At 32.7% G+C, this 65,928-nt stretch overlaps 3 protein-coding genes across 9 annotated transcripts in view; 1 reads left to right on the forward strand and 2 right to left on the reverse strand.

Moving 5' to 3' along the window:
* LOC127729156 (uncharacterized) overlaps positions 1-5,290 on the reverse strand; it is a 14,074-nt gene extending 8,784 nt beyond the window's left edge. The window contains exons 1-2 of one of the 2 annotated variants that reach the window (XM_052236829.1): positions 4,961-5,277; positions 4,270-4,464 (exon numbers count right to left, since the gene is read on the reverse strand). In XM_052236829.1, the coding sequence (XP_052092789.1) occupies positions 4,270-4,464; positions 4,961-5,246 (481 nt within the window). In that variant the 5' untranslated portion in view covers positions 5,247-5,277. Of the gene's footprint in view, positions 1-4,269; positions 4,465-4,960 lie in introns of both variants that reach the window. The other variant, XM_052236830.1, reaches the window with a different exon arrangement.
* A 10,471-nt stretch (positions 5,291-15,761) lies between these two features.
* LOC127729152 (ankyrin-1-like) lies at positions 15,762-59,323 on the forward strand. 6 transcript variants are annotated; one of them, XM_052236822.1, is made up of 6 exons: positions 15,762-15,912; positions 37,566-37,801; positions 40,548-40,771; positions 49,606-49,635; positions 52,617-52,710; positions 55,402-59,323. In XM_052236822.1, exon 6 carries the CDS (start codon positions 55,509-55,511, stop codon positions 59,106-59,108), a length of 3,600 nt encoding a protein of 1,199 aa, XP_052092782.1. In that variant the 5' UTR covers positions 15,762-15,912; positions 37,566-37,801; positions 40,548-40,771; positions 49,606-49,635; positions 52,617-52,710; positions 55,402-55,508; the 3' UTR covers positions 59,109-59,323. The 6 variants fall into 6 exon arrangements, with proteins under 6 accessions (XP_052092782.1, XP_052092777.1, XP_052092783.1 ...); XM_052236817.1 differs by lacking the exon at positions 49,606-49,635; XM_052236820.1 differs by lacking the exons at positions 15,762-15,912; positions 49,606-49,635 and adding an exon at positions 15,920-15,982.
* LOC127728859 (uncharacterized) lies at positions 26,564-28,643 on the reverse strand (the record flags this gene model as incomplete). Its single annotated transcript, XM_052236451.1, has 2 exons — positions 26,564-26,855; positions 28,320-28,643. Coding segments are annotated over 2 exons (591 nt in total), but the record flags the coding sequence as incomplete, so codon positions are not given.
* Positions 59,324-65,928: the final 6,605 nt, after the last annotated feature.

Consider the following 65,928-nt stretch of genomic DNA (forward strand, 5'->3'; position numbering starts at 1 on the left):
TTAAGGAAATTTTGCAGTTTTTGGTTATTATCTTGAATATTATTATAGAAAAAGATAAACTGTAAACAGCAATAATGTTCAGCAAAGTAAGATCTACAAATAAGTCGTCTAACCAAAATCGGCAGTCGACCCCTTTAGGAGTTATTGCCCTTTAAAGTCAATTTTTAACAATTTTTCGTAAATTTTTGTAATCTTTTACAAACATCTTCTTCTCTGAAACTACTGAGACAAATTTAACCATACTTGGCCATAATCATTTTTATGGTATCTAGTATCTATGAAATGTGTCCGATGACCCCGCCTTCCAACCATCATGGCCGACATGGTTAAAAATAGAACATAGAGGTAAAATGCAGTTTTTGGTTTATATCTCTGAAACTAAAGCTTTTAGAGCAAATCAGACAGGTGGCAAAAATGTTCATCAGATTTAGATTTATCTGCCCTGAAATTTTCAGACGAATCCGACAACCCGTTGTTGGGTTGCTGCCCCTGAGTTATTAATTTTACAGAAATTTTGCAGTTATCTTAGATATCATTATAATATCTAATATCTAATACTATTAATTATGATTTTAACCTTATTTTACATGATTTCCAAAGTATCAGTAAATACAGGTGAGCGACATAGGCTTTTGAGAGCCTCTAGTTTTTTGTAATCTTCATCATAAACGTAATTGATTTCGCCGCCCAAATGCATGGATTCGAGTGCCAAGTGGCGTAGATTGATCCTTATTTCTATTGGAAGACAAAGCCTTGGTGCGGTTCAAAGACTGCAATATGGATAAGCCGCAAACTAGTTTTCAGCAGATACAAAAAGACGAAATTTATACAGGTTTAATTGATTGATTGATTGTTGTTTGCTTAACATTAAGTGACAAAAATGTCGTGGATATTCAGCAAGTTCAGGAGAAAAAAATATTAACAATAATCCAAATCATACAGCTTCTCCAGAGTGTTTTGTCTAGGATAAGAGCACTAATTACGGCTACAACTGTAAAAGGAGGGCGTGTTAGACAGGGGCTGGCATTTTGTCTGGCTGCAGTCACTATGGCCATCTGACAGAATAGATTAAGATAGGTTTATTTTGTCAGTTCATAAAACAAGATGTTTATATCTACCATGCCAATTATCATAGAGCACAGTTGGACTAATTATTTTTAATTAATGATGAAGTATGCGTGTGTAAAGGTTAGAGAGGTTTAATATTTGGACCATCTGTACTCTACACTTTATACAATGGCATAAACGTTATATATTTTATCTTTTCTTTTTTATTATTGGTCAAAAATTTGCTTGATTGCCTCGATGGAAGCTACACTGATGAGTTTTGTGTAGACGAAACGCGCCTGACGTAATTAGTTATACGAGTAATGACTCATTACAAAAATGCATTTATCAATTGCTTAACATACACCTAAAATGTCTCAATGGGTCTTTATTTTGAAATTATGTTAATCATAAGATCTTATACTATTTTGTGAACAGGATAAGTCTAATCTCGTTCATACACTCATGATTATATTAAAAAAACACATTACTTCTTTTTAGCGGCTGCTTCTTATAAAGTATTTTGGCTTTAGCCTATACAAGTCTCGCATTTTTACTTCTATTAAAATATTTTGGCTTCAGCCTATACAAGTGACGCATTGTTACTTTTTATAAAGTATGTCTGCTTCAGCCTATTACAGTCACATATTATTACAACTTATTTAGTATTTAGGCTTCAACGTTTATAGGAATGATTGCTTCTCATAAAGTATTTTGGCTTCAGCCTATATTGGAATGATTGCTTCTCATAAAGAATTTAGGCTTCAACCTATAAAGGAATGATTGCTTCTCATAAAGTATTCAGGCTTCAGCCTAAATAGGAATGATTTCTTCTCATAAAGTATTTTGGCTTAAGCCTTTACAATTCACGCATTGTTACTTCTAATAAAGTACTTTGGCTTCAGTCTATTTGGGAAAACTTGTTTCTTATAAAGTATCGTGGCTTCAGCCTATACAAGTCACGCATTGTTACTTCTTATAAACTATTAAGGCTTCATCATATACAAATCTCGCACTGTTACTTCTTATAAAGTATTTAGGCTTAAACCTATATATGAATGGTTGCTTCTTTTAAAGCATTTTGGTTTCAGCCTATTCAAGTCACGCATTGTTACTTCTAATATAGTATCCAGGCTTCAGCCTATATAGGAATGGTTGCTCCTTATAAAGTATTTTTGCTTCAACCTATATAGGAATGGTTGCTTCTTATAAAGTATTTTGGCTTCAACCTATAAAGGAATGGTTGCTTTTTATAAAGTATTTTGGCTTCAGTCTATTTAGGAAAACTTGCTTCTTATAAAAAATCTTGGCTTCAGTCTATACAAGTCACGCATTGTTACTTCTTATAAAATATTATGGCTTCAGCCTATACAAATCGCGCACTGTTACTTCTTATAAAGTATTTAGGCTTCAACCTATATATGAATTGTTGCTTCTTTTAAAGTATTTTGGTTTCAGCCTATTCAAGTCACGCATTGTTACTTCTAATATAGAATTCAATCTTCAGCATATATAGGAATGGTTGCTCCTTATAAAGTATTTTGGCTTCAACTTATATAGGAATGGTTGCTTCTTATAAAGTATTTTGGCTTCAACCTATAAAGGAATGGTTGCTTCTTATAAAGTATTTTGGCTTTAACCTATATAGGAATGGTTGCTCCTTATAAAGTTTTTTGAATTCAACCTTTATAGGAATGGTTGCTTCTTATAAAGTATTGAGACTTCAGCCTATACAAATCACGCACTGTTACTTCTTATAAAGTATGTATGATTCAGCCTTTAGTAGTCACACATTATTACAGCTTATTAAGTATTTAGTCTTCAACCTATATAGGAATGGTTGCTTCTAATGAAGTGTTTTGGTTTCAGCCTATTCAAGTCACTCATTGTTACTTCTAATAAAGTATTTAAGAGGTCACGCAGTGTTGCTTCTTATAAAGTATAAGGACTTTAACCTATAAAGTATTGATACGTCAGCCTTTACATGTATTTTTACTTCTTGTAGGGTATATAGGCTTCAACATATTCAAAACACGCATTGTTTCTTCTTATAGGGTATATAGGCTTATGTGCATACATGTATTGTTATTTGTTATAAGACATGTATAGGCTTCAACCTTTACATGTAGTGTTCAGCCTATGCTATTTGATACTCTTGCAATATATTGATAAAATATATATTTGTTTGAATAACCCATGTATGCAAAATTTGAAGGTTGTAACAATAAACACACGCTTACAAGTAATTGTTTTAGGTGGAGAGGGGAGGGGAGGGGTATAATTGCTTCCTTTCTTATCTTAAAGTTATAACATGTTGTGATATTCCCTAATTTAGTAGTTAAATGACATTTGTCAACGTATATTTGTTCCGCCTAACAGAAGTTACACTGGAAACTTTGTTATAAACTATGCCATAATATCTGTTTCTGTTGGAACAAATATTCTATAACATTTATTCCGTAAGGAACAAATACTGTAATATTTGTTCCAGTGGAAATAGTATTAACGATTTTTTCCGCTTGGAACTTATATTATGATGGAACTTCTATTTCGTGACAAATGAAAGTGGTGGTTTTGTGTTAGAGTCAATAGACCATATTATTTCTTTCCTATTAATAATGATTGATGTTTTGGCATTTGATGCCTTAAATTGATTCTTTAAAGGATATGGACTATTAGGTATTTCCTACCTAAATAATGTATCGATAATTATGTTAGAAACTAGTATAATACAAAGATGGTATTGTCATGGATACAATGTAATTGAAGTGAAATCATATAAAAGATAAAGAAGAGAGAGTAAAGTTTAAACATACTTAGAGAAAGAATTAAACGAAAGAACAGTAAAAGAAAATATGGTTGAGCTTAAACATACCTATATACTGGTTTTCGTTGGTTTATGATTGTCCTATTTTTGTTCGTAAATTGTCTTGTTATAAATTAGGCCGTTAGTTTTCTCAATTGTATTGTTCCGTGTTTTCCATGTTTGGCCCTTTAATTGTAGCCGACTATACGGTATGGGTTTTTCTCATTGTTGAAGGCCGTACGGTTGCCTATAATTACTTACATCCACTTCACTTGAACTTTGGTGGATAGTTGTCTCAGTGGCAATCATACCACATTCTCCTTATTTTCATATTACAGCACGTTTGACAAAGCATTTGAAATAAAATCGTAACAAAAAATAAAATGGTGTAAAGTTTTAAAGTGAGTTATACTTACAGTAAGATTTAAACTCTATCCTGGATCCACACTTGACATTCTTGAAGTCTTGGCATGTGTTCGTATTTGTTGAGAATAATTTAGGATACTGACAAATCTTCGTTTTAGCAGGATCAGAACAATCGTAATACAGATGACAAAATTTAGAATCCGGAAGTAAACCCGAATTTCTCCTAGAACATGTTTGTTGTCTCTCTGGAAGGTGAAAAATACTATAGTTTAAAAACAAGGACCAAATTATATTTCATATATGACGTATTGTATTCCGGTATCATAAGTGTAATTATTTCAATATAAGGGTATTCAATAGCTGCATGCAGATATTCTCGGACTGGAGCTCTTATTCATCAAACATTGAATCTCCGTTAATGAACAAACAAAAAAATCATGCATACTAATAACTTTACACGGTATTATATCCTTTATTATCAGAGAGGTTTGATTGATGCCAGAAACTCGTTCACTGCAAGACACTAATTTACGCTCAAAATATCATGTACATGTATATGCATTACTTTTAAAAGGTAGGCCTCAAACTATTATATCCCGGCTGAGGACCACATTGATAACAATGATGCATCTTTCCTCACATCTATAGTGTGATTATCTATCACATATACAAGATCTCTTCCTATACTAAATTTTCCTTTTCAAAAATCAATTTAATCATTCATGTTTTTTTTAAACTTACCTTGTAATTTTCTTGAACATTCTTCAGAGCTGGCGGTTTCTGAACACGCCGAACCATTCAGTTTTGAACCACTGTTACTTTGTAGACAAGACACAAAGCGTGCAGTCCCTCTACAATCAATTGAGGCTCCACAATCATCGCTGGTAACTACGCTGTTAGCAATATTTTGACAATATGAAATATTCAATTTGGTTGTCCTTGGATAATTATAGAAGCTAGGCATACGATTACCCCATATAAATGACAATGTTTGCAGGAACAGTACGATGCAAAAGAACTTCATCATTTAACGATCGAACCTTCTGAAATGTACATTCACCAAAAATGATACAATTACAATGTATATTACACAACAGCTTGTTTATATAGAACTGAAATCGTCACGTCATCCAATGATTATACAATGGCAAACTTTCAAATAATTTGACAGCAGAAAAATCCAGTTAAAAATATTATGTAAAAAGGGTCGTGTTTGGTTTCCGGTTTGTGTTATGTAAAACCAACTTGACGTTAGGGTGTTAGTATCTATATCCTTTTATTTATATATGTACAGTAACAAGGGGTGATGATTTACATACTCAGAGCCCCCCGACGGAAAACTGTTTTCAGCATTTTTAGTTGCAAAATTTTGTGTACAAAAAAAAATAAATTTTACTGGTCATTTTATCATGATAATATACATGAAGAAAAAATCGAAGAATTATAGATAATTAATAATTTTACAAAAACATCTGACTGATGAATTTACGCAGTACAATCGGAAATCTGAAAAAAAAAATATTTACAATATGCATTGACCAGCGCAGATTCTGATATCCTGTACTGTAAAACTCCTACCTGCTAAGGAATTTGAATAATCATAGTCATTACACGTAGATCTGAGAGTACTTGAAGTTACTGAAAACGTGTTGATTGATTGATTGCTAAACATCCAGCAGATTTCAGCAGACCACCTACGGACCAATCAAAGAGTTGTTGCAAGTGTTCTTAACGTGCAGAGCGTGGCATTCTCTCTACACTAGGCATCGGATTTAACGTCCCCATTCTGACTAGACGTAACTGTATATTTATATATCCGGCACAGTCAAACGGAGGCCCCTTTTTGGCAAGGGTTTTATTGTAGGTAGGATGAAGAGCAAGTGAAAGCTAGTTGAAAGCCAACAACAACTAATAAAAAAAATTCATGTATCTAATAATAAAATGTCAGGGTTTTGAACATGTTGAGGTTCTTTCAAGCATTTATTGATAGAAGTGAAATGATCTGAACCAAAGTTCGAGTTCTTAGTTTCTATATAAGGTGGAATATAATGTACATACATGATACAATTCTATCCAATAATCCATTCACTAAGGATGATAGAATTGTGTACAAATGACATTTGATAATTAAAGAGTTTTGACGACTTCACGTGCATCTACAGATAACGTTATTATTATTTTTTTTTTTTTTTTAATGAAAAAAAATATTTGTGAAAAAATTATGTGTAGGCACGTGCCTAAAGTGCCCTTGTCAGACGGCGATATGTTTGTTGCACGATTTGAGGTTACTATTCGCGAAAATAAATCATGTATTTCGACTATACTTCAAACTGGTTTACAGACAATTTTGAACTTGTGCTTGGCTGACCTAGCTTTGAAATGAAGTACGTATCAATAATTACATTACATGCATGTTTCATTTAAATCCGTTATTTTGATTGGCTAACAACAATTGCGAGGCATTCCAATATCATATTTTATTTCCGTATTATTACATTACATGGATGTTTTATTGGAATCCGTAATTTTAATTGGCTAACCACAATTGCGAGGCACTCCAATATCATATTTTATTTCCGTATTATTACATTACATGGATGTTTCATTTGAATCCGTAATTTTGATTGGGTGACCACGTTAGCCAGGCACTCCAATATCATATTTTATTTCCGTAAAATACAACAGCTATGACTGCACGTGCTATCCTGAAACTGTGAAAACAATGCATAGAAAAACAATAACAAAATGCTTGATATAACTCTGAATTTCATGGTTGTGGGATAAAAATGTAATTATAAGAATTAAATGCTTCTTTTTATAATTTTATAAGGCTGTAAAAGCGTTGATCGTGATAACTTTTTTTGTGGAAGCGCTTCATACAAAATATGCTTCGGTCAACGCTTTTACACTCCAAATTATAAAAAGAAGCATTCAATTCTTAAATGTGTCAGTCCTTCAGTTTGTTAAGTGAGTTCATTTTCAAAAGGGCGACTACGTACTGTCTGTCATAGATTTGTTAGACATTTGTCTTATTTTGAGGAGGGGGGGACTTGTCTTCTGATAATCAATAATATAAACGGTACCAATTTTTCTGCACCAGATGCGCATTTCGACAATCAATGTCTCTTCGGTGATGCTCGAGGCCAAAATATTTGAAAATTAAAAGCTTATTAAAAAGATGAAGAGCTATAAACAAAAAAGGACAAAAAGGTATAGCCGGGCAAGGAATCAGAGCTTTGCATGAGGGAGATATATTCCTTAATTTGAAATAATTTCCAAAATTTTATAACAGCAAATTTTAATAACATAAAATCCGTATTAAATATAGAATAAAAGTATTTCGCCATTTTGGAGTGCAAAGTAACACCAAATGATCGGTCTTTGTTTTTATTAAAGTAAGAAATTGGTGCAAAAATTAATGCTATTAATTTCAGCGACTTTTCATTTACATGAGAAATCTTATGTGCTTGTTTATATCTTATGGTAACGACTGAATTGTTCAAAATTTAAAAACAAACTTTTATGTGCTTTATAAGGGGACAATTGATATAATTTGATTTTTTAAAGGAATGTATAGTTTTTTTTTGTTTTTTTTTTGTTATATTATAGTGAAACTAAATCTGAAATTCCCATTTCTTCTTTTTATTTTCTGTAAGAATTTCAAAAGAGCTATCTTCTTTTTTTACATGATATGCTTAATAACTTGATGCGAGTTTTCCTCTGTGATAATCAAATCAAAGTGTGTCAACTTTTCACAACATTATAGGTTAAAAACAATATATGATAAGGCTCTTTGGTATGATTGCCAAGGTGACAACTATCTAAATGTTGTGGGTTAAAGCAACTATAATAGTTCACCGTAAGAGAATAATGGCCCCAAAAAATAATGAATAGAGAAAAATAAGCCAAAACATAAAGAATAATGGGATGCAAATGTATGAAGAATAAATTTGGAAAATAAAAGAATTAGCTAGAATACTGATTACAAAAATGAATGATGTACAGAAAAAAAATCATATAGTGGGTGGCTCATATTCGTCGTGGCATATTTTCGCCGTTTTCCGATTTTTTTTTGTGAAAGGACAGCTGCCGCCAAATTACGCATTGAAAGTGAACAAAATATTTAGTTTCGTTCTTCAACGTATGATACGGTGCTTTCGGTCCGGGATTTGCTTTTTGTTCGCTTTTGCTTTTTGTCCGATAATTTTGCTTTTTGTCCGAAACTTTTGCTTTTTGTCCGTTGCTTTCGGTCCGTTTTGCTTTTTGTCCGATTATTTTGCTTTTAGTCCGACACTTTTGCTTTTTGTCCGGTGTTTTCGGTCCGTTTTGCTTTTTTTCCAAAATGTTTGCTTTTTGTCCGTTGCTTTTTGTCCGACACTTTTGCTTTTTGTCCCATGGTTGCTTTTTGTCCGATTTGCTGTTTGTCCGATGATTCTGTTTTTTGTCCATTTTAAAATGTGCATATTTTTGTAGGTTCCATCTGAACTTCGAAACTCAATGACATATTTGAAATAAATACAATTCCTCTCTATAAATGAGTGGTACATGGAGTATCTGGTTTTTTACTAGTTTGATCAATATGTTCTGAATTTACCGCTGGTAAAGCCAAGCATACTTTAATCAACCATACGCTTCGGTCAAAAATAAGTATTCGTAAATATTTAGACGATCATTATGATGAGCATTATCAATATATCTTCCTATTTGAAAAAAAAATCGCCTGAGAAGAATCCACAGAATGCGAAACATGGGGATGCAAATACGGCGTCACTATCTTTCGATATGATTTTTGTCTCGCCGGCGAAGAAAGTAGCTGAAAGTTAGACTTAGGGATTGCTTTTCCGGCGACGACAATTGTTAAGTTTTCTGATTAAATTAGTTTGATATGATCTACTTGTGATAGATCATTGTTATTTAATATAAAGTTGCATTACTTTCTGTACATATCAGATTGACGACTATTTTGAAGCCTTGCCTCCTGGGTCATAGTCTAGCCACTTTTAATTGATAAGCAATTTTTAATGTTAAGTTTCGGGATTTTCTATAAAGTTACATTACTATCAGTACATATCAGTTTGACGATTATTTTGTGGCCCTGCCCCTAGGTCGGCATAAAACGGTGACTTTGAATTAATTCGCAATTTTCGATGTTAAGTTTTCTGCATAAGTGAGATTGATAGGAACTACTTACAATAAACAAGGATATTTTGTATAATGTTACTTCGTCGACCATTTTCAGGCCTTGCCCACTAGATCATGTTCCAGCAAATGAATTAATACGCAATGTTGTTGTTCATCAGCTTCTTTTTCTGAATTTTATACCAGTACGTCAGTAAACAGTTTATTTTTAAATCATATTGAGGGAAGATCTGAATGATTCAAATTTTGTATATACTAATGCCTTATGTTTGAATGACATAATTTTCCATTGTGCTTGATTTCATTTTCGTGGTTTCGTTCGTGTATAGAGTGATTGTAGGGCGTACATGTCCAACCGGTAGAATTCAACGGCCCGTGGTTCATTAGTCAATGTTATGTTTTCATGGTTCGTTTTTTTGTCGGATACTTTTTCAGCAATGGGTGCCATACAATTAGCGTATGCAATGCTTGTTATTTCTACTCGAATATTGAACGGGGTTCATCTAACCTTGACCTCATTTTCATGTTTCATTAGTCAATGCTTATTTTTTAATGTGAAATGGTTGTATGGCGTACATGCTAGTCGCGAATGGTTCGTCTGAAATTTACTTCATTTTTTATGGTTTTTTTTTTTTTCTTAAAAAGTTTGGAGGTTCGTATCGGATACGTAATACAATAGGTGGACAATGTTGGTTGTATTGGATGACTGTAATATGCAGATGTCGGATTTCATTAAGGTTGGTTTCTCAGAAGCTATAAGACATATATATAGGATAGATTTAATTGACATTTTCGACAAAAAGTGTCAATTCGACCTTGAGCTCCGTTTCATAGTCTCATTGCTCAATTTTAAGATTCGATGTTAAGTGTGTTTCCCAGACAATAAAAACATTTTATAAAAGATACCATACAACCTTTATAACTGTATTCTCCAAACTCGCGTTTTCCCTACAAAAGACTCATCAGTGACGCTCGTTTCAATTGATATAGTTAAAATGTAAGACTAAGAATAATTGTTAAGAATACCAATGAGACAACTCTCTACAAGAGTCCAAATGTCGATTTTGCTAGCAACTACATGACACCATACGGCCTTCAACGCGGAGCAAATGTCTACACCTCATAGACTATTCAAAACGAGAAAATCAACGGTATGATTTATGCATAAAAAACGAAAAGATTCCAAGTGGTACAAATGTCTGACCTGTAGTGTTTATTTTACCTTGACCTAATGTTTATATTGTTTAGTTTTAGAGGTATGATCTTTTTCAGATATTATTATTCATCGGTCAAGTTTTTGAATTGACTATTTTGCCGAAAAGGACGCCAATTTGAAAATTTCTGCTTATAACCTTAGTTTTCTCATTTGTCCTTGTTTATCTATTAGCTTGATATGGTTTTATCATTAGAAGATGAAAGCATCGTTGAATTTGGTTCAGATTAAGCGTTTTTTTTGCCAAAGTTAAAGGACTCAAAATAAAGAATTGTTTTGAAATATAATTTTTCCATCTTTTTTATCAAGACCTGAATTAATTGATTGAGTTGTTTAAGTTACTTATGGTATTTGAAATTCGTTTCAGTTAAGGGATTTTTGACGTAGTAGTGGCATTTCAAAAAAGGAACTTTGAAAATATGAATATCCAATTATTGTAATTGAAGATTTGCATGCACAAACTAACGATATCATTGTTGCAAATTTAGAAAATGTCATTATCATTTAATATTTGTCATTCCAGGGCTGAAACTAACTTTTTATGCGCTACGGGGTTTACTCACTGCTAAAAGCCGAGCGATAACCGGTTTGTAATGATTACAATTTTTATCATTTGCCTTTATATACTGGATAGTCATCTCATACGCAAATATACCACATCCTTAAATTCAATCCATTTGCTTTGCGGAACAGTTGTGATGTCTTCTGATTTTTTTTAATGAATCAATAAGTAAAACTCTCCGCTATACGGTATTTGCATGTATACATTGAAATACGAAACATAATAAGAAATTGAAAATTCTGAAAAAGTTAAAAGAAAAAATACATCTTCCTGATGTGTAAAAACACAGTAAATACATTTAGAAAAGTGTCTCGTGTACCACTTTCATAAATTTATTACATTAAAAGTCAAAACGTATATTCAAATTGGTAAGAAAAGAAAAGTGAAAATTATATGACATTAATATGTGTACTTGACAAACAAGTCCCGCTAATTGTTTTAAATGTTATAAAATTTTGAATAAATTGTACAATTAATCAGTACTTTCGCGACTACCCTCGTTAACAAGGAGAACCAATTTGATCTTATTTCAATGACCAGATTAATGTTTTAGTTACAAATTTATGCACTGAAACCTAACGGTATTATCCTTCGCGTAAACCTGCATTCAGACAAAAAACATTAATTTGGTGAGCTTACATGTTTTACCTTGCACAAGATTCTAAGTTTTTACAAGTATTAGATTCGTTTCTTTTTTTTGCATTCCGGTAGGTGTCATCTACAAGTTAGTAAAATTTTGAGTTTCCCTCTAGATCTCTTATCTTCTTATAAGGGGTTTTAAAAATCTGATAACCTCTACAAAAATCTCTATGAAATAAATTTATTATTTTTATACATCATATTAAACACTTTCAATAGCAACTTAAAACTTTTTGAAGTAAAACATGTTAAAATTCATAAAAAAAACAACCCTGGCAAAAGGGAAAAACTACTAGGCCGAACAACTGGTTTGCTGCCTCAACTTAAGGACAGTAACTTATGAATGGCATTGTTCAATGCATTTTTGGATATTAATTAAACGAAAATAACGATTTCAAACTCTATTTGCAAAACATACGTACAGATGTAAGATAATTGCCTCAAAACAAACCTTTGATAACTTTGTTTATCAGTTACTTAGAGTAAATAACTTATAATTTTTACAATATGATAATAGTATTCAATTTACGTGAACTTCATTTTTTCCGAAATGGTGCTTAGCGGGCTGATATGAAAAATTTATCAACTGCTTCCTGCTATTATGGCATGCCTTTCCGTAACGTTATCGCATGGCACTGATTCCGAGGTTACTCGGCAAATTCCGGAAAAAACACCTCAATGGTACGTTTTTAGTGAAAAACATAACAAAGTAAGGTACAGAACAAATATTAGGAAACAGGAAAAAACATATTATGTAAAATGCAAAACAAATGATACAATAAAGACATTTTTCAAAGTTTCCAACATAATTTAGCAAGTTACTTTACTAATGTTGACTTTTCCAAATAGTGTTCATTATGTTTTGTTGATTTTTTTTATCGTCAATATAAAAATATATTATACTTATAAGTTTCATAACAAGTGAAAATTAGATATCGCTTCATATCTAGTCGAGTTATTTGATTTCAATATAATATTGTTACCTATTTCTCTTATGGTCAACACTCTCATTGTGTTAAATTAAAAATTCCGCGAATCCTTGATCTAGTCTTTCGTACATACCAGTATGACTTCATAGGTCCTGTTCCAGCGTCAAAATTGACATGACATTTTAAAACTGTTTGTACGATTCAGAATGTAATGAAATATGCCAAAAAGAAGATTTTCAGGTGAAAAGTGTGAGTGTTTTGTGTATCATTGAAGAAATCGCATATGCCCGTTGCCATGGACGAAATGTACATCGTCGTAACCTTTGAAAGACATCAGTGACCTAACGAATAGTTAATGGAAATGTCATATTATTCTCTCATGATGCTGAATAAGCCAATCAAATTAACGCAGTTTTCGTATCACTTTTTCGTATCACACTCCATGTAATGTGATAAGAGAAATATCTCTTCATGCAAGAAATAGACAACAGGCCACAACCATAAGAGAATGTTGTTTTTCTCCTCTGTTGAGGCATATGATAGAAAGATTTCATATCGGATGTATTACATTTGGCGTCCGTCGTCCGTAAACTTTTCACTTTTTGAACTTCTACTTGAGAACCACTTAAAAGGATCAATAAACATGATATATTAAACTGTTATTTTTCTCTATTGTTGAAGCATATGATAGAAAGATCATAACATGTCATTTTCATGTCAGATGTATTATCAGCCCTCGAACCTTCGGCTCTTGGGTCGATGTTGACCGAGGGCTGATAATACATCTGATTAGAAAAATGCCATGTAATAATCTGATTATATACTAATAGTTGAGCAGCTTACCACAAAAATCATGCAAATGGTAATACAAGCAAGTATTCTTTTCAAACGGGATGTATAAATACACACCCACGTTCATTTTGATCTATAAAGAGGTTAACTCCTAACTATCCTACGGCCTGCCGATACATTTGTTTTTGGCATTGCACAAGTCATGTCTTCTTTGATTGTCCATGACGTTAAAATACTAAAACCCTGGGATGTGTTTTAGTTGATTTTAGTGTCTGATGCATGATGTTTTATTATTAATTGTTTTTGGCTTTTAACTAGCTGTCAGTAACTGCGAGTACTCTCAAATCGTACTTTCTTGTTTATTTGACCTGTTGATACTAATTGTAATGCTTTTTATGTTATTTAATGTTATTCAGGGTTATATCTGGTCTATATAACAGCTTTGGTAAGTGTTTGGTATTACTATAAATTTTCACTTCTTCGTACTATGAACATCAAAATTATTTATTTTGTAAAAATATTTCCTTTCTCCATTTGAACTGTACACGTATACCTAACAAAAAAAATATTTTCATTACCTGTGTTTAAAGTAATTGCAAATTGCTGATATTTTTGTTCAAGCAAATTATTTTTCTTAAATTGTTTAACATTTCACAGCGGTATAACATGTTACTTTAATTATTCTTCCCTTAGTTTATTTATTATGTATTTACATTGTATCATAGATCAAATTTATTTGTTCAGTGTATGTTCACTGGTGTTAATATGTCTTTTGATTGAGTTAAGCCATTTCAATTGATATTTTATAGTGTGTCTTTCTATGTTGTGATGTTACACTATTGTTTCAGATAAGGGTGAATGTTTGGTACTATTAAAACGTTTAAACCCGCTGCAATTGTTTGCACCTGTCCTAAGTCAGGAATCTGATGTTCAGTAGTTGTCGTTTGTCGATGTGGTTCATAAGTGTTTCTCGTTTCTCGTTTTTATAAATAGATTAGACCGTTGATTTTCCAGTTTGAATGGTTTACACTAGTAACTTTTGGGGCCCTTTATAGCTTGCTGTTCGGTGTGAGCCAAGGCTCCGTGTTGAAGACCGTACTTTGACCTATAATGGTTTACTTTTATAAATTTTGACTTGGATGGAGAGTTGTATCATTGGCACTCATACCACATCTTCTTATATCTATGAAACCTAGTAAGAACATGCCTTAAGGTGTATATAATCATATTAATGTGACAACTTTCCACAAGAGACCAAATGGCGTTGACGTACTAAGCATCCATGGCTAGGTTGTTGTACGTATAAAAGGCCAAAAATGTAACACAATTCAAAACGAATTTGATAGACAGACAAACAACAACTGTTGAATTGTTGAATTGCAGGATCCTAACTTTTGACAGGCATATAGAATATGCGTCGGGGCTAGGGTTGCCAGTTTTGCTGCAGAAGATCGATGGTTTTAACACTATATCACTTATACACATTTCTAAATCGGACATACAGCAAATCATCGAAAAAAAGCAAAACGGACCGAAAGCAACGGACAAAAAGCAAAAGTGTCGGACCAAAAGCAAAATTATCGGACAAAAAGCAAAACGGACCGAAAGTAACGGACAAAAATCAAAAGTCTCGGACGAAAAGCAAAATTATCGGACAAAAAGCAAAACGGACCGAAAGCAACGGACAAAAAGCAAAAGTTTCGGACAAAAAGCAAAGTTATCGGACAAAAAGCAAAACCGGACAAAAAGCAAATGTCGGACAACAAGCACTGTATCACACGACAAACGTGTATAATGGAAACGTCGGACATTTATTATAATTATCGAATAATATTATGGTTAGCTTAAACTATGCATAATCAAAGCCAAACACAACATCATCATTTTTTTATGATTATACTGAACGTCATTTTTTAATAAATCAGTATAAAAATAATCTCAATAATATTGATTTTATCTAAAATAGTATAAAACCGAAGAAAACATTTGAAATTCTAATAAGATTTCATACGACATTATGGCCTATTGCAACCAAAAGTATATTTAGTTCTATTTGTTTTGCCTGATCGAATTCAAAATAAGGTTTATTTTGAAATTTCAAGATTAATATGTATAAGTATATATAGAACCAACTAATTCCAGCATGTTCCTTTATTTCGAAAATTTTCAATCTATTTTTATTTCATTTTTTCCAATCCCTATTTTAGTTCTTTATTCTTTAAATTATTCAATGCAAAGTAAAATCTATCTTTAAACTTCAAGGTAATAAGTAATATTTATGGAATCAACTCATACAGCTCGTGACCACAGTTACTGTATTAGGTGAACTCCCATTATGAATCCATTTGTAACAAAAACATTTGTTGATTTCCTAAAATATAATGATAACTTTCCACCATCGCTGGAACAGTCACTAGGGGTAAGTATTGTTTGTTGATTTCGTAAAATATAATGATTACTTTCCACCATCGCTGGAACAGTCACTAGGGGTAAGTATTGTTTGTTGATTTCGTAAAATATAATGATTACTTTCCACCATCGCTGGAACAGTCACTAGGGGTAAGTATTGTTTGTTGATTTCGTAAAATATAATGATTACTTTCCACCATCGCTGGAACAGTCACTAGGGGTAAGTATTGTTAAATGGCATTGCTCCACCTATTTTTATTTGCTTTTGGTAGCACTTATGTATTCATTTTTCATGAGCGGCTTGATTGAAACTTAGCTTAGAGTGACGTTTTAAGAGAGATTGATATTTTACAGATATACAGGACTACTATATTTTTTTATAAATAAAGGTGTCGTTTCAAATACAATGTACAGCTGAAAAAGACCCATTAGACTAGATAAACTTTTGAATACAAAAACCTAAATGGGATCAAAAACTTAAAGGCTAAGAGTCAAATAAAACTTCATTTTCCTTCATTTCAGTACAGTAGCCACTTCACAAGACTTTGATTAGGCTATGGTGTAAATTTAACTATATTTCTTTGGTGTTATACTCCAATAACCACCCCACAGCAATATTTTAATTCAATATTAGCGCGTGTTTGTTTTGATATATGTAATATGTCTCGTTAATCGTTTATCTCTTTCTACATATAAGGAGATAGTGCTATTTCGGTGATATTGAAAATAAACATCCTTACTCTTTTCTTTAATCAGCAAAGACATTTTTTTCTTAATTGTGTTACCTTAAAAAGTCCATCCTTTTCTCACTTGTCTTGTCTTAACAGATTTATATGGTAAGTGACTATAGAAAATATACAAATTACCAGTAAAATTAGTGAATTTATTTTAGAAAACCTTCAAATTTAATGTATATGCTAATAATAACTATGTAATATTCCATGATACTTATCATACAATATATTGCTTGCCACTTTGTACAATTAGTTGTGCACTACTAATGTATATTTCATATTTTGTTATGCTAAAATCATTGTGAAATTGTTATATTTTGAGTATATGCCCCTTTCGAGTCCATAATTGTGAATCTTGTGCCCGCCCCTATTGCATGCGTCATGAAAATATTCAATCTATTTTTGTTGCATTTTTTTTTCCAATAACTATTTTAGTTCTGTTTTTAAATGATTCAATGCAAAATAAGATCTATTTTTAAAAAACCAACAAAAGAAGTTATACTTATGGAACTAACTTATACAACTCATGGCCATAGTTACTGTATCCGGTAAATTTACATTCTGATTCATTTGGTAACAAATAAACTTGATTTCGTGGTACATGTTAATTAAATGCTCCGCAAAACGCAGCTTGATACGACCGCAGAGGTAGAACCCAGAACAGTTGGGGCAAGTATGCACACTACATTCAAGCTTGATGCAGCTCTAGATTTGGATTGTGATTAAATAGTTGACACATCATAGGTTTCTTGCACATAGTAAATGTGGTCAAAGAACTAAAGATTTAGAAATTTGACTTTTACCTTTTAAGGTCCAGTATCCAAAATCTTAAAACACGATTAGATTCAGCATATCAATAGAATCCCAAGAATTTAATTTTTGATGAAATTAGAAAAAGTTTAATTTTGGACCCTTTGGACCTCAATGTAGACCAATTTGATAACAGGGCCCTGACAATCCAAAATCTAAATACAAGGTTAGATTCAGCATATCAAAGAACTCCAACTTCAACTTTGGACCCCGATTTGGACAGATTCAGCATATCCAAGTACACAAAGAATTTAATTAATGAACAATATAAGCTAAGTTTTTAAAGGGGTTCGCTTCATAAATATATATATATATATATATAACTTTCTGAAAAGTAATTTATACAGAACAACAAACATACCTATCACGAAGTTCTTAAAAGAAAATGGGGAAAAAAATGAAAAAAACAAAAATAATAAATTTGTCACTCCAATTATAAGTGTGTTAGTTGATGAATACTACATGTGTTGTTTTCTTAATAATAGGTGGTAATTGCTGAATGAATGAATTAATAGTAAATACACAACACTTATCCATATTCATAAATGTGAATTAATTACAAATGTAAATATGTAATACAAATTGTATGTAGTTTTTAAAGGAAGAAAAAATCAAAAAAATCCATATTTTCAAAAATAATAATGATAATTATAATACATGTAATAATAATTTTTTATTTAAAGAGGGTTACACAGTTAAATGTGGCCCTCATGAAATACATTGATATATAATAAACATAGAATTACAAAATAATCAAACAAATACACACATTAGCTAATGTATAGGGAATTAATACATCACAAACTTTCCTTTGTTCATTTTGATATTCAATTTCAATGATTAGTTATAAAAATGTTAAAATAAACAAAATTTCAAATAACTTCATTGTTGCTGTCCTGGAGTGGTAATATCAGAAACTGGACATAATCATCTCTCCATAGTAACAGACTAAGTTTTTTGTTTTAAACATCTGTTTGTTAGGTCCCTTTATCAGAATGAGATGACAGATTTACAGCTCTACTTATCCGTTTTATAATCTAATAATGAACAGTAAATTTCAAACTATATTTCTTCTCTAAAATTAGATAATCATATGATGCTATATCTATTTTCAACTATGAATCTACTTATTATTTCTATTAATTGTGCAATACAGCTCTGATTAAATATTTTATATACATTTGTAGCATAGTTTCTGACCCAGAATGAATGTTGTCTTAGTACTTAGTTAATTTTGAATTGGAAATTTACCTATTATGGTCCAATATCCAAAATATAAATACACGGTTGGAATCAGCATATCAAAAAACCCAAGAATTCAATTTTTGATGAAATCATATAAAGTTTAATTTTGGACCCTATGGACCAATTTGATAACGGGACCCACAATCTAAAATCTAACTACACACTTAGATTCAACATATCAAAGAACCCCATATATTCAATTTTTGTTGAAATCAAACAGTTTAATTTGGACCCCGATTTGGACCAACTTGAAAACTGGGCCCAAAATAACAAAATCTAATTACACTGTTAGATTGGGCATATCAAAGAACACCAATACTTTATTTTTTTATAAAATCAAACAAATTTTAATTTTGGACCCAGATTTGGACCAACTTGAATTCTGTGCCAATATTCAAAAATCTAAAAACATGCTTAGATTCAGCATATAAAAAAAAACCCCAAGAATTCAATTTTTTTTTCATAAATCAAACAAAATTTAATTTTTGACCCTTTGGACATTAATGTTGACCAATTTGAAGACAAGCCCCAAAATTAATAAAATCTAAATACACAATTAGATTCAGCATATAAAAGAACACCAACAATTTAATTTTTGAAGAAATCAAACAAAGTTTAAATTTGGACCCTTTGGAAAACAAAGTTTCATTTTGGACTCTTTGGACCTTAATATGGATAAATTAAAAACAAGGCCCAAAATCCAAATTCTAAATACCCAATTAGATTCAGCATATTTAAGAACCCCAAGAATTCAAGACTTTGAATTAAACCCCATTGAAATTGCTCAAGAAATAAGCAATTGATATAAAGTATTACAAAAGTATTGTTTTTGGCCCCTTTTAAATAAACCATTAGGTTCATAACCCCTAAAATAAATCTCAAACTTTAGTTTATGGTATAGCACCTTGTGCAGAATTGCACAATTAAATAGCAATCCATAGACTTATACTGAAGTTATTGTCCAGAAACCAGAAAATCCTAGTTTTTTTTTGCCCCTCTTCGTTCCCTAATTATTAAACGGTTTGAGACATGACCCCCAAAATCAATCCAAACTTTTCTTTTGAGATGTGGATACTTGTGGTAAAAATTCATAGAGATCCATACTCTTAAACACAAGTTATTGTCCTGAAATATGAAAAATGATTGTTTTTGACCCCTTTTTGCACCCTAATTACTAAGCAGCTACGACAATAACCTCCAAAATAAATTGCAACCTTCCTATTGTGATATGGAACCTTTTGCTAAAATTTGATAGAGATCCATACACTCATATTCAAGTTATTGTCTGTTAACCAGAAAAATAATTGTTAAAGTGGCCCCTTTTTGGCCCCTAATTACTAAACAGCTACGACAATAACCCCCAAAATTAATCCCAACCTTCCTATTGTGGTATGGAACCTTGTGCTAAAATTTGATAGAGATCCATACACTTATACTCAAGTTATTGTCTGCAAACCCAGATAAATAGTTGTTTTCGGCCCCTTTTTGACCCAAAATTACAAAAGAAACTACGACAATACCCCCAAAATCAATCCCAACCCTTCTATAGTAGTACGGAACCTTCTGCAAAAATTTCATAGAGATCCATACACTTATACTCAAGTTATTGTCTGCAAACCCAGATAAATAGTTGTTTTTGGCCCCTTTTTGGCCCATTATTACAAAAGCAACTACGACAATACCCCCAAAATCAATCCCAACCCTTCTATAGTAGTACGGAACCTTCTGCTAAAATTTCATACAGATCCATACGCTTATACTCAAGTTATTGTCTGCGAACCAATTTATTGTCTATGAACCAGTAAAAATGCTTGTTTTTGGACCCTTTTTGGCCCCTTATTACGAAACGGCTACGACAATACCCCTCAAAATCAATCCCAATCTTCCTATTGTGGTATGGAACATTGTGCTAAAATTTCATAGAGATCCATACACCTATACTCAAGTAATTGTCTGCGAACCAAAATGTCTTTAGACGCCGACGCAGACATCGCCATAACATATACGAACGCAAAAAATTTAGTGGTCGTATAAAAATTGTCTACCACAGCAGAAACACTAAATTATTCAATCAATAATAGATGCTAGAAATAAACGACAAACGTGTATAATTAAAACTTCAGACATTTAATCTAATTATCGAATAATATTATCATGGTTAGCATTTACTATGCGAAAAAAAGGACAAGTGCACTAACAACTGTTTTTATCTGAGGCCTCTGTTTCGCATAATCAATGCTAAACACATTTTTCTTAACATTTTATTAACCAGTTTAGTGCATCATGTATGAAACTGCCCCTTTATTAATAAAAGCAAAACTGGTCCATTACAGACTAACAGGGCATTAATTTGGGCCATTATGAATAAAAAGGACTATTATGAATAAAAAGGGCCTTTATGAAAAAAACAGGGCCATTATAACAGGGCCATTATGAATAATCACGGTTATTACGGATTTTCAGTTGTTATCATTCTGGGGAAAAGATACATGAAGAAATTGAAAGTTCCCAAGAATCATGACTTATCTTATTTGACCCAGTTGTCAAGTTAATAATTACATAATACATTCCATGATGTCTAACAATTCATTTAATTTTGAGTTTTAAAATTCAGAATGAAATCTTGTATTTTTTATGCCATAAATTACGTTGAATAGGACAATAAAACTACAATGTATATTTACATTTACATAGTATTACATCATACCACTTTAAAAGTTTCTTTTTAATATTGCATTTATTTTGGTATAAAGTGACTTTGGATAAATTAGCAATTTTCAATGTTAAGTTTTCTGCTTAAGTTAGTTTGATAGGATCTGCTTGTGATAGATCAATGATATTTTGTATAAAGTTGCATTACTATCGGTACATATCAGTATGATGACTATTTTGAGGCACTGCCCCCTTGGACATGGTCCAGTGACTTTGAATTAATTAGCAATTTTCAATGTTAAGTTTTCTGCTTAAGTTAGATTGATAGGAACTACTTACAACGATGTTTTGTATAAAGTAACATTACTGTCTGTACATCTCAGTTTGTCGACCATTTTCAGGCCCTGCCCATTAAATCATGGTCCAGTGGGTGAATTGATAAGCAATGTTGCTGTCCATTAGATTTTTTTTTTAATTTTATGCCGATAGGCGAGGCATATCTCTGTGTCAACAGTTTATTTTTTATAAAATCGGTATTTAAATAATCTCAATAATATCCAAGTAGTAAAATACGGAAGAACAAATTTAAAATTCTTATAAGACTCATACCGTGCCGACATTATTGCCTATTTCGACTGTTAAACCACCAATATTTCTGTTTTATAAAAATCAAGCATTCATACCAGTTTAGCTTTATTTCAGAAAAATACACATTTTTTCGATTTCCATTTTTAATGAATTATCGGTATTCTGCTAGCCGTAAGGATTGAAACAATATCTTATCTTTCAAAATTAGTTGAGTAATTAATATTTTATGAATGTTAGCAGCTGACACTGAAAAAAATGGATTAAAGAAACATCCAAAGTCAAAGAGTTAAACGTTATTTCTTGCTCACTTTATGCTTCAAAAACTTTTCCCCTTGTGTCGGTCTGTTTTTATGTTTAAATTCTTAAAATAACATTTGCAGTGGAAAATAGTACAATGTTAAGCTATTTTAAAGCTCTTTCATCTTAATTTGGATGTATATAGCAAAACAAAGCCTTGGTTAAAAAAGGGAAATCAATTTCTAACAGCGGTGACAACTTGAGATTGAAATCATACAGGATCGTTTAAACGTTTTGACAAATATTTCCATGAGAAAGCTACGGCCCAATCAAGATCAAGTTTATAATCATCCTCATGGTATCTTAGTTAATTTGTATTGAGTATGTCCGCCAACCAAAAAATGACATACTTGTCTAAAAATAGGACATAGGGGGTAAAATCAAGTTTTTATGGGTTACCTCGAAAATTATAAGGAATAGAGTTTTTATCCTGAAATGAGTATTTTTGCTCGATTTTTGTGTTTTTCATTTTGTTCTGCTGATTTTTTTTTTATAAATAGGTTTTTTTCCTGAAAACTATAACGGATAAAAGAAAACGAAACAGAATCCCTTTTCAGTAGAAGTTTACAAAATAAACTCTACGTGACGTTTTCCTGATAGGTATTATTCCCGTAAATGACAATATATATATTATATAATGCTTGTTGTATTTAGCTACTATCTTAAAAATTATAAAAGATATAGATAAATCTATAATCATAAAAAAATATCAACAAAACAAGAGCTACAAATAAATCAAGCAAAACCGAAATAATTAAAAGTATTTTTAATATATACCACCTTTGATAAGTGTTTAGTATGACGATAAATTTTCACTTTTTTTCTCGTACTAGGAACAACAAAATTATTTATTTTGTAAATATTATTTCCGTACTCCATGTATACCTTACAACAATTTTTTTTTATTTACCTGTGTACGTTATTTTATTTGGCGGCATTTTGTCCAAGGTTATGGTTGTCTTTCTGATATTGTTTTACATCTAACCCCCTTGTTTTATTAATTTTGTATTTACACTGTATCATAGAATAAATTTATTCGTTCAGTGTATGTTCACTTGTTTTTGTTAATATGTCTTTTGATTGAGTTAAGCCATTTCAATTGATATTTTATAGTGTGTCTTTCTATGTTGTGATGTTACACTATTGTTTCAGGTAGGGTGAAGGTTGGCGCCTATTAAAACGTTCAAACTCGCTGCATTTGTTTGCACCTGTCCTAAGTCTGGAACCTGATGTTCAGTGGTTGTCGTTTGTTGATGTGTTTCATAAGTGTTTCTCGTTTCTCGTTTTTTATATAGATTAGACCGTTGGTTTTCCTGTTTGAATGGTTTTACACTTGTCATTTTTGGAGCCCTTTATAGCTTGCTGTTCGGTGTGAGACAAGGCTCCGTGATGAAGGCCGTACTTTGACCTTTAATGGTTTACTTTTACAAATTGTGACTTGGATGGAGAGTTGTCTCATTGGCACTCATACCACATCTTCTTATATCTAATTATAGGAGTTATTTTTGGCTATTATCTAAAACTTTTAAAAACAGAGAGCACCTGCAAATTGATCAGTAAGATCAGAGCTAAAAAATAGTTAGATATCCAAAATTGTCGATCGACTACTAAAGGAATGATGATTTCTACCATTTTTTTTGCATTTTTGGAAAATCATGAAAACAAAAAGCGAGAGAGAGATAAAAAAAATCATCAACAAAACCAAATCTACAAATAAGCAATCATGACTGAAATCGTCAATTAACTTCTTAACGAGTAATTGTCCTTAGATGACAAAGTTTAGAGTTTTGTGCATTCTTGCTATTACTAACATGAGCAACACGGCGGGTGCCACAAGTAAAGCAGGATCTGCTTACCCTTTCGGAGCACCTGATATTACCCCTAGTTTTGGATGGGTTCGTGTTGCTCAGTCTTTGGTTTTCTCTGTCGTGTTTTGAGTAGTGTTGTTTGTCTGATGGTCTTTTTCTTTTTAAGCCATGGCGTTGTCAGTTTGTTTTCGACTTGTGGGTTTAATGACCTTTGGTATCTTTCACCTCTCTTCTTGAAAAAAATGTTTAGATAGACAGAAACTACTAACAACCAAGATGATCATCAAGACAAGACAAAAAGTGACGAAAATAATTAATTGACTCCTCATTATAAGTAATAGGGGTCATTGTCCTTAAATGACCTTACCATTTTTAATAATTGAATGTTCTCCGATTTGGAATATATATAGATGAACCTAGACTCTATCTTACTTATTGTGGGAAAGAAGGTTGTTACTGATAATAATGATTTTTTCGAGATGGCTTGTAAAACTAAGATTTGTTGGCAGTATTGGCCACAGCTTTATTATTATTAACTCAAATTTAAATATTTACACACAGATAGATTCAAAGATATATAGTATTCAACTAGATATATTTATAGATAACTCAGTGTTTGCATAGATCATTTTTTGGTTACCTCTGGCAACCTACAGATAACTAGATAGATATATATATATATATATACACAAGTCTAAATTGAAAACAACGTTCAAACCTATGATTGCATTGGATAAAAACCGCAATTTTTATACGTGTGCATGCAAAACAAATTTCTTGGTAGAGGGGTCTAAATACAGCACAAACAACATTTTCAAAAGACCAAAAAAGAGAAAAAGTATATTTTAACAAAACGCATTTTGACTAGCAGGTCGAACAACGGATGTTCTTAAACCCTGCTGACTGCCATTGGCGATTGCCAAATAAACTGATCACCAGATGTAACAAAATGGATCTTAACTATTAATTTAATACCAAACAGAAAGCAATAAACTTGCGGAAAAGATGGTATACCGCAAATAAAAGGTGCAAAAATTAGTACATCATATCCGGATTTCGACAATTAATGTCTCTTCAGTGATGTTAGGAATCGAAACGGTATTTGGAAGGCCATATAATTTACCTCAATTTAGGATAGACTCTTGAATTTTGAAGAGTCGAAATAGGATGAACGGATCATATAAACCCGAAGGCAAATATAATACAAGCCCAAACGAAAAAATATAAACAAGTCTAAATTGAAAACAACGTTCAAACCTATGATTGCGTTGGATAAAAACCGCAATTCTTATACGTGTGCATGCAAAACAAATTTCTTGGTAGCGGGGTCTAAATACAGCACAAACAACATTTTCCAAAAGACCAAAAAAAGTGAAAAAGTATATTTTAACAAAACGCATATATACATATATATATATAAATTGCGGTTTTCATACAACGCAATCATAGGTTTGAATGTTGCTTTCAATTTGAACTTGTTTATATATATATATAGATAGATAGATGTATGATCCTGGGATACAGCGATCAACTAACTTAGCTGTTGGATCCTGGGATACAGTGATCCATTAAATGTAATTTATCACTAAAGTATAGACCAACTGTAACTATAGTTTCGGTACTTATACATCCTTCAGATTTCAAATGTTTGGCTTTGAGCGTTCCTGATGAAGGTAAATCCAGAAAAGCGCTTCGGACGCATGAAATTATTAAACGTGTTGTTTTCAATTTTTTACATCACTGGGTCGATACCTGTCCCCGAGGGTATCATCAGCTCAGTAGTCAGTACTTCGGTACTGACATGACTTATAACAAACCTTTCTAAAATTGTCCGTTTATAAATTTTGAAATTATAAAGAAACCAAGGTTTCAAGTCCCTCAGGCAAAGTTGATCTTAGATGAATTTGGCTATTTGTTTTATGTATTTTTGTCATATAGCTCTTCAACTGTTTCGGTACTTATACATCCTTCAGATTTCAAATGTTTAGCTTTGAGCGTTCCTGATGAAGGTAAATCCAGAAAAGCGCTTCGGACGCATGAAATTATTAAACGTGTTGTTTTCAATTTTTTACATCACTGGGTCGATACCTCTGCTGGTGGACTATCAGTCCCCGAGGGTATCATCAGCTCAGTAGTCAGTACTTCGGTACTGACATGACTTATAACAAACCTTTCTAAAATTGTCCGTTTATAAATTTTGAAATTATAAAGAAACTAAGGTTTCAACTCCCTCAGGCAAAGTTGATCTTAGATGAATTTGGCTATTTGTTTTATGTATTTTTGTCATATAGCTCTTCAACTGTTTCGGTACTTATACATCCTTAAGATTTCAAATGTTTGGCTTTGAGCGTTCCTGATGAAGTAAATCCAGAAAAGCGCTTCGGACGCATGAAATTATTAAAGGTGTTGTTTTCAATTTTTTATCACACGCAGCGAAGTTGGCAATTTGATCAGGTACGGTATATATCAAACTCAACCGTACCGGATCAACCGCCACTTAAGTGGGGTTGAAGCTGCGATTGGGCTGTGGACCAATACTGGTTTAAAGATAATTAAGATATATACATACTACCAAATTTATCTGGATATGTCGAAGAACCAGAACAAATAAACATTTCAAGTGCACCTTGCAAAGTATTCAGAAATATGTCATATCCTAGATCTGTCAAATGAACGCCATCTTCCTTTAAAAACGTATTAGTAGGAAATATATCTGGATACTTTATATAATGTCCCCCATTCTTTAACACGAATGATGCTATGGCACTATTAATCCTAAGTCTGCATGTCATCATGCAATCATGACTCTCTGAGTAACGCTAATGTGTTCTCGGTAAAATCTGGGACCAAACAATCGAAGTATTGGGTAAATAACGTGTACCTTCTCATACTTACTTACTTATAATTACTTATAGTTGATTTCCAGTACAGGATCCCTCAAGGTTCCTCTTCACCAGACTCGTAATTTAATGTTTTTCTATTACTGTTTTGTCCGTGACTTCCGGATATTTCTGCTCTGTAGTCATTATAGTATATCTCTTCGTCTGACCAAAATTTGTCTAATCGGTTTTTAAAGGCATTTATTGATGGTAACTTTGTTATTTTATCTGGTAGTTTGTTCCAGGTTTTAGCAATTCTAACAGAGAAAGAGTGTTTACGGATATTGGATTGGAATCTTTGATGAATGACTTTATTACTGTTGGTCCTGCTACTATATCTTTGTTGAGAATCGTCTGCCGTTCTTAAAAATGAGCTTACTTCTTGGTCGTAGTATCCATTCATTGTTTCGAAGGTTTCAATCATATCCCCTCTTATTCTCCTATAAGATAATGTTGGTAAGCCTAGTTTTTTAAGTCTCTCTGGGTAGCTCATGTCTTTGAGACCTGGTAATTGTTTTGTTACCCTTCTGTGGACACCTTCTATTTTGTCGATATCTTTTTTCTTGTATGGGGACCAGACTGAGCTAGCATAATCTAGGTGGGTTCTAACCATGGTTTTGTATAATGGCATGAATGTCTCAATTCCCAAGTACTTAAATGTTCTTCTAAGAACTGCAAATATTTTCATATATTTACATTTTTCCGGGTGAAATTTGAGTAGCCATTTGTCACTCCAGGATTCCATCTTGTTAAGGTCTTCTTGTAGAATTTGTTTTTATTATTCTAAAGATCTTGGTATCATCCGCAAATAGGTATGCATCAGAATCCACTTGGTCTGGAAAATCGTTTATATATAGAACAAATAGTAATGGTCCTAGTACTGATCCTTGGGGTATCCCAGATGTAACGTTAGCCCAGTCTGATTCTTCACCATTCACTATGACCTTTTGTTTCCTATCTTCTAAGAAGCTAGCTTGTTATCCACCCTACTTTATCTTCATTGACACCTAGATTTTTGATTTTGGCTATTAATCTTTTATGAGCTACCTTATCAAAGGCCTTCATAAAATCAGTATATATGCAGTCTATGTCTAAACCTTGATCTAATGCCTGTGTCCACTTATCAATCAGTTCTAATAATTGAAGACCAGTTGACCTCCCTGCAATAAATTCGTATTGCTTTTTAGAGAATAGGTTATTCTTTTTCATATGCTCTATAATAAATTCACGCAATATCTTCTCCATTATTTTGCATACTACAGATGTCAAACTGACTGGTCTATAACTTTTGGCTAGTGACTTGTTTCCCTTTTTAAATATAGCACTTATCATAGCATTTTTCCAATCGTTAGGTACTGTCTTACTTTCAAGTGATTGATTATATATAATACATAAAGGATTTGCCAATGATTCAGCGATCTCTTTTAGCAGCCTAGGGTCATAGGTGGCCTTAATTTCATTTCTAAAATAACCTTCTTTCGTCTTCCCCAAATCATTGCCTGCAATATGTATGACAACATATTTCGGGGTTTTTTCATATTTCAGCAGTTTTTTGATAGTCGATTCTAAATCTTTCAAAACCATCCCACCATACCCTTGCCACCAAATATTAACTTCTATTCTTTGGAGACCTAAATGAACACCACCTGTTCTACTTCTTGCGTGCACAAATGCATTTCTTATCAAGGATGAACCTACTATCCATACTGACACGTCTTGGCCTACAATTTAATACATGTATCGACATTAAAATCTTAAATGACCATAGAATTCAACGAAATATAAATCAAAATTATGGTATTCGTATATAACTTTTGAAAGTTTCAGAACTCCAACGACCCATTACTTTGATTTGCTCCTCAGAAAAACCAAGCATAGTTGCTAAAGTCGCACCACCGAATCGAAATGAATGCGTCCCATACTTTGATTGGTCAGAGCAAATATACCCCTGGGCTTTTTTGAGAATCCATAAAACTGATATCGAGTCAAAGGGGAACCATCAAAGTTGCAATATAATTGACCACTAATTGGAGGTCGAATTTTTATATATTCTTGCAAAAATTTAACCGGACAAATTTCATTACCTGATTGTTGGGCCACAATAATTGATGTCCCTCTACCTAACTGATCTGTTTTTGAAGAAGCCAAGTATATTCTGATATTATGATTAGTAACCTCCACATTTCCAATTTTAATGGCATGATTAGTTTCATTAGACCCTTCCCTGCAAGATGTAGTTGTCATTTCAATAACTCGCAGAAGTGCAAAAAATCCCATCGAAAAAGCACTAGAAAATAAGATAGCTTCATATCTGGAGATGCAGAATGAGGGCAAAATCTTTATAATTTTTTCTAATACATCAATAGTAATAGGTAATCTACAGTCAGGTGTCTTTAACTTTAAACTCGCCATTCCATCAATCTTTTTTCTTACAACAAATAATTGAGACAGATCTTCGTAATTATTAATCTTATTATAAAAACTGATGGCTGAGATATAACACTTAACCGTAGATGGGGCCATGTCCAAGCAAGACATGTATGCAATGAACTGAGTAATGTGGTTCAATGGTATTGGAAAACTGTAATCTAATTCAAAACTATCCCTAAATTTAGCCAATGCATTGAAAGCTCGTTGATAAGCTTGAATTGTATCAGGAGCAAGCGAACAATTAATTAATCTGTTTGTTTCAGACTCAATATCAAATCTCTGAACTCTTCTGGGTTGTTTTCTGGAACTGACTCGGCCCCGGGCTCTAGTTCTTTAAATTTGTGCAGTTGAAATCGAGAAATCGAGTCTGCAATTTCATTTCTTAAACCATCAATATGTTGTGCTTTAAACTGAACATTGTGCTGCATTGTAAAAAGAACAAGGGGGCGAATAAATGTCATCACACGCTTCGACTTGGCAGTTTTTTTTATTGATAATGCGTACTAATACCATGTTGTCAATTCGAAATAAAATCTTTCGATTTTTGAAATCTGATGCCCATATAAACATAGCTAAAACAATTGGAACTAACTCGAAAAGGTAATGTCCTTCATGATTGGCATATTTACCCATGCTTCCGGCCATTTATATTGTGCCCATTTACCATCAAAATATGCACCACAACCTAAAGCAGAGTTACCACAGCTGCCAGTGTACAAATGTAACGTTTCATTTGTTATCCATGCATTTTCTGGTAGGTAGCAATCTCCGTTAAAATGTCCCAGAAAAATCAGCCAAACTTTAGCATCTTCTCTGAGATCTCTATTTATTCTAATTGAATAAAAAGGCTTTTTTATTTTTTATAGATCCTATGACGTCATAAAACCTGCAAAGGAAAGCCCTAGACGAAGTAATCGCCCTTGAACAGAAAGCTATCAAACCCACCACTGATTTCAAGTCCTTGTGTTTAATCTTTTTATTAAACAAAATTGGTTCAAGTAAAGACTTCAGCTTTATCAATGATCATATGCATATGCTTTGAAAATGAATGTTTTTATTGGATAATTTAACAGTTTTTACTTTTTATTATATGTTATGATAAATTGGAGTTCAAACTTGTGTATCGTTACTTTTGTTGACTAGTATATAATTTTTTTGCTACATCTGCATACGGATATGCCTCCAGCATTTCATACAAAGCACAAATCTTAATAGGGCTTCTACCAAGTCGCCATAGTTCTGATATTTGGTCTAGATCTTGCTTGTGTGTACTGTATGGCATTTCTTGGGGGAAAATCTGACTCTTGTGTCAGCCCCCTTGGGAGAAACTGAAACTGGGGGCCTGTGCTATATTGTGTATTACCAACATATGGTCTCACATTTCCATATTGTCTTTGACAGTTTATAATTGGATGTGAACCATTACACCTTAAACACAAATGGCTATAAAAACAAGGTTTTTTCCACAGCTTCCATCATAGTTATAACTATAGCATTTATTCCCATAATCACTACCTGCATTAATATTGTTATTAGGTACATTAAAAGACACATTTGAGATATTATTCACATGTTGCAAATATAATAACCACAGATCACTGTCTATATTACTCCATAAGCTAAATGGTTCTTGTGCTTTTCCTAGTCTGTATTGCTCATCGTAATTTTTCCAGCCAAGCCCTTGGTTTCTTTGTGCCCCAAGGCGTATTGTGTGCATATACTTTAACAATTCCCTAAATCGGTTTATGTGCACTGAACAATAAATATATATGAAAATGATGAAAGCATCTGTCCATTTTTCAATATTTGTAATTTTTGATTGTTGGGACACGGGTTGTAAAATGAATTCCCCCTGGACCCATGTCAGTTTTTGTTTGTCAGAACCTGTGCTAACTGAATTGTTTAGTAGACAAACCAAATCTTTGTATTCCCCTTTTAATATGTTTTCCTTAATTGACTGTGTCACATTTATGCCTAAATTCTCGTGAACACTTGCAATTCTATTAGGAACTGGTAAATAATCAGTATTGGTCACATTACCTGTTTGTGACACAAATTCTGTGTTATCACATGTTGGCTGGGGGTCTCTTGGTTGCCATGGTAATGGAACAGGTGACATATCCGGAATGTGAAGAGTATTGTCGGGATTGTGAGGAATTGTTGGCATCAACCTTCTTGTCGTTGATACTGTTGGTATGGCAACGTTTTCAAGTCCAGAAGTTGTATATATAGACTCGGACAAATGACCTGGTCTTGAATCCCTCAGAGTTGATTGCACCAACGATACTCCCTGCGAAGTCACCGGGGTCCTTCTAACATCTGCTCTGGCTGAAGCTGTCCGCTTTCTAGTACCTCGTCTCAACATACTGAAACTCACAAATAGATTTTTCTAAATATATTTTTTTTTAAATTTAGGCGTTTTGTTTGTGTGTGCAACCAAAAGTCCTTTTATTGTAGTGTTTATCAATCAATATATCTTAAAGCTGTAGCCGTTCAAACGATGTATGTATCGTTCTTGTTGAATTGAATGAGTTTGTCGTGTTCAGCAAAGTAATATTTTTCCGCAGCAGAATCAATGGATAAATTATTCACCAAATATATAATCACAACAGAAATATTATATATTGCTTTTAACTTTAGTCGTATTGTGATTTAATACCCTGCAATTCATATTTATTATAATTTTTCTTTTATATCATAATCGACAACACGTGGCGACCATGCCATTTCGACAATAAAAAAATTTCACACTTATTTTATGCAATTGATTGATTTAAACAATTTATGCATTATCCATATGTCTCTTTGCCTACATCTATAAAATACCAACTTCAAATATCCACTAATCCACCTGATTTTCGAAATACTTCTCTCTCTAATTATTTTACGTCTGCTCTCTCGCTGCTCAAAGTTGAAAAGAACGTAAACGTCAAATTTTGACGTCATAACTATACATCTTAACAACTATATATAATATGACAAAGAAAGCACTGCAACGGACGAGATAAAAACTTTTCACTAGAATAACCGAATTTATGTATAATACATAAATTCCATTAATGGTGCTTTTTTTTTAGAAAGTTTGCAATTAAGGCTCTTGAAAGCTTCTAATTTCAAAATCTATATTTCATAGACCCCTATTCTTTATACGACCGTCGTATAATGTTATCACGTTGTCAGAGTTGTCGTCGTCGTCGTCCGAAGACATTAGATTTCCAAACAATAACTTGAGTATAAGTGTATGGATCTCTATGAAATTGTATCATAATGTTCCATACCGCACAGGAAGCTTAAGATATATTTTGGGGGTTATTGTACTAACTGTTTAGGAATTAGGGGCCAAAACAAGCATTTTTCTTTTTTAAGGACAATAACTTGTGTATAAGTCTATAGATCTCTATGAAATTGTAACACAAGGTTCCATACCTCAAAAAATGGTTGGGACTGATTTTGGGGGTTATGGACCAAACCATTTAGTAATTAGTGGCCAAAAAACCTCTAGGATTTTCATGTTTCCGGACAATAACTTGAATATAAGTCGATAAATCTCTATGAAATTGTACCACAAGGTTCCACACAAAAAAGGAAGGTTGGGAATAGGTTATGGGTCTAACTGTTTAGGAAAAGGGGCCAAAACAATTCTATTTTAATACTTCGTATAAATTGCTCATTTCTTGACCAATTTCAATAGGGTTTAACTCAAAGTCTGTAATTCTTGTGGTTCTTTAATATGCTGAATCTAACCGTGTATTTAGATTTTGGATTTTGGAACCCGTTTTTAAATTGATCTACATTGAGGTCCAAAAGGGTCCAAAATTAAACTTTGTTTGATTTCAACAAAAATTGAATTCTTGGGGTTCTTTGATATGCTGAATCTAATCGTGTATTTAGAGTTTTGATTTTGGGCCTGGTTTTTAAATTGGTCCACGTTAAGGTCCAAAGTGTCCAAAATTAAACTTTAGTTTGATTTTTACAAAAAATGGATTCTTGTGGTTCTTTGATATGCTGAATCTAAATATTTGTATAGATTTTTGATTTTTGGCCCGGTTTTCAAGTTGGTCCACATTTAGGTCCAAAATTAAACTTTGTTTGGTTTCATCAAAAATTGAAATCTTGGGGTACTTTGATATATGCTGAATCTAACCATGTATTTCGATTTTGAATATTGGACCATAAACGGTATATGTCCAATTTCAAATTTTTATGTTCTTAGACTACATTCATTCCGTGTCAGAAACCTATGCTATGTCATATATTAAATCACAATCCAAATTCAGAGCTGTATTACACAATGAATAGAAATTGAAAGTAGAATCATAGTTTAAAAGTAGATATAGCATCATATTCTAATTTGAAAATTAGATATAAATATAATTCGGAATTAACTGTTCATAATTAGATATTTTGAAAAATGAAAGTTTATAGATTTTTTGAAGACATTGTATTAATGATGAATGACATTTTTGGAAATTGTTTTTCATTTTTTTGGTTAATTTTTTGAAGAACTTCGTGGTAGGTTGGTTTGTTATTTGTATAAATTAATTTGCAGAATGCTATATATAATGGGAAAAAAATTATGAAGCAAACCCCTTTAAACCCCTATTTCAGTACATTTGTATTTTTATTCAAAAAGGAACCAAAGGGTGCTTGGAATATGATATGTTGTCTTTCTACAAATGTATAGGAACTCAGTATGTATTTTTAGACCAGGAATAAAGTGAATTAACTATGGCCTGAGTCCTATTAAAGTAAGATCTTCAAAATGAAATATGGTATTTTACATATTAAGAAATGAATAAAGTACTACTCTGTAGATAAGGTACCTCTGGATCCCACACTTAAGTTGTCAAGGAAACGCACAGTTTTACTCTCTAGTGGTACAGTTGTTCCACCACTCTGAAATAAAAATAATCATTAGTAATAAATTGAGTAAATGTTATTTAAATATAGAACTGACCCTAGCTGTATATTTAAATTTTTGGATATTGGACCATAATAAGTAAAAGTCCAATTTCAAAATTTTCAGTTCATTGACCACAATCATTCTGTTTCAGAAACCTATGATGTGTAAAATATTTAATCACAATCCAAATTCAGAGCTGTATCAAGCTTCAATGTAGTGTCCATACTTGGCCCAAATGTTCACGGTTCGACCTCTGCGGTTGTATCAAGCTGCGTCCAGCGGAGCATTTTATTTTTTGTTGGAACCACAATATTGAATTGATTATTCCCCCATTTAAAAAAAAAATCTCACTTCTGAAATTAATACTTTTTTTTCAAGAAATGTGGAATAAAAATGTTTTTCTTAAGCTGATTTTTTGTCTTATTTTGGAGATAAATATAATGCTAAAATGGTGCAGGTTTGTGTGGTTAAAGGTCAGCAGACGGTACACAATCACAATTTATTTCACATTTTTGACATTTTTTACGGAAATCATTCATGATAAGTAATAAAAGATTCATTGGAATCACGTTTCGTCAAATGAACAGTTAAACTGTGTATTTTCACTAAGCTCGTACAAGTTCGATTTTTATGATCTGTCTAACTTTTGTGTATAAATCAAGTAGTAATTGTTTTGCTACTTTTCTGTAAAAATCGACCACAAATGCAATACGAAAGAAATTTAATATACTTTGACAAACAGTTGGATTTAAAAAATAATTCCATATGCTTTCGAAAATCGTCAAATTGATTCAATATGTACATTTGTATGATTTTAAGTTCGATGTTGAATATTTTCTGTTAGATAATGGGTGCATTCTATTGCAAATTATTGCTAAAATCATTATGCAGGAATTAATTATATTGCTAATTGTTCCTGTATTAGATCATAAAAAAAGTTTGAAAAGTCACACTTTATCGCGATTAAACAAAAATTTGCAAAATGGGAAAACTCTACGACAGAACTTTGATAACTGTATAATGTATTATCTATCCTTATGTGTATTTTCAACCGTGAGGTAGTCGTTTCATTAAACTCCTAAACTAAGCAACTTTTTTCTGAAGTTGTCACTGTACTATCAAATGTGATCACCCTCAGATCGGTACTTTTTCTTAAGTCGTTTTGTTATAGTAGTTTTTTTCAGTGGACATTTTTATGACAAGCCTATCGTGACATTTTTATGACAAGCCTATCGTAACATTGTTATGATATACCATCGTGTTATCTTTGCATTACGACAAGTACTTTCAACTTTACATCATGTAGTTTTAAATCAACACAATGCAGGATACTTCTTTTTGTTAAATTACATGTTAGCAGATGGACTGAAAATTCTATTTTCCTTCTAAACAAAATTGTTCGTCAACAGGCTCTTGCAAGGTTTGTGGGTACAAAATTAATGATGTCTGACTTGCAAACAAATACTGCATAACTGACATTCAAAAGCCACACCACAGGAACTATTTACAATCTGATCTGCAATGTCAAGAAGACTAAAACCGTCAATCGCCTAAATGTAAACGTGGAAAGCAGTATGCTAGTGGCCACCGTCAATCGCCTAAATGTAAACGTGGAAAGCAGTATGCTAGTGGCCACCGTCAATCGCCTAAATGTAAACGTGGAAAGCAGTATGCTAGTGGCCACCGTCAATCGCCTAAATGTAAACGTGGAAAGCAGTATGCTAGTGGCCACCGTCAATCGTCTAAATGTAAACGTGGAAAGCAGTATGCTAGTGGCCACCGTCAATCGCCTAAATGTAAACGTGGAAAGCAGTGCCTAAATGTAAACGTGGAAAGCAGTATGCTAGTGGCCACCGTCAATCGCCTAAATGTAAACGTGGAAAGCAGTATGCTAGTGGCCACCGTCAATCGCCTAAATGTAAACGTGGAAAGCAGTATGCTAGTGGCCACCGTCAATCGCCTAAATGTAAACGTGGAAAGCAGTATGCTAGTGGCCACCGTCAATCGCCTAAATGTAAACGTGGAAAGCAGTATGCTAGTGGCCACCGTCAATCGCCTAAATGTAAACGTGGAAAGCAGTATGCTAGTGGCCACTTCTGACAAGCTAAGTATTGCATAACATATCTCATGTTAGTCACTAGTACTGTAAGCCAGAACTTCCTCTCTCAGTAGACAATGAGACCTCTTAATTACAAATGCAGATCTTAAGGGATGGGAGAATATCTCGAGATATGTTATCGAGCAAAGGGATGAAGATCATAATGGGGATTACGTCTATATCACGGCTTAGATAAATGACCAAATTAATATAGATCTGTTGGAAGGGTTGAATAATGTTCATAAGAATATATATAGATGCTTGGAAAATGTCAAGCAGTCGTAATAACCTTTTCAGTTCAATGATTTAGAGGTTCGATTTAGCCATAAAAAATTTTAAAACGTCAGAAATCAGCGAATAGTCAAGAGTTTTTTTTTTGTGGTAATAAAAATAATTTGAATCAAACGTATACAGAAAGGTATTATTAGGCCACTTTGTGTCCCCTTGAATTGAAAAGTCAAACAGCATTAAGTCTAACAATTAACATTCTTTAGATGTTCATAAGACATTAATTAGTCTGTCGGATATCAGTATTTATGGATATTTTTTTTTGTCAGACATATTGACATTAGGGGTTCAAACTACTTACATTTTGTTCAAAAGTGCCAAAAAAAGAGCCTCACTTTTGAGATCGTTGCAAGACTTTACACAAAAATGTATTTTGCTACAAGATGTATTTTACAAATATGTTCATCTGTGTATAAATTTTGTTGGGTAAGTACTTGGGTCACATCCATTTTGTCCAAAACGTATGCTTAAATTGACCATTCTATGGTGAAAATATAAATTTCGTAATGTTTATGACGTCATAGTGACATAACATGTAAGTTTCTTACTCTGGAGTATACAGATTGTATCAATAGGTTAAGTTTACTATTGTTGCAATTTCTGAGGCCAAATAATAGCTCTTCTTGGAACTCATCCTGTCGCTGTTACTAAGATTAGATATTTTAACAACTGACGTATCACAAAATAAAAACTACTGTTTTGCTAATTAAGTTGAGAAAAGTTTACAATTAGGTCGGTGCTTAAAATCGGGACCATGTCGGGTATTATAAAGTTAGAACAAGATATTATTGATAAACATTGCTTTGTTATGAGATAGGTTTGATTGAATGCAAAAAGGTCACTGAACATGACCCCTTATGTCAAACGAACAACAGATCTGATTTTAATCAGATGGTGATTTTTTAAAACTATTCATTTTATTAACCAACAGCTAAACAGAGGATAAGAAGCAAAGGGAAATGATGGACACAAACTTTTCACGTATAGATAACTTGCTACGTAATGTTGCACAACCTGCTGTAAAAGTAACATTTGACACAGAGTTTAGCCCCGTAATACTACAACAAACACTTGATCGACAAAGAGCAAAAGTATTGGAGCCACTGAGGAAAAAGAAGGTTATATCTAGAGAGCAATGGAGTTTACTATTTCCGTACCCGAACAAAGGTCAGTTTGTATGAATTATTTACTGCAAAATAAATGACGTGACTATGAAATCAATTTGTATGCTGTCGAATAATATCATCGAGTAATGAAAAAAAAGTTATATTTCTGTAATAGATGATTTGTAAGAAATCAAATACAAGTATTTCTTTGGTGGTTTTGACCTGTAATTTATTTCCCGCACGAAGAGACATTTATCTTATCACACTGTACGGAGTGCAATATGTATAAATTTCTTGTGAATATCTTTAAAATGTTTGTGTCTTCCCTGATATGATACACAGAACAATTTAAAGTAGGAGGGATTTATAGATGGTTGAACATCTAGTCGCAAATATTACATTCACATTCACACTGACTAAACTATCATTAATTCACTCGAATAACATATTGCTTAAGGTTTTTACTTTGTTAGCTCACAATTTAACAGTATTCAGAAATACTTCCCACCTTACTCAGACCACTCTATATGGACAACTAGCCGAATAGTCTTTTCTCTGATTATTATAATGATGTGTACTAGGCAGAGAGGCAAATACCAATTGTAATATCTTTGGTTTGACTTAATCAGGTATCAAGTATCATTTAACAAAGTTAACCCTAACCCTAACCCTAACCCTAACCCAACAAAAATGGCAAAATAGTATTATTTTAAGTTTGTCCCTTAAAAATGGAACAGTTTGTAGAATAAAGTTGTAATAAGTGTTTTGGGATATATTTGAGTTTTATTTTAGCTTTCATTGTTCCGACCTTATTACAACTTATGTAATAAGTGGGAATATATATGCCACAATGAATTTCATTGTAGTGTTGCAATATAATGTCAATATTTGCAAATCAGTGTATTGGTCCGAGCTATACGACATGGTATGTTAAAAAAGCAACATACAAGTTAAATCAACGACATTATACGTCCTCATATAGTTTACAACAATATGGAACATATCCGTGGTCGTCTGTGAATTAGATTTTCCATAACGGTCAACCAACGCGTGATGGTGTCCGTGAAGCTTTCCAAGGATGACTTCACCTTGATCACTTGAAACCATTAAATCAAAAGATTTTCTGTAAGCAGTAACCTCGATCAAGGGAATCATGATGAAAGGAAACGCAAGCTCTGGAATATCGTATCAGGTTGAGATATACATACTACATATGCAGGCGCAGAAGACTGTTCCGATGTCTCAAGTTTTAAGATCGCGAAACATGAACCCTGTAAATTGTCACAAAGGCACAACGTTTCGGCAATAATTCTTGATGGTGATTGTACTGATAAGTCGTTGAGAGATCAACAGTTTATTGGTATACAGACTCCCGGAGAGGGTGAAAAACTGAAAGTACAAAATAACAATCATAAGCATACTATAAAGGCAACACCTATACAATAAATGTCAAATAGTAGTACATTCACAAAGAAAATGGTTATACAGTTCAATACAAGTAACTCTTGTACACTACACTTCGAAATACAACATAAATATATCAGAAAAATATGCAAGAAAATTGAAAGGTTGCATTTGTCATTGACTGTATTCTTCATACCACGCACGATATAAATTTTACACACGTTGAGACTGTGCGGGACTGTATTTCTAGAAAATTCGAGCGTGACCCTTGTCTACATCAATAAAACACAAAAATAAATCCTAACATGTGGGATTGACAAATAATGAATGGAATTTAAGGGGGAAATGCATACATAAAAAATACAAACAGTACTGTATATTCACAGCGGCAATATTTACTCATGCCGTGTGTAAATGATCACCAATAATCAAATATGAACTTGCATAAAATGTATAATTAAACAATATGCACAACGATATAAAAAATGAGCACAAATATAAAAGGTTAACTTACTCTAGTGGTGGATAAAACTTCCAAGTAGAAAAACAACGTGTTTCAGTTTTGACAATAATCGTGGGATTGATGAGACTGGGGAATGAAATGATAAGAAAGGGACGACATGGTCAATTCGGCACTTAATCAAAACAGTACAGTGATCATAAACATATTTCTCTATTTCTAAAATTCTTAACCGATTTATCCTTTTCCTGACCTGTTGATTAAGTTTATTTGATCTCATTTCTTCATTTTTATCAAAATTCGATTATGACGTCATATTTTCTTGCTTTCCTCTAAATTTCCTATTGTAACGTCACGAAAAAAGGCGACCATGCTTGATGACGTTACATAAAAAGAACACATCTCTTTGTCGATCATTGGAAAAGAAGGATTAGGCTTGTCTGAATATCATCTAAATATCATTAGAGAGACAGGTTCTACCACCAAATCTCGTGCAATACGAAGTTTCTCTACTCTCGACAATTAAAATTTTTAATATTTAACTGTCTCGAGTGGAGAAATATCGTATCACACTCGATGCAGTGGTAAAATTTATATGTATATTTGATTCAGTCTTTCTCTAAAGAGCACAATCCTGTTAATTAAATCCGTTTTTGGTTGGCATAGCACTGAATCTTAGTATTTAAAGACAATGAAAAACCTTTATATCAGTGTCTCAGTGTATTCTTTCAGATAGTTAATTTGGTATTACTGGTATTTGGTTTATTACCCAAAGCTTTAGTTAATAGCGCTCTCTGTTGTGTTAATCTATTACTATTTGTCAATCTACCTATCGTGTTGATTTGATTTGTCTCGGTCGATTATATTTGTTTGGAATTCGATTCAAATCATATGTCGCCTATCTGCTAGTTTAATATTTATAAACTTTTATAATTGTTTGAAGGTAAGGCCTGTTCAACTACATTTGATTTGAATTTGATGACTTGTCTCTTACGAAACCTTACACAGATACCAGTCGGGGATGAATTACCCTGTCATGCAGATAAAAGTGAAGGCGCAGATTTGTCGAGATTGAAATACTACAGGAATATGATTGCTCACTGCGCTAGCAAAGATGCTAAACTAACAAACGAGAAATTCGAGATATATTGGAATGATATAAGTCAGGTAAGAAAATTCTGCATTTATCAATCTGGATAGGTTAAACCTTTATGAACCCTTTTAGAAGCCTTTACAAGGAAAAATGCTACAAATCAAATTAACTTTGAAGCATCTTATTTGTGTATAAATCAATTGTTTTTTAAATAGCACTTTATAAAATTAGTGCATCCGAAACGCCTTTTTGTATTTACTTTCATCAGGGACGCTCAAATTATTTTTTTTTCAAAGCAAAGGATGTATAAATAGCCGAATACATGAGGAACCATATGACAAAAAAAGTCCCAAAAGAATAGTCAAATTCATAGTACATTTTTGTGACGAAGTTTGACCCCTGAGCAGTTATTAGCATCTGATGTGTATATTTTGTATCTATGTATATATTGAGGTATCAATTTCAGATTATTTTTGGAAGTTCGTTGGTGCAGGCTGGACTAAATCCTAGTTTAGTCTTCTGAAGGGGGACGTATGTGACGAACTTCATTATGTGATTTTTATTTTTTATTTATTATTTGCTTATTATTCATAAATTGTAATTCATGAAATGGAGCTCACTATTTTATATTCATGGCTTATAAAGGTATGTATAAATTGCACCCTGATTGACACCCCACTCATTCATTTACGCGCCAGGTAAATCATGTGACAGGTAGCACATGGTTTTTTATACTGGTAAAGTGGTGAGGCAGAGCACACCTAGATTTTGATGTGAACAGACGTTTAGTCTGCTGCAGTTCAGTAATATATTTGGTGATACCTCAGAATTGTCAGTTCAGGACATGGAGTTTCACAGGACATATAATGAATTTGCTCAGGTAAGAACATTTATTTATATTTTTGACGGTGTTATCATTTACTTGTCATACTGGCATATCAAACAGACTCAGAGACTATTCATCACGTGGCGATCGATTTATGGTGTGATATCTTGTTTTCACTTGATTATAAATTTTATTTGGGGTTCAATTATTTGTTTCAGGGGTTTGTCCATACAGTTTTATGCTCAGTTTTGAAGCGGCAGTATTTAAATGGTCAGACAACGTACGTCCCATTTATCGACACAGATCTTCCCAAATACCAGTTACGAGGTTTAGCTTAACGTATCATACAACGGCCAGTAATTTTGTTATGTGGCAGAAATTATGTATTTTGCGTATACAGAAGTGGGTCTTAGCTTACCGGAAGTTGGTGTAGATTGTTTGGTAGTTCCGTTTAATTTGAGAAACCGGAAGATATAGGTGAAATATAAATTGCCAGATTTATTATAGCGTAAATGCTATTTATATTCATGTTTCGAAATATGTTTAAAGCTTGGTCATTGAAATGTGATGATGATATCAACCAGTAGTGTCATATCAATAGAAAGCTATGAAATTAGTGCAATATTAATTGAAGTAAATATATAGTGAGCCATACATCTTATTGATGTTACAAGTGTTATACAAGTCAATATTAAATCAGTGAAAAGTGAATAAAGTTACAGTTTAGATTAATTCAATCTAAAAGTATTTGATGTTCCAAGTAATGTCCTAGATCTTGACCGCAAACAGAGTATGGTAGTAGCTGTGATGAGACATTTTGCTGATTTGTTTTAATTTTTACAACTAACATTTTAGTTGTGTGTATTATGTTTGAATTGTGACATTTGTTTGTTTGTAATCATACTTTCATTTGCATGTCCATTTGTTTGTGTTCATTTGCATGTTGTAATTTAGTTTAGTTTTGTTTGATTTTGTTCAGTTTAGTTTTAGTAAAATATTATTTTTACTTTTGTTTCTATGAATGTTGGCCAACTGACAATCCGATTATCCTACATCTTTACAAATCCTAGAAAGCGCATCTGCTGCTAGATTCTGCTTCCCTGGAATATGTGTAATCGTGTACCTAATCTCCTGTAAAAATAAACTCCAGCGAAGTAAACGCTGGTTGCTGGTTTTCATCCTGTAAAGCCACTGCAAAGGTGCATGGTCACTGTAAATAGTAAATTCACTACCTTCTAAATATACCCTCAATGTCTTTACAGCCCACACAATAGCATAACATTCCTTTTCGATGACTGCATAGTTACATTCTGCACCACTCAGCTTCTTACTGATAAACATAACTGGATGCCTACCATCTTCAAATTCCTGCTCCAAAACTGTGAAGCATCTGTCTGTAAAATAAATTTTCTATTTAAGTCAGGGCTTCTCAAAACTGAATCTTTACAAATTTCATGCTTCAATGCATCAAAAGACCTCTGGTGTATATCTAACCATTTGACCTTGTTAGGTACATTTTTTCTTAGTAAGATCTGTCAATGGTAACGATATCTCAGCAAATTTAGGAATAAATTTCCTGTAGAATCCTATTAAATATAGGAACGATCTGACATTTTTCTTTGTTGTAGGCACCGGAAAATCTCTGATAGCCGAAACCTTGTCCTGTTCCGGTTTCATAGTTCCATTTCCCGCAATATGGCCCAAGAACTCAAGTTCAGAAAAACCGAATGAGCACTTGCTTGGTCTTGCAGTCAACTTTGCTTCTCTGAGTAACTGAAACACAATTCGTAAGTGTTCAAGGTGAAATGACCAACTGTCACTAAAAATGCCTACGTCATCAATAAATGAATCTGCATAGTCCTCATGACCACACAAATCCTTCTGCATAAGACGGACAAAAGTAGCTCCTGCGTTAACCATTCCAAATGGCATAACGGTAAACTGAAAATAACCGAATGGCGTGACAAATGCACACTTCCGCCTGGCGTCGACGTCAAGCGGGACCTTCCAATAACCCTTGGTCAAATCAAGTTTACTTATATAACGTGACCTACTTACCTTGTTCAAGATCTCGTCCATACGTGGCATCATTCTAGGATCGAAAAAAGTCACCTGATTTAAAGAACAATAATCCACGCAAAATCGAATACTGGAATCCTTCTTCTTTACTAGAACCACTGGTGCTGCGTATGGACTATTGGATGGTTCAATAATACCAGACTTTAACATCTTTTCAACTTCTACCTTGACTTGGTTTCTAAGTGCATATGGCAAAGGGTAGGGTTTCTTGTAAACTAGCTCATCTGTCTTGGTCTTGACTGTATGCTGAATTACATCAGTTACCTGTGGAACATCACTGAAAATATCAGAATATTCAAACAATAATTGACCAAGTTGTTGTTTTTGTTCAACAGACAACTCTTCAGAAATTGTGGCGTCATCAATAGTTTCTTTAGCCTCAATGACGGGTACAACCTTGGCATGAAAGTCAATATCTACTTCATCATCAGTACTACTTAGACTTGAAATGATATCTAAACAAGCAAGTACTTCAGTTTTGCTACTTTCAAGATCATCAGACCTGTCATACCAAAGTTTCAACATATTAATATGAAAAATCTTTTCTGTAGTACCTTTCATTTTAATCTTGTAGTCTATCGGACTGATCTTGTCTGTGATGACGTACGGACCTTTCCAACTAGCGAGCAACTTAGATGTATGTGTTGGAAGTAATACCAAAACCTTTTGTCCTACTTCTAGATTCCTTGTTCTTGACTTCTTGTCGTAATATGTTTTCTGTTTTCGTTTAGCTTCTTTCTCGTTCTGTCTAGTTAACTTGGTCATTTGTTGAAGATTTTCTCTAGTTTCAAGTACGTAGCTCAGTACAGAATTATCACTATCTGTTGGTTCTTCCCACTCTTCTTTTAAGATAGCAAGAGGTCCACGTACATGTCGACCGTAGAGCAACTCAAATGGCGAGAAACCAGTAGTTTCATTCGGAACTTCTCTATAGGCAAACAAGAGATACGGTATGTATTTGTCCCATGTGTTTGGATACTTTCGAGCGTAGCTTTTGAGCATCGTTTTTAGTGTTCCATTGAAATTTTCTACAAGGCCGTTTGCAGCAGGATGATACGGTGTTGTGCACATTTCATGAACTGACAATAATTTACATACCTGAACCATAAGGTCTGACATGAAATTCGAACCTTGATCTGTCAACAATTCTTTTGCAACACCAACTCTTGAAAATAACTGGATTAAGGTATCAGCAACTGTTTCTGCTTCCTGGTTAGTCAAAGGGAATGCTTTTGGATACCTGGTTGCATAGTCAATACAAACTAAAACATATCTATTTTTATTTTCAGTTAAAGGAAGTGGACCTCCAAAATCTATCGCTATACGCTGAAATGGTTCGTCCATAGGAGGTATACTGATAAGTAAAGCTATAGAAACTCTACCTTTCTGAACCCCTCTCTGACACTCTGGACATGATCTACAATACTGAGCAATATCACCAAATATTCTAGACCAATAGAAATGCTGCATAATCCTATACCTGGTTTTAGTGATACCCAAATGACCTGCTAAAGGAATATCATGACCTAAACTTCTGAGGGACAACAATTTGACTAATTGCCTCCCTTGACTGTGTCCTAAATATCCTATAAAGAATATCAGATCTTATTGTAAAATAAGACTGTTCATCCGAATCATCTGTAATATAAGATCTAATAAAGTATGATCAGACTTCTGTGCACCAATCAGTTCCTGTATAGTACAAATCTGAAAATTAGAGTCAGAATTAGTAATTTGAAAAGGTTCTGTTAAAGATAAATCATCACTATACTTCTCTGTATTCTTCTCAATTATAACCGCCACCTCCAACTGTTTAATCTTCTGGGCTCTTGTCTGCACTGCTTGATATGGCTCTGAGGATGGATCTAAAACAGGATCTAAAATTAAAAAATCAACAAAACCATCACTGTTACTAACTACAGCCGTGTCATTAACACTAGTAGGTATATAAGTGTTTACATAGTTCCCTATGATGAGCTCTGCGAAAGGAGTATCCAAAACTAGAGCTAAAACAGTACCTGAAACAGAAGGAGTATTAATATCAATCCAAACTTCCTTGCATTCACGTGTCGAACCATCTGCAAGACAAATATGTCTTCACTTACCTGTAAACTTATCTGAGTTAACAAATTTTTGGTTAACAAAACCAGTTGAACATCCTGTGTCCCTTAACACTGAAACTGGTTGACTGTTTACCTTACCTTCAACAATATCTAATCCTGGTACTTTGTTTGTCTTCACCTCGTCACAATACACCCCTGGTAACCGAATTGTCATGCCACTTGCGTATTCGTCAACTGTACTACATGGTTCTGTCTGTCCTCGCTTATCTAAACATAATCCTATTTTACCTTGTTTAAACTGTGGTTTATTCCTTAAAGTACAATCTGGAGCAATATGTCCTTTGCGGTAACACACAAAACAAGTCCTGGTTTTACGCTTGTACTGACCTTGATTGTTTCCATTTGATTTACTCTGTTGTTTCTTTTGAAAATCACTGCTACCTTTACCTACATCCTTGTGTGCTGTTTGATAAGCTTCTGCTAGTTCTACTAAAGACCTAAGATCCGGGGGTTTATGCTCCTGAATCCACAATCTTAAATCCTTATCACTACTTACTGTCAACTGACCCCTGACCATCAGATCATAAAGCTTCTCAAAACTACCATCAATCTCTTCTCTGGCACACCAATGCCTTACAAAACCCTCTATCCGAACAGAAAATTCCTTGAAAGACTCCCCTCCAAACTGAGCAGAATTCCTGATCTTACCCCGATATGCCTCAGAAGTTAACTCATACCTGACCAAAATGGCTGTCTCAATTTTGTCATATAACCTTCATTCCTCATCACTCAACCTGGAATATGCCTCAAGAGCTTTACCACAAAGAAGGGGAATAAGTCTGAGTGGCCATTCACTCTTTTGAATTTTATGAAGTGTAACAAGTTTTTCAAAAGATTTCAAAAATACATCCGGATCTTGACCTTCAGAAAATTTAGGTAACTTAGTTTTGATAGCTTCTGACGTTTTAAAACTACTTTTACCTCCCTGTGCTAACTCTTTCTCTCTCAATTCCAACTCTCTCAGTCTATAACTATTGTCCATCTCTGCTTTTCTCATATCTCGTTCAGCTGCTCTCTCCGCTCTTTCTGCAACTTGTATCTCTTTATACAAATCTAAACAAGTAGATGCTGGTTCACCTTTATCAATCAAGTCTGTCATCCACCCTGGCAACTTTTCTGACGTCATTTTGTTCAACTTAATCTGATAATGATACTAAAAAAATACAAATATCTCAGAGTTAGGATACCAGAAATAAAGTCTCACAAATAAATAAACAATTTCTGGTTATACCTTCATATCAAATAAACTCTATTAATGTTGGACCTGTGGCAATCCCACCGCTGCCACCATTGTAAAGACGTAGGATATTCGGATCGTCAGTTGGCCAACATTCATAGAAACAAAAGTATAAATAATATTTTACTAAAACTAAACTGAACAAAATCAAACAAAACTAAACACAATTACAACATGCAAATGAACACAAATAAATGGACATGCAAATGAAAGTATGATTACAAACAAACAAAAGTCACAATTCAAACATAATACACACAACTAAAATGTTAGTTGTAAAAATTAAAACAAATCAGCAAAATGTCTCATCACAGCTACTACCATACTCTGTTTGCGGTCAAGATCTAGGACGTTGCTTGGAACATCAAATACTTTTAGATTGAATTAATCTAAACTGTAACTTTATTAACTTTTCACTGATTTAATATTGACTTGTATAACACTTGTAACATCAATAAGATGTATGGCTCACTATATATTTACTTCAATTAATAGAGCACTAATTTCATAGCTTTCTATTGATATGACACTACTGGTTGATATCATCATCACATTTCAATGACCAAGCTTTAAACATATTTCGAAACATGAATATAAATAGCATTTACGCTATAATAAATCTGGCAATTTATATTTCACCTATATCTTCTGGTTTCTCAAATTAAACGGAACTACCAAATAATCTACACCAACTTCCGGTAAATCAAACACCAACTTCCGGTAAGCTAAGACCCACTTCTGTATACGCAAAATACATAATTTCTGCCACATAACAAACATACTGGCCGTTGTATGATACGTTAAGCTAAACCTCGTAACTGGTATTTGGGAAGATCTGTGTCGATAAATGGGACGTACGTTGTCTGACCATTTAAATACTGCCGCTTCAAAACTGAGAATAAAACTGCATGGACAAACCCCTGAAACAAATAATTGAAACCCAAATAAAATTTATAATCAAGTGAAAACAAGATATCACACCATAAATCGACCGCCACGTGATGAATAGTCTCTGAGTCTGTTTGATATGCCAGTATGACAAGTAAATGATAACACCGTCAAAAATATAAATAAATGTTCTTACCTGAGCAAATTCATTATATTGTCCTGTGAAACTCTATGTCCTGAACTGACAATTCTGAGGTATCACCAAATATATTACTGAACTGCAGCAGACTAAACGTCTGTTCACATCAAAATCTAGGTGTGCTCTGCCTCACCACTTTACCTGTATAAAAATCATGTGCTACCTGTCACATGATTTACCTGGCGCGTAAATGAATGAGTGGGGTGTCAATCAGGGTGCAATTTATACATACCTTTATAAGCCATGAATATAAAATAGTGAGCTCCATTTCATGAATTACAATTTATGAATAATAAGCAAATAATAAATAAAAAATAAAAATCACATAATGAAGTTCGTCACAATTGTCGTAGGACAACTTTTGCCTGGGGGATTGGGAACCCTACTTCTTTATAAGTTCATAATTTTTCAACGGAGAATTTAAATGTATGTTAAAATCATGTCTGTAATTAAAGCATTAATCCTGCATATATAACTTATAATAGATATTCTCTTCTTTTAAAGTTCCGATAAATGTGGAGTAAAATATGCTTGTCTAGGATTACCGATAGAAGTAGATGTCCTTTATTAGTCTCCTACCGACGAAGTCGAAGGGAACTTTAGGTTTGCATTCCGTCCCTCTGTCTGTCTGTCTGTCTGTCTGTCTGTCTGTCTGTCTGTCTGTCTGTCTGTCCATCCGTCAGTCCGGCAAATCAGTTTTCCACACTTTTTTCTTTATGCTTAGAGATATTGATTTGATATTTGGTGTATTGTTTTATCATGACAAGTTACAGATCAAGTTCGAATTTTGTTCCGGTTTGATTATTTTGTGCAGAGTCATGGTCCTTGGACTTAGAAAATTCACTCAAATAATCAAGTTTTCTGCATTTTTTTTCGTCATGCTTGAAGATATTGATTTGATAATTAGTATATGGTTTTATCATGACAAATTACAGATCAAGTTGGAATATTGTTTCGGTCTGATGATTTTGTGCAGAGTTATGGTCCTTGGACTTAGAAAATTCACTCAATTAATCAAGTTTTCTGCTTTTTTTTTCGTCATGCTTGAAGATATTGATTTGATAATTGGTATATGGTTTTATCATGACAAGTTCCAGATCAAGTTCGAATTTTGTTTCGGTCTGATGATTTTGTGCAGAGTTATGGTCCTTGGACTGAACAAAATCACTTAAATAATCAGTTTTCAACACTTTTTTCGTCATGCTTGAAGATATTGACTTGATATTTGTTATATAGTTTACACCATGACAAGTTTAAGTTCAAGTTAACATTTTGTTCCAATGCAATGAATTTTTAAGCGGTATGGGACTATGTCTTGCCATGCAATACTCTCAGAATGTTTGTTAACCTTCTTTGAGTGCAAAATTTGAGATTTGTGTATCTGATAATGTATACCAAACTTTTTTTTCTGTAATTGTAGGGTTTAAAAAACTAATCAAAGATACTTTAACCGGACTTAGTTTTTGTGTAAACATAAACCTTCATCAACGTTTTAAAAGCCTTTAAAGCATTAGATAATTTCAAGACAATGTGCATATGTTTTTTTTAATCCATAGAAAAAACAAATAGTGAAACAAGTATAAAAGGTAAACATATTTCCTAATCGAAGTATTTTGCTGGAAGTGTGCACACTAACAGAATTCATTTTATGATTTGTTGTGTTTTAAAAGTCTTTTCATCTTCATTTTTCTTTAAAATATAAATTCTAATACTTATCATGGGAATATTACCATTTCTAATATTTCAACAATATTAGTTATTAATATTATGTATACAAAGTTAATGTTAACAATAATCAACCAATAGTAGTGCGAATGAGGTACTGTACTACTCAAAAAAAGTTTAATAACATAATTTCTGACTAAAAATAAAATGAAACAAAATCTCGATTTATCTTACGAGTTTTTGTTTTATTAATCTTCTATCATTTCTGTCTTCAAAAGAACTACATTAATGATAATCAAATCTCATACAGCTGCACTGTTTGCAACTTTGAAGGAAGATGTAAAAACTGAAAGTCATTTTTACCTCCAAATTTTTATCATATTGTGTATGCCCCCGCGACAAAATGTCGAGGGGCATATTAAATTTACCCATGTCCGTCCGTCCTGATATAGATACAAGATATGTCCGGCTATCTCATCCTACAGTTTTTTAATATTCTGAATCTAACATGTATTTAGATTTTTGATTTTTGGCCCCTATTTAAATTGGTAGATATTGAGGTCCAAAGGGTTTAAAATTAAACTTTGCTTACATTATCAAAAAATTGAATTATTGGGGTGCATTGATATGCCAAATCTAACCGTGTATTTAGATTTTTAATTTTGGGCCCGGTTTTCAAATTGATCAACATTAAGGTCCAAAGGTCCAAAATTAAAAATTGTTTGATTTCAACAAAAAATGAATTCTTGGGATTCTTTGCTATGCTGAATCTAATTGTGAATTTAGATTTTTGATTTTGGGCCCGGTTTTCAAATTGATCAACATTAAGGTCCAAAGTGTCCAAAATTAAACTTAAGATTGATTTTAACAAAAATTGAATTATTGGGGTTCTATGATATGCTGAATCTAAACATGTATTTAGATTTTTGGTTTTGGACCAGTTTTAAAGTTGGTCCAAATCGGGGTCCAAAATTAAACTTTGTTTGATTTCAACAAAAATTGAACATATGTAGTTCTTTGATAATCTGAATCTAACCATATATTCAGATTTTGGATTTTGGGCCCCATTTTCAAATTGGTCCACATTGAGGTCCAAAATTAGACTTTGTTTGATTTCATCAAAAATTGAATTCTTGGGGTTTTTTGATATATTCTGAATCTAGCCATGTATTTACGTTTTAAATATTGGACCATAAAAGGTATATGTCCAATTTCAATTTTTTATGTTCTTAAACCTCATTTATTATGTGTCAGAAACCTATGCTATGTCAAACATTTAATCACAATCCAAATTCAGAGCTGTATTGCACAATTAATAGAAATTGAAAGTAGATTCATAGTTAAAAAAAGATACAGCATCATATGAATGAATATAGTTTGAACTCAACTGTTCAATATTAGATATTTTGGAAAATAATCACAAAGGTAAGTTGTATAGATTTTTAAAGACAATGTATTAATGATGAATGATATTTGGAAATTGTTTTTTTTTTTTTCCATTTTTTTGTAAATTGTTTTGAAGAAATTCATGGTAGGTTTGTTTGTTATTGTATAGAACCACTTATTCGGCCCGGTCAGAAAGACCAATCAAGAAAGTAGTACAAATTTTAAACAAAATAGTTCCTACGCATAGCTGTAACTTTGTCAATAAGTAAAACATTTTGGTAATGTTGGTATCAAATGAAAGCTTAAGGACTTGGAATCACTGCAGAACCCTTGTTAAAATTTTCTTTTGAATAATAAAAAAAATATGAAATTAAGATAGGTGATAGTTGCCCTTTTGCTCAGATCAGAAGTAGATATAATTCGACGAAAACATTTCATATCACGTTTGGTTTGGCCATTTAGTATGCATATAGATAAGACTTAACATGAATTTCCAATGTTTGCATTTTTTTTAGACTGAAATCAATGAAAGATATGTATTATGACAAGTTTATAGTAAAAAGAAACCTTTTGATCAAATCATATTGTGAAATTTCATGTTTTATTGGGTTTCTTGTTGTATTATGTTATGACTTAGAAAATTGGTATATACTCGTATAAGAATTCTAAAATCTCACTTGAAATGCAATTGTAAACCAGTTTAGTAAGTTGTCTAGCTGGGACATACATTAATTGTTCTTGTTAATCCATGTTATTACCTGTACCTATGTTTTTTTAATAAAACACCCCTTTTCCAACTTGCAGAAAAAAGGAGGGATAAAATTCTCAATAATATTTTATGTTTAGACTACTATATTTGAATCCAATGAACAATCTCTGACAAAAATAAGACATGTAGGTAAGAACATTGTTATTTGAGTAGATATTAACTAATTAGAATTGGTAATAATGGTAAAAAAAAGTCTCATTTTGGTCACTGTTATTTTTCATATGTAGTTTTTATTGTATAACGCATATGTTACTACAAGTCCAGTTTGAGCTCAATTTCAGTGAAATAGTGTTTTGACAAAATCTTTATGTGTTTTTCTTTGCTAGGAATAGATCATAGAATAAAATTAAGTAAAGTAGAAGTCTGTAAAGCAAGTTTGGTGCTGTTTTAGGTAAAGCACCACTAATTTAGAAAGAACAATCAAGAAAGTAGTACATATTCTAAACAAAATAGTTCCATAACTGTAACTTTGTCAATAAGTAAAACATTTGGATAATGTTGGTATCAAATGAAAGCTAAAGAATTTGGGGTCGCTGTAGAAACCTTGTTTCTTTTTTGTATATTAAAAAAAAAATATGAAATTAAGATAGGATAAGAGGGGTGAAATCAAGTTCTGAAAATATATGCTTATTAACATTTACGAATGTACCATCCATTAATTGAATCCAAGCTTCATTCGTAAAAGGTTAATGAGCATATATTTTCAGAACTTGTTTTAAACTGCTCACATATTTCTCCAAATTTTAGGCAATTGTAAGACTTGGCGGTGCACATTTTCAGCCGAAGTGTCTTAGTTTGAAAGTCGGTGGAGCAAATGATTGTGTTCCTATAGGTTTAAAACGTAAGTGTACTACTTTATATTTATATAGTAAAATATTCGATAAAACAAGACGATGTTGATACACGGAAAATAACAATGTTTCTACTTTATTTCCATAAAATGTCAATGTAATAACAGAATAAATAATGAAAGAGCTCAAACATTGACAAATATTCAACTCGCAACCGAACATCAGTGATTCCTGTTACCCTTTTTTCTACTATATGTGATAATACAGGACAAAATATATAAACATTAAATCAAAAACATAAAAGTTAAATAACAAAAATACCGAACTCCAAGGAAAATTCAAGACGGAAAGTTCTTTATCAAATGGCCAAAATCGAAAGCTCAAATACATCAAACGAATGGAAAACAACTGTCATATTCTTGACTTGGTACAGACATTTCCTCATGTTGAAAATGGAATTATTAAAAAATAAATGAAACAATTAAGAAATAAGAATTACTTAAAAGATACTTCACGATGAATTTGGGAAGCAATGCTTGTGTTATTGGTTACAACTAAGAGTTTTTACATTGCCGTAATTTTATACATATCATGAAATATTCATTAAATACACTACATAAAGACAAGTTCTCATTACTTTATAAACATATCAAATCGTTTTCGTTTTTATCGATTTAAAGCATCAAACTATGTTCCTCAAGAAATTATTCAAGGCATTATGATATTTTTTATACGACCGCAAAATGTTTGCGTTCGTATAATGTTATCGCGTTGTCAGCATCGTCGTCGTCGTCGTCGGAAGGCATTTTGGTTTCCGGACAATAACTTGAGCATAAGTGTATGGATATCTATGAAATTGTACCACAAGGTTTCATAACACAAAAGGAAGGTTGGGATTGATTTTGAGGGTTATTGTTCTAACTGTTTATGAATTGGGGCCACAAACAAGCATTTTTCTTGTTTCAGGACAATAACTTGTGTTTAAGTGTATGGACTCTATGAAATTGTGCCACAATGTTCCAAACCTTTACAAGAAGGTTGGGATTGATTTGAAGGGTTAAGGGTCAAACCGTTTAGGAATTAGAGGCCAAAATGGGGCAAAAAAAAAAAATGATTTTCATGTTTCCGGACAATAACTTAAGTATAAGTCTACGGATCTCTATGAAATTGTACCATAAGGTTCCATACCAAAACAAAGGAAAGTTTGGATTGATTTTTGGGGTTATGGTCCTAACCGTTTGGGAAAAAGGGGCCAAAATCAATATTTTTTTAATACTTTGTATAAATTGCTAATTTTGTGAGTAATTTCAATGGGGTTTTGAATTCTTGGGATTCTTTAATATGCTTAATTTAACCGTGTATTTAGATTTTGGATTTTGGACCCCGTTTTTAAGTTGGTCTACATAGAGGTCCAAAGGGTCCAAAATGTTTTTTTTATTTCAACAAAAATTAAATTTTGGAATTCTTTGATATGCTGAATCCAACCGTGTATATACATTTTGGATATTGGACCATAAAGGTAAAAGTTCAATTTCAAATTTTTGAGTTCTTAGACAACATTAATTCTGTGTCAGAAACCTATTTTATGTCATATATTTAATCACAATCCAAATTCAGAGCTGTATTGCACAATTTATAGAAATTGTTAATAGATTCATAGATAAAAATAGATATAGCATCATATTCTAATTTTAGAAATTATGTATAAATATAGATTGAAATTTATTGTTCATTATTAGATTTTTTGAAAAATAATTAGAGGTAAGTTTTATAGTTTTTTAAAGACATAGTATTAATTATGAATGAAACTTTGGAAATTCAGAGCTGTATCAAGCTTGATCGTGGTGTCCATCCTTGTCCCAACTGTTCAGGGATCGACTTCTGCGGTAGTATCTAGCTGCGCCCTGTTTATTTGATTTGGGTATATAAATGTCTTCCTTTCAACTAATTTGGCATTTTGCAATAACATTTTGTTTTAGTGAAATCAATTATCGAAAAGTACATTTTACACTCAAAGATTGTAAGTTTTCTGCAGGTTCTTTAATCACCGTGAGACTATAACTGAAATTTTTTATTTACCTTATATTTTTTCTCGAAAGAGTCACACATTTTTAATTAAGATGTAAAGAAAAATAGAAAAATGAATAGGTCTGTTTTTGTACCCGATGGGTTTAAAAAGATAATAAGGCATTTGAGTGAAATATAAAAACAATTGATCCTACAATGCTCGTCCAGATGAAACATAGATAGTTTCCTTCAATTTTTGTTAGCAAAACAGGGTAAAACATTTTGCTACGCAATCTTATCCAGTACTTTATCTTGTTCCTAAAACATATAAAATATATATTTAAGGGTTTGATGAGAGGCAATGTAGTCAATTTGAATAGAGAAAAGACAATTTTCTTGTTGTCTTCTATCACACAGTCTTTTCAAACAGAAATTGGCCTTGGGGTCTAATAAGTATTACTTTGAAGTCCAAAAGAAGGATGAGGTTTACCATAGAAACCTGTTGGAAAAGCTTTATTGTCAAGTTTAAATGGTTATAACTTGAAAACTGTTGGTGATATAGACACGATATCTTCAGTAAAGATCATATTACATTATGACTTACTAAAGTGACAAAAGGTCAACGGTCAGTGTCCTTGTACCTAAACTTAAACTCATTTTCGAAATCTTAATTTCTATAGAATTGTACTTGCTTATGTTTTCATTAGAAATCATAAATTTTATGTAATTTGTAGGACTACACAAAGAGTTGATAGAAGAATGGAAAAAAGAAAAAAATTATGTAATAGAAACAATAGCTATAAAACGCTTATTAGATTTGATTGAAAACAATACCAGCGTAATGGCTGTTGGATCTTCCGGTTGCGGAAAGTCTACTTCTATTCATTATGTGGCACTTTCGTTATATCAAAAGCAGGGATATGAAGTCATCCATGTCTACAGCCCAGAAGAAATAAGACAGTACTATAATCCTGAATGTAAACAAGTAATAGTTTTTGATGATTTATGTGGGAAATCTACCATTGATTTTAACTTAGTTAATAATTGGTCGAGGTTGTTAAATGATATTATAAGAATATTAGAGGATACAAATATTAAAATGCTTTCATCGTGTAGAACACATATTTATCAAGATCGTACATTTAAAGGCCTGGATTTCTCATCAACAATTGTATGTGATCTTCTATCTGAAGAATACCGTCTCACACGGTTGGAAAGACAGCTTATAGGCCAGAGGTACTTATCTAGAGGTGAAATGAAGAAAATAGAAAATACTATTGAAAAGTTTGAATTCTTCCCTCTGCTATGTCGCCTTTATTCTAAACATAAAGTTAACGAAATAGAGGCTTTTTTTTCTAATCCGGACACTATTTTACGAAATGATTTGAAATCGTTCATGCAAGCACAAGATCAAAAAACAATTGCAATACTGACTCTTTTCATCGCTTATAACAATAACTTACACAATGATGTGCTATCACCAGCCTCTGGAATAAAACAAAAAATAGAAGTGATATCTGATAACTTTCATTTGCAAACGCATTTGTCAATCCAAGTTGTAAGGTCAGAATTGAATAATTTAAGGTGTTCTTATGTCAAATGTAGTAAAGAAAAATATAGTTTTCTCCACGACAAACTTTTTGACATATTGGTATCATTCCTCGGAGATCATAAATTTGACCTGATTTTAAATATTGCACATACAAATATCATACGTGATAGTTTTCTGCTCGAATCATTGTTAAAACCGTGTACAGTATTAAAGAAAAACGAAAACATTATTATAGTTCAAAAAGATAAAGAAAAGGATTTTATTTTTCGTTTAGTAAAAGATTTCGAGGATGGATATATCAAAAATGTAATTTTAAATGAACATTTACGTGATAAAAGTTTTAGGAAGAAACTAGTTCAATTGATTAGCCAGTCTGTCGATATGGAAAAAATGATATGCACTATGTCAAGAAATACATTAACTACATTGTTAGTATTTATGGTTGATCAAAATTATTGTGATTTACTTTCAATATTTTTGATAGAAAGCTATAATCTAAATGAATGTGATTGGGAGGAATCGCCGCTGTGTATAGCTATAAAGAAAGAATATACTGATATTGTCAAATTATTGTTAGATCGTAAATGTGACATTAACTTCTTCAAAACGGGCAGTCAAACACCTTTATATGTTGCTGCAAGGAAATCAAGGAATGGTTATTCTTTTGTAAAACTACTGCTAGAGCACTCAGCCAAGACTGATATCCGAGGTCTTTTTGGTAGTACTCCTCTCTATACAGCTACCAAGAAAAATAATGTTGAAGTTGTGAAGCTACTATTAGATCGCTCAGCTAACCCGAATATAAGTAACGATTACAATAATACACCACTTCATGTGGCAATTGCAAAAGGTTATTATGAAATTGCCATGCTGTTGCTAGAGCATAAAGCTGATTTTAATTTTCAAGATGTAGACAACAAAACGCCTTTGTTTCTGTCAGCAGAGAATAAAAATGGTGTTATTAAAGATTTCATATCAAAGATGAGTAACAGTGTAAATGTAAGACGGCAGTATAATTCAGCACTTTTATACATAGCTTGTAACAGTGGTGATTTCAACGAAGTGAAAAACATATTATTGCAAGGTAACATTAACGTCAATAATAACGAAAACGAATTTTTGCAAACAGCTCTGTATATAGCATCAGAGAAGGGTCACAGTGACATCGTTTCTCTGTTGTTCGATCATCAATGTGATGCCAATATCAGCAACAAAAACAAAGACCTACCTTTACACGCAGCCGCGCAAAAAGGTCATACAAAAGTTGTTGAATTTTTAGTAACATACAACGCTAATGATCTTAATAATAACGATAATAAGTGTAAAAAGTCGCCTCTATATTTAGCATCAGAACAAGGTCACACCAAAATTGTTAAATTGCTCATACATTATGAATGTGATACTAATTTAACTAATGAATGCAATCAGAGCGCTCTTTTCGTATCATCATGCAACAACCATGCAGAAATTATAAAATTATTATTAGAAAACAAAAGTGATCCATACATCTGTAATTCACATGCACAAACACCTCTTCATGCAGCATTATCCAACGATCATACGCATATTTTAAATCTGCTATTGGAGTATGGAGTTGATCCTAACTACGCACCTTTTTGCACTACTACTCCTTTGTGTCTTGCTGTAGCTGAAGGGAAGACAAATACTGCAAAATTATTATTGAATTACAGAGCTGATCCTAATATTGTCAACAAAAACAATGAAACATCTTTACACGTAGCAGCAACGAGAGGGTATATAGATATTGTGAAACTTTTGCTCACTAACTCAGCTAACCCTGATATAAGAGATAATCATGGTAAAACTGCTCTGCATATAGCTACTGAGAAGGGGTATTCTAAAATTATAACTTTGTTGCTTTTGTTTCAAGCTAATCCTTATTTACATGACATGTACAATAAAACACCTTTCTTTATTTCTGTAGAAAAGGACATTGATGTTATTTTGAACATTATATTAAAGACACTTCCTAAGGTAAATGTTAGACAGACATATGTTTCAATGTGCTTGTACAAAGCGTCAAAATGTGGTGATTTACAAAAGGTTAAATTATTGTTCAAACAGAATACTGATATAGACTTCGATTATTCGGATAATGAATGCAAGCAAACAGCTCTGTATATAGCATCAAAGAGAGGTCATAGTGATATTGTATCATTTTTGTTAGATTTAAAATGTGATCCTAATATTGCCAATATGTACAATGAGACTCCTTTGTATATCGCGCATTGCAACGGTTATACAGCTATTGTGAAAGCACTGCTCAAAATGAACAGTTTTTTCTTTGAAAAAAGTAATCGAACATCCCTATATATGGCTTCATCTGAGGGTCATACAGACATCGTTAAATCATTGTTGAAATATAATATTGATGTTAATTCGACTGATAATGAATACAAACAATCAGCATTGTATGTAGCGTCAAAAAATGGTTATATTGACATTGTTGCCTTGTTAATACATAATGGGGGTGATATCAATTTGACTAATAAATATTGTCAAACACCCCTTTACATAGCATCAAGTATGGGTCATACTGGTGTTGTAAAACTTTTGTTAGTAAACAATTGTGATCCTAATATATGTAGTGTATACGACCAAACTAGTCTCCATGTAGCAGCATATCGTGGTCATATTGACATTGTTAAACTTTTGTTACAATATAACTGTGATCCTAATATTTGTGATATGTATAATCAAAATCCTATTCATGGAGCATCATATGAGGGTCATACAGAAATCATAAAACTATTGATAGAACACAATTGTAGTCCAAACATATTGAACAAATATGAACAGACACCTCTAGATGTAGCTATAAACAATCGTCATGAAACTGTTGTTGAAATATTGTTGGAAAACATTTGATTTTATGTAGAAAGGTCTTATATATATCTAATTAATTAGAGATATTGAAAATTATTGATATGATCTTACTGCATTTTCTTTCTATGTCAAGACTGATTGTGATCAACAACACTGTCTGTATGAAAGAAAAAAAATATTTACTTCTTACATGCTCTTGATATGTATGTATTATCTGTGTCATTTATGTGCATTTAATAAAGATAACTTAAATGAAACATATTTTGATCTTCAGGTCTCGACAAAGACTTTACAATTGAATTTTTAACATGTTAATTTGATAGTTTAGAACACCACTTTAAATTTGACTGATGTATACCTAAACAAGAGGCTCTCAAGAGCCTGAATCGCTCACCTGTTATTTTTTTGCTTAAATCTTTCATCAATGATTATTTTTGCTTTTTACCCATATGTTCCATTTTAGCCATAGTGTCTATGTTTCTTGACGTACAAGGAAATGAAGTACAAAATTTATACTAGATTCATTTGAGAAGATTTTTAAAGTTGAAAAACATAAAACAACTTGTGTAAAATTGTCCTTAAAGGGCAACAACTCCTAAAGGGGTCAATTAACCATTTTGGTCATATTAAACTTTTTTGTAGATCTTACTTTGCTGAACATTTTTGCTGTTTACAGTTTATCTTTATCTTCAATAATATTCAAGATAATAACCAAAAACTGCAAAATTTCCTTAAAACAACCAATTTAGTGGCAGCAACCCAACAATGGGTTGTTCGGTGTGTCTGAAAATTTCAGGGCTGATAGATCTTGACCTTTGGAACATTTTTACCCCATGTCAGATTTGCTCTAAATGCTTGTGTTTCTGAGATATAAGCCAAAAACTGCATTTCACCCCTATGTTCTATTTTTAGCCATGGCGGCCATGTTTGTTGATGGATCAAAATTTCGGATACAATTCATAAACTAGATTCCTAAAGGAACATTCATTCAAAGTTAAGAAGTATTAGGCACAATAGTTTCAGAAGAGAAGATTTTTAAATATATTTCTTTATCAACTACTACAATCTGATTAAAATTCAATTCATGTGCCTAAGCTTTGCTTACATGAATCTGAAAACACTCCGTTTTGCTTTCTGTTCTGGTAACATTTACATTGGCGAATGAAATTTCAGCCTTCAAATTTTGACGGTGTGCAGTATTCTAACAAAGGCAGAGGATCCCGAAAGGTCTTTTAAACAGAAAGTAAAATAGAGCGTTTTAGAAAACAACGTATGCACTGGGTTAAGAGAAAGAAGTTTTTAAAGATAGTTTTTAAAAAAATATTTGCTAGGCTATATGTATGTTCTATACAAATTTTTATTTGCTTAAAGGATTTTCAATCAATAACATTTTGGACAGTAAACATAGTTTAATGAATTGGTTGTTAATGGTGTGTTAGGTCAACATGTAAAAGTTGTTTGCAAAATTTTAACAAAATCTGTGACAAAGCCTTTTACTTTCCTTGACCTTACGACCCATGTCCAATGAAGATGCTCATTCGACATATGTTTGTTTCGAACTTTGATTGCTTTCCAAATTTTATTTTGCCAGGCAAGGCTGGCCTCAAATAGTGCGACCCTGATAACCGACTAGTATTTAAATAATATATGCTCCATGTCTATGACAGTACTACTTTTAGTTTACATTGTATGGCAAACTTGATAAACTTCCAATGGTGATTACAGAAAGATGCCCTCACTCGCAGTTCACTAGATTCCAATTTGTTTTATTCCAATGATTTTATCTTGATTACGCCTTAACCTTTGATATATAAAATGAACTTATATATTATACTCATTCATATATATGATTGTTCTTTGCAGTCATTTAGGTTTTGAGGATCTTAGTCGTTAAAACGTTTGACTAGTTAGGCTGCCTATTTCCCAATTGCTACCTACGGGTATCTAAGCCATCTGTGTGGCACAACCAAACAAATGAAAAGATATTAAACCAGTCTAAAGGCCACCCATTATTTAAGTCTCCCAAACAAAGTTTATTGGTTTTGCTCCGTTATCATTATTATCATTATCATTATTCCCTCTTCTTCTTCTTCTTCTTCTTCTTCTTCCGCCGCTTTGAAATTTGAACTTATCCGCACTAGTTCCCCAAAACCGTTAGTCAGATTAACTCAGGGTTCACAATATGTTAGACTAACATATCTAGTGGTTCAATCAGAATTTTGTTTGTGTAATCGGGTTTATAAAGGGATACTTTGACGGGCAAAAAGGAAGGAAGGGTTTACTATAGAATCCTATGGGATTTTATTTTTATTTTATTTTCGAATGATTATAACTTGAAAACAGTAAGTGATAAACACAATCTTTAAAATTGAAAATTTTCTACATGATAAATCACATCAAATGGAATATAGGGTAAATTCCCATGGGTCATCCCACCCCCTGCCATTTGAGAAAGTTCTAATATCTTGTAAGTAGTCAAGATCCCCACCCCTAAACCATATATATTCTGGTTTGTCATGATAAAGCACATCAAATGAAATAAAGGGTTAGTCCCCAGGGGTCACCCCCACCCCCTGCCATTTGAGAAAGTTCTAATATCTTGTAAGTGGTCAAGATCCCCATCCCTAGACCATATATATTCTGGTTTGTCATGCCAAGATGATTTGAATGATATACAGGATAAGACCCAAGGGGTCATCCCCACCCCCTGTCATTTGAATATGTTCAAATATCTTGTAAATGGTCAAGATCCCCACCCTAAACCATATATATATTCCTGTTCGTCATGTCTATCTATCTATCTTCATATTTCCGCACTCAGTCACAACTTTGACTATTACGTGCCGTTGCATGCGTGGCTTATTTACAATTTAAAAGAAATAAATTTTCAGTAATTTTACGTTACATTGCATTGGTGCATAGAAAATGAAGTAAAAATATAACAGTGATTTAATAATTTTTTTTGTGGATTGTTATCCTATGTATATTTCATGGTAAAACTATGTACATGTTATGCAGTTTTTAGAATATTTGTGAAAGAGCAGATATAGAAATCTGCTCTTTGAAGCCTTCGACTGTTGTACAAAGGATTGCTGGTGTAGGAAGTAGGTTCCATTGTACTATTGTATGTGGATAAAATGAGAACTTGTAAGAATCTTTATTTGTTTGAATTTGTTTAAAGTGGTTGGTATGTTTATATCTTGTTCTACTGTCTGATTTAACGAGAAGATCTTTAGGGTAGATTGCTATGTGTTGATGTATGATCTTATAGAATACCACTAGTCTTGTTTGTATACGTCTCAATTCTAATGTAGGCCACTGTAAGTGATCAAGCATATTTGAGACTGAGCTGGTATTGTGATATCTATTACATGTATAGCGAGCAGCTCTTCGTTGGACCATCTCAATTTGATTGATTTTGGTTTTTGTTGTGAGGGTCCCAGACGCAAGAGCTGTACTCAAGCTTAGGTCTAACTAATGACATGTATGCCCTTTCTTTAATTTGTTTGGATGAAACTTTAAGGTTACGTTTTAGGAAATTAAGTTGTCGATTTGCATTAGCTGTTATATTATTTATGTGTTTATTCCATTTGAGATCAGATTGGATGGTTATGCCTAAATATTTTGTAGCTGTTTCAGTTTGGAGAATGTGATCATGAAGGATGTAGTCATGGTTGACTGGTTTCTTTTTTTGTGTAATTTTAAGTATGGAGCATTTGTCTGAGTGAAATGACATTAACCAGTCTTTTTCCCATTGTGCCGCTGAATTTAAATCCTGTTGTAGTTTGGATGCATCATCTATGTTTTTGATGTTTCTATAGATGATGCTGTCATCGGCAAATAACCTTAAGGTGCTGTGTTGTAAATATTCTGGGAAATCATTTATGTAAATGAGGAATAAGATTGGGCCAAGGACAGTGCCCTGTGGCACTCCAGATGTTACCCCAATTTTTTCTGATTGTTCTCCATCTAGCATGACTGTCTGTGTACGATGGTGTAAAAAATCACCAATCCATTCCAAGGTATTATTGTCTATGCCGTAGTATTTTAATTTGTAAAGTAACCTTTTGTGAGGGACTTTGTCAAAAGCTTTGGCAAAGTCCATCACAACGACATCAGTTTGTATGTTGTTATTGTTGTCTCTTGCAAGGTCCTGTATGAAAGATAGTAATTGTGTCTCACAAGAGCGTTTTGATCGGAAACCATGTTGTAAATCATATAAAATATTGTTTTTTTCGAGATGTTCCATTATTTGACTAGCTATGATATGCTCCATAATTTTGCAAAGTATACATGTTAGTGAAATTGGCCTGTAATTTATGGCATTGTTTTTGTCGCCTTTTTTGAATGCAGGACAGACATTTGCATGTTTCCAGTCTGTAGGTATTTTATGAGTGTTAATTGACTTTTGGAAGATGAGTGTGATGATAGGACTGAGATGATCTTTCATTTCCTTTAATACCTTTCCACATAGTTCATCAGGGCCTGTGGCTTTATTTGGATTGATGTTATGAAGTAGTTTGTTGACGCCCTTTTCTGATATTTTAATTTCATTCATTTGTGGATGGAAGTTTTTTACTGGTATTGGATCTGCAGATGATTCAGTAGTGAATGCTTTTTGAAATTGCTCGTTGAGGATGTTCGCCTTATCTTGGGTGTTTGTTATGAGCAATCCATCCTTTTTTAGGGCAGCTACACCTGAATTATCATTTCTCATGCTCTTGATATATGAGAACAGGTTTTTAGGTGTGTGCTTTTTGTTGGTGCTTCCAGGTTCTTCAATTGGAAGGTCTAGGATCATGTTTTCAATATAATGCCAATAAGCTGAGCGCATGTCTGCCTGTAATGTTTTTTTCATATGTTTGTATTTAATTTGCAGATGATGATTTTTCTTAGATTTTTTATGCAGACGTTTTGTTTTGTTAATCTTAATTCTTAGTTGGTCTGTGATCCAAGGCAATTTCATTTTGTGTGTTATTTGTTTTTGTGGTATGTTAGTACTGATGGTCTTTATAAGATCTTCTTTGAATGTTAGCCAAAGTTCATTTGTGTTACTTTTATTATATATAGTTTTTATCTTTTCTTCTAGTACTTGTATGTCTGATTTAATGTTTTCCCAGTTTGCTTTTTTGAATTGACAAATTTGTCTTGCTGGTTTTTTGTTCCTTTTCAGTGATATTTTACATTCAGTGAATACGATGTCATGATCTGCATTCCCAATAGGTGGCATTAATTCCAGTTTATTTTTTATGTTTGGTGCATTTGTTAAGATTAGATCGAGTATTCTTTCACCTCTTGTTGGTTTGTCTACCATTTGCTCAAGAGAGTGGTCATTTATTATGTCAATAAAAGTTTGATGTTGTTTGTTATCTGGCTTTCCAGGAATTACTGATGGTATTTGCCAGTCTATATGACCAAGGTTGAAATCCCCCCCTAAGATTATAGTAGCTTTTGAGTTCCCATTTGTACGGCTTAGAGATGTATTAAGTTCTTCAAGTGAAGAACCTGTGTCTGAATGTGGTCTGTAGTAGCAACCAAGAATTAATTTTCTGGAGTTAGCTATATTCACTTCAGCCCATACATTCTCACAGTTTGTTTGTAGTTCTGAGATTTCATCAGATATGATGTCTTTTGATATGGCAATTAGGACACCACCATGACTTTGATTTTTTTCATTTGGTGGACGATCTTTCCTGTATACATTGTAGTCTGATATTGGAAAGTAATCATAGAAGGATGTTTCTTTATCTAGCCAAGTTTCAGTTCCAAATATTATATTTGGCTTAACAGAGTCTAAGATCTCTTCTAGTTCAGGTTTTTTGTTTTTTATTGATTGAAAATTTATGTTAAGTACTCTAAGTGGTGTATGTTTGGGTGTTTTTCTACCTGGTTTATAACTTTGCTTTTTTGGAGATGAATTTGCTTTTGGTTCTCCAGGGCTCATACATGAATGTTCACTTAGGCTTGAGAATCGATTACTTGTTTCTATCGATGACATATTAAATAGAGATGATGAGAAATTTGGCATTCCACATTGGATGCAATCCCAAGAAATGTTTGATGAGTCCATACAAGAGTACATGCCAGAATTAATTCCTTGACAATCTATATGATACCATACCTGACATGTATCACAACAAAGTGCTTTGTGTTTCCACGTGACAGCTTTGTTACATGACCCACAGGGCCATCTTGGTGAACGTGGACCTGGATTTAGCTCGGTGTCTCCTGATATTGTTATAAGAAGAATAAGTAGGTATGTATTTGTATGTTTGATATCTTTGTATTTAAGTTTCTCCAGTACAAGTCTCATGTTGATGGAGTATGTTGATGTAATCTGTGTATGATGAATACTACAGTTTTCATTTGTATACTTGTTTGTGTTTGGTGTAATATAAATATTTATGGTAACCATCATTGAAATTAACATATAGATTGTGATATGCAAATTCATGGTTGTTTACTTAGTTATTATATTTATTTAAATTATAACCTTTTGATTTTGGTGCATATATAGATAGAGTGCACGAGTTTGGAAGTGTGCAACTTAATCTTAATCTTAATGTCACAAAGATTTGAATGATATATAGGTTCAGTCCCTAGGGGTCACTAATGTATAATACTTTACTAGACCAAACCAGTTTTTACTGGGCTTTGCCAAATGTCCGGCGACCCTGAGTTTGTTTGAGAGACTTTGTAACAGCATCCAGCTACAATCATTTCTTGTTTGTCTTGTTCCTACATGATAAGCATGATAATGTTTAGTTGCTTATCGCGAACTAACATCGGTATCATTTGTTTATATTTTTACTAAATTTACTTGTTTTGCTATGAATACTTAGAGATAAAGTATTTATTTATT

This window comes from Mytilus californianus, unplaced genomic scaffold (genome assembly GCF_021869535.1).
Source record: "Mytilus californianus isolate M0D057914Y unplaced genomic scaffold, xbMytCali1.0.p SCAF_2, whole genome shotgun sequence".
NCBI classification, from domain to species: Eukaryota; Metazoa; Mollusca; class Bivalvia; order Mytilida; family Mytilidae; genus Mytilus; species Mytilus californianus.

Bases quoted from the DNA above. Each gene is read 5' to 3' on its own strand.
- LOC127729152 (XM_052236817.1), top strand. From the start codon at position 37,594: ATGATGGACACAAACTTTTCACGTATAGATAACTTGCTACGTAATGTT. The intron at 40,772-52,616 runs GTAAGAAAATTC...TCCAAATTTTAG, and splicing joins ATTGGAATGATATAAGTCAG to GCAATTGTAAGACTTGGCGG. The intron at 52,711-55,401 runs GTAAGTGTACTA...TGTAATTTGTAG, and splicing joins TGTTCCTATAGGTTTAAAAC to GACTACACAAAGAGTTGATA.